The sequence below is a fragment of the Amblyraja radiata genome, chromosome 33 (assembly GCF_010909765.2).
Source record: "Amblyraja radiata isolate CabotCenter1 chromosome 33, sAmbRad1.1.pri, whole genome shotgun sequence".
Taxonomy (NCBI): Eukaryota; Metazoa; Chordata; class Chondrichthyes; order Rajiformes; family Rajidae; genus Amblyraja; species Amblyraja radiata.
Genome location: NC_045988.1, coordinates 7,156,901 through 7,228,989, shown reverse-complemented (window position 1 = coordinate 7,228,989; position 72,089 = coordinate 7,156,901). Strand labels below are relative to the sequence as shown.

The 72,089-nt window shown below is 44.6% G+C and overlaps 1 long non-coding RNA gene across 1 annotated transcript; it reads right to left on the bottom strand.

Moving 5' to 3' along the window:
• Positions 1-49,020: 49,020 nt before the first annotated feature.
• On the bottom strand, positions 49,021-70,412 carry LOC116991299. Its single transcript, XR_004416739.1, has 3 exons — positions 70,399-70,412; positions 52,423-52,427; positions 49,021-49,167 (listed from the first exon to the last, which is right to left on the bottom strand). It is a non-coding gene; the product is annotated as an uncharacterized LOC116991299 (long non-coding RNA).
• Between the last annotated feature and the right edge of the window lie 1,677 nt (positions 70,413-72,089).

The window sequence follows — 72,089 nt, the reverse complement described above, 5'->3', positions numbered from 1 at the left end:
CCTATGGCTGCTCGTACCATATATCCATCACTCAATGAATGAAAATGTTGCCCCTCAAGTTCCTATTAAATCTTGCCCCCCATCACCTTAAACCTTTTGATTTCCCTCCCTACAAAATACATTGTGCTTTTACCCTATCCATTTCACTCATGAGTTTATTCAGCTCTATAAGATCACATCTGAACCTTCTACGCTCCAAGGAATTGAGTCCTTGCGTCCTAAACCCTGGCAACATCCTCATAAATGTCTGCACTCTTTCTGGCTTTCCACACAAGTGGGAAATGTTTCCTTCGCCAGAGTGCAAGAGTTTGTAAAGTATAAAGAAGTCCTCAAAAGCTGAGACACTGTGAAAAGTTTATACCCCAGGTGGAGCCAAGCGGGGCCGAACGGGTTGGAGTGCTTGAGTGCCCCTCGTAGGGGGGTAGAGACGGAGGGGGAGGTCCGAGCCTTGCAGGGCCGAGCGGAGTCGAGCATGCGGGGCCGAACGGGGTGGAGTAGAGAGGGAGGGGGAGGGGGTGGAGAAGGAGAGGGAGGTGAGGGAGGGGCGTAGAGTGGGGGTGGGGGAGGGGGGAGGGAGGGTAGAGATGGAGATGGAGAGGAATCCCAGCGGGGCCAAGTGGGTTGGAGTGCTTGAGTCCCCCTCCCACGCGGAGTGTCCCGTGCTACCTTGCGAGTTGATCGTGACGTTAGTTGGAATTTTCTTCTTCAAAACGAGAGCTTGGAAAACTTAAATATTTTGAAGCTGTTTTAAAAAGTTTAGTAACTTGTGAAATATGGATTGAAATGCAATGGGGAGATATTTATCCCGTCCGCGGGCAAAATGTGAGTAGCATGTGTGAAAATGGGAAGGCTGTGGCCAAGCGTTTGGAAGGAGATAGTAGTTCAGGAGATTGACAGAAAGCTGACACAACCCTGGCCCACACAGACACAAGAACAAAGGGAAGAGTTTTAGTATAATATATAGATAACAGGTTGAAGACGTTATTATAATACCCAAGAATTTTCCAAGAATATGCCGTACGTGTATAATAAAATTACGAATATGAAATTAAACATAAAAATTACTCAAAAGTGCAATTACAAATGATTAGACTATTTTTCACTATTTTCCTTGGAACCCCTAGCGCCTTCTCACGGAACCCTAGCGTTCCGGGGAACCCCGGTTGAGAAACGCTGCTATATATCAATATACACTTCTGAACCATTCAGAAGTTTGATCATTGCAGGGAAGAAACTGTTCCAGTCGGAAGAAGGGTCCTCACCCAAAACTTCACCTATCCACGTTCTCTAAGCTTGCTGCCTGACCCATTGAGGTAAACCAGCGCTTTGTGTCCTTTTGTTCCTGAGTTTGGTAGAGTGTGCTTTCAATCTTCTGTACCTTCTGTACCTACGGGATCAGGGAGAAGAAGGAATGACTCGGGCGGAACAAGTCTTGATGATGTTGGTTGATTTTCCAAGGCAGCCTAATGGGCCTGCCCCACTTAGGCGATTTTTTGGGCGACTGCCTCAAAATTTTCAACATGTTGAACAGAACATGTTGAAAATTTTTGGGCGACAGTGGCGATTATTTTTGCTGTCGTAGGTTGTCGCCAGGTGTCGTAGGTGAATTCCATTAAAACTAATTCCTGGCAGTCGCCTAAAGAGTAGCCTAAAGGGCCTGTCCCACCAGCATGCGATTGCATGCGTCTAGCGCGACCAGACGTGGTCGCTTGAGGCGTACGGCCTCGCGGGGCCGGTCCCAATTCCAACCGCGGAGGCGTATGGAGTTGTGCGGGGCTGGTCCCGACATCATACTCACCGATCAGCTGGGCAGGAGGCGGGCCGACTGAATTTGGAAGTCGGGTGGTGACGTCATCACGCAAGGGCACGCCGGGCGGTGACGTCATCGCGCAATGCCACGCACTAGGCGTACGCCGCCAAGACGCTGCGTATGGCGTCGAGACGCTGCGTATGACGTCGAGACACTGCGTACGCCTGTCGAGGCGTTGCGTACGTCCTGAATGCGGCTGCGGGCCGACAGGCCGTTGTCACACGGGATTTTCGGACAGTGCAAGATTTTTGGAGCCCCGCGCGATGTCGGGACCAGTCCCGCACAACTCCATACGCCTCCGCCGATCGAAGTGGGACCGGCCCCGCGAGGCCGTACGCCTCAAGCGACCACGTTTGGTCGCGCTAGACACATGCTATCGCATGCTGGTGGGACAGGCACTAGTGGTTCATACTGATGGACTCAATGGTAGGGAGTCTGGTCTGGGTGATAGACAGCTTGGTTAGTTTGTGAGGTGCTACTGCCTTCCACTGCTTCTGCAGGGCTTCTATATGCTCCTCATACATGGACCATGTAGTATCTAGTTTAGGTTTGGTTTAGGTTGATGAATGTCATGCGGACCGCGGTACAATGAAAAGCTTTGTTTTGCATGTTCTCCAAACAGAACAGGTAATATTATCGATAAGTACAATCAAGGCAATCTCAAGTACAATAGATAGAGCAAAGGGGAAGATACAAAGTGCAGAATATAGTTCTCAACATTGTAGCGCAACAGTTCCCCGGATAAAATCAAATCTCTGCAATGGGGTAGAGATGAATCAGAGGTCTCTAGCTTATTGAAGGACCATTCAGAAGCCCAAAAACAGAGGGGAAGACAAAACGTGTAAGAAGGAATTGCAGATGCTGGTTTACACTGAAGGTAGACACAAAATGCTGGAGTAACTCAGTGGGCCAGGCAGCGTCTCCGGAGAGAAGAATGATGAAGGGTCTCGACCCGAAACGTCACCTATTCCTTCTCTCCAGAGATACTGCCTGACCCGCTGAGTTACTCCAGCTTTTAGTGTCTATCAACAGAAGCTGTTTCTGAGTCTGGTGGTATGCACTTTCAAGATGCTGGACCGTTTGGCCGAAGGGAGCAGAGTGAATAACAAATGACCCAGGAGTTCATTTCTCCTCCCGCGACAGAGCTCAAACTCTTTGACTTACTTGTCGACCTGCTTCTTATTCTTTTAGATTGTAGTCTCAAGTCATTGCGATTAGCAGAAATGTCTTTGGGGAAATGTAACAGAGGGTTTGCCACTTCCATGAGATCCAAACAGATGAGAGGACGGGCAACCGCCAGACCATCAGAAGCAACAATCTTGCTCCTCAAAGCAGCCTCTCCCATTTCCATGCTTTACATTTGTACTGTTCGGTTTGACTCATGGGAATAATTGCAGTCAATGCTGAGGGAAGCAAATCTGCTCCAGGGCTTTTCTCCCTGCAAGAGAAACATCTCCATATGAGAAACAGAACAATGCGGCTGGGTTCCAGAATGAATAATTCACCAGTTCTCAGAAATCTTATGAGTGCACAGTATCACACAATGAGCACATATTGCCTGCTATAGAAAATAGACATACTGCCACATCTTTTTAGATAAAATTAGGAGAGGCATAGTTAGGGTAGACAGTCAAACCCTTTTCCCAGGATTTCCCAGGATAGTCATTAGCATGGGTGTCAGGGGTTATGGGGAGAAGGCAGGAGAATGAGGATAAGAGGGGAAGATCGATTAGCATGATTGAATGGCGGAGTAGACTTGATGGGCCGAATGGCTTTATTCTTCTCCTATAACTTATGAACTTATGAACTAAATATCAAATACTACAGGGCATAGCTTCAAGGCGAGAGGGGCAATGTTTAAAGGAGATGTGCAGGGCGGGTTTTTGCTCAGAGAGGACTGTGTGCCTGGAACACGCGGCCAGGGGTGGTGGTGGAGGCAGATACGATAATGGTGTGTAAGAAGCACATGGATATGCAGGGAATGGCAGGATACGGATCATGTACAGGCTGAGATCTGTTTAACTTGTCATCATATTCTGCACAAACACCAAGGGCTGAAGGGACCATTCCTGTGCTGTACTTTTCTATGTTCTATCCTGAGAAGTAAATAAATAACAATTAAGCTGGATTAAGTTCACACAGGCTGCACAGTGTTGGGTAGTCTAGGTGCAGGCAGATAAGAATCGGTCTTGGCATCATGTACAGCACAAACATTTTGGGCCGAGGACCTGTTCCTGCACTGTACTGTTCTGTGTTCTAAGTCTGAGTTCACTCCCAAGGGGTTGATGAACATCCCCTCGGTGAGCACTGTGCTGGAGAGAGCTGCAGGACATATCTGGCAGTCTGCTGCACCTGGACTCTGGTGGTGCTTGCAACCATCACATTTGTCCAAGAACAGGTTGGGCCAGACCAGTATAAAATAGAGCCTTGGCTTGGCCCAGCCCATGATCCACTGCCACCACACAAGGGGTTTCACTGCCAATATGAGCACAGTGTGATAACAATTCTTCAGACATTCTAGCATTGAACACACAATGCTGTGTCCACATCACCTTACAGCACTAGAGACCTGTGTTCGATCCTGACCTTGGGTGCTGTCTGTATGGAGTTTGTACGTTCTCCTGGTGACTGTGTGGGTTTTCTCCAGATGCCCCGGTTTCCTAAAGCATTAAATGCAACATGTCAGGAGAATACTGCACTTCCGTGAACTTCTGCAATTGAGTGTAGATATTTGGTTTGTGCAGGGGAGCCTTCAATGGAACAGTCTGGGGTGGGCACTGTGGTGCAACAGTAGAAATTCTGCGCTACAGCGCCGGAGACCCAGGTTCGATACTGACTCCAGGTGCTGTCTGTACAGAGTTTGTACGTTCTCCCTGTGATGGTGTGGGTTTTCTCTGGGTGCTCCAGTTTCCTCCAACATTCGAAAGACGAGCATGTTTGTAGGTTAATTGGCTTTGGTAAATTATGAAATTGTCCTAATGTGTGTAGGTTAGTGTACGGGATTATCGATGATTGTCACGGACTCGGGGGGTGGGAGGCCTGTTCCCGTGTTGTATATCTAAAATCTGGTACAAATTCTAAAGAGCAGTTGTGGTGTGAAGTCAAGTGTTTAATTGCCACATGTACTGGCAACAGAACAATGAAATTCTTACTTGCTGCAATGCTGCAGCTTACAGGCCTGTAAACACAATAACACACAAATATGCATGCACCAATCAATAATACAATAACATATAGTCAGTAACACTAGTTGACCATAATAGTGCAAAATAGAAGTCTGTCGTGCAACCAAAAATAAAGTCCATAGAAGAGTGAGTCCTCTCACGCTACTAAAAGGAGCCATCCCTCCTTGGATCTGGACTTTGTCGAGTTTCTACATGTGAAGCCCTTGGGTCTTGTGGTGTACTTCAGCATGTGGTGGTGGGATCTTGGAGCGAACATTTGTTAGTCCACTGCAAAACCCTCCCATTAACCTGTCACGCACTTTCTCACCAGATGTGTCCAGTACAGCTGATGGCACTTTTTCAAGATCTGTTTCATAACAGAAATATTTATTTTGGCAAACTTTTTTGTTTGTTAACAATAACCATGTGATCACCGTACTGTAATCTAATGTCTCCTAAACATTGCCTTCCCTTCAGTCCACATTCACCCATTGCCCTGTCTGTGCAATGGTCCACATTGACTCCTGGTTCTGCACTAATTGGAACCAGCTAACTGCGTGCTGGCTTCGGCTTGGACCTTCCCCCTTTGTATGGTTGTGTTCTCCGCAGATCGCAAGGTTGATCAGCTGCACCAGCCTCCTTGTGTGCTTTTATGAGAGCGTGAGAGGCCTATTTTTGGGTCAATTTAACCAACGGAATGTTTATTTCATTACTTAGTGTCTTCAGCTCCAGAAAATGGAAATAGAATGCTGCAATAAAGAGTGCGTGGAAGCATTGGAAAGTGGAACACTTCAAGTAATTGTGCATTCAATGGAACAGTCTAACAGGCCAATATAAATAATGAACCTGTTACTCCAGCGTACAGACTGGGAAACAGTTTTTTCTGTTGGTTTCATCACTTCTACCAGGTTATGATCATTTTAGAGATTCTTATTTTCCCTAAATATCGGAGAACTTATTTTCTGCCAGGAATCTCTTGGATGGCTTGTAACACCACCAGAGTTAAATGTAGCACGTATCTAAGTTACAGCATTTCAGTCATAAATCAGGTGGGAAGGGTTTTTGATTTGCAAAGGCATGAAAATATCAAACAAATAAAGAACCAAGGAACTACAGATGCTGGTTTACCAAAAAAAGACACAAGGTGCTGGAGTGGCTCAGTGGGTTAGACAATATCTCTGGAGAACTGTGGGCAACACAGTGGCGCAGAGGTAGAGTTGCTGCCTTACAGAACCAAACTACAGCTACTCTATGTATGGAGTTTGTATGTTCTCCCTGTGGCCGTGTGGCTTTTCTCCAGGTGCTCCGGTTTCCTCCCACACTCCAAAGACATGCAGGTTTGTAGGTCAATTGGCTTCTGTAAATTGTAGATTGTCCCTAGTGTGTAGGATATTGCTGGTGCATGGGTTGATCGCTGGTCATGTGCGGAAAAGGGCCTGGTTCCACACTGTATATCTAAAGTCTAAAGTCTAACATGGATAAGTGACTTAGTTTAGTTGAGTTTAGTTTAGAGATACAGCGTGGAAACGGGCCCTGCGAGCGACCGAGTCCACACCGAACAACAATCTCCCCGTAAACTACAGTAGTTCTATCCTACACTCTTGGAACAATTTACAGAAGCCAATTAACATACAAATCGGAGCACCTGGAGTAAACCAATGCGGTCAAACATACAAACTCCGTACAGACAGCACCTATAGTCAGGATCGAACCTGTAAGGCTGCAACTCTACCACTGAGCCAATGTGCTCGGGTCGGGACCCTTTTTCAGAGTGTTTGAGATGGGGAGGAGAGCAAGCTGGAACGTGAGGAAGGATGGTACAAAACATGGCGAATGATCGGGTATAAGTAAATGAATCTTCCTTTTAACCGTACCCTACTCACAGTTTTACTCCCTGGGTTGAGTTATAGCATAGCAATTCAAAATTGATCACACGCATTGTTGGTTGGGTGTGACCTTGTACCCAATATCAGATGACATCTTCCTAGTTCTTTGTCCATCTCTTCAAACGTATCCATCCTGTGGCTGAAGATGGTTGGGGTGGAAGATTGCAACCTTCACGTGGTCCGCCCTGTTTTGACTAATGCAATCAACTCGACGTGCACAAACGGAAGATGAAATAGGATAAGTTGTCCAACAACTTTACGCCACACGAAAGAAGAAGAAGCTGAACATGGTTGAAATTCTCATTGAAAGGAGGAGAGCTTTGCAAATGGAATGCTCTCCTCTTTTCAACGAGACTTTCAGCCATTTTCTGACGTGCTAGACGTTTGAAATGTGTGATTTTGATTAAAAACAATGTTGACCAAAATCTCTTTAAAATTACAGCGCTGTTATTTGACACTATGTGTGATTGTGTTGAAAGGATTTATGATTTGGTGGAGAGCTTGGCAAGGCTCGTTAATCAAAACCCACGAGAGAGTTAAAGGTTGCCCAGTGAAAGTTCAACATTTTCATCATTATGTGGCGGGCCAGTTATATTTAACTTTTCCTAAACAAACAACACATTATTTCTTTGTGTCGATGAATTGGCGGATTGAAAGTGAAAGGAGCCACCAAATGGAATTCCCTTTTTCAGCGGGGATAGAATAAGATGAAAATACAGTGATGGAGGTGTGAGAGCTCACAGAGATAAAGTCATCAAACCGGAATTTGAACATAAAACATAGAAGAGTACAGCACAGGAACAGGCTCTTCGGCCGACGATGTCTGCGCTGAACTTAATGCCAAGACCAACTCTTATCTGCCTGTACATGAAACATAACCCTCCATCCCCTGCATATCCTTGGGCATATCTAAAAGCTTCTTACTGTAAATGCCTCTGACTCCACCACTACCCCTTGCAGCGAGCTCCATGCACCCATCACCCTCTGTGTAAAAAAACCAAGCCTCACACATCTCCTTTAAACTTTGTCCCGCTGACCTTCAGACCCAATCCGAAGAATGGTCTCGACCTGAAATGTCACCCATTCCTTCTCTCCAGAGATGCTGCCTGTCCCTCTGAGTCACTCCAGCATTTTGTGTTTATCTTCAACCTTAACTCTCTATGCCCTCTAGTCTTTGACATTTCCACCCTGAGAAAAAGGTTCTGGACCTCTGCCCTATCTAAGCCTCGCATCATTTTATAAACTTATATCAGGCATCCCCTCGACAGCCAGCATTCTCGAGAAAATAATCCGAGTTTGTCCAACCTCTCTTGGTAGCTAATACCCTCCAACATCAAGGCAACATAATCCTCCTCATTGCTTTCACTTTCAACAGTGTTGACCAGTTCTCTGGGACTGTGAATGGAACCAACCGAACTCAAATGCCTGAAGGGACCCGACCCGAAATATCACCTATTCATTTTCTCCAGAGATGCTGCCTGACCCGCTGAGGTATTTCAGCATTTTGTGTCTATCTTTGGTATAAACCAGCATCTTCACTTACTTTTTATTACTAACTCAAATCCCATTGCCTGGAATGTTTTTTGAGAACAAGGTAGGTAAGCAGTGACATACCTTCTTTGATTGTTGGGGGGGTTGGGTTGAGGCATGTATCTAATGGGGTGGGATGCCAATGATAGTAACATATCAGTCTGTAAATCAGCATCTGCAGTTCCTCCCTACATATTTTGTTTGCTCCACTGCGAACTCTCCTCAAGATATGCCTACTTTGAAGAAGTTCTCCTCCTCTCTCTGACGAGAGCTCTGCGACCCCCTCGCTCCCTGCTACCCCTGTGATTCCTCGCTCCCTGCTACTCCTGCTCTCTGGCTCTACAACCACGTTTTAATCCACTCACGACCACAGGTCTGAAGGAGTGACTCGACCCAAAACGTCACCCATTCCTTCTATCCAGAGATGCTGCCTGTCCCGCTGAGTTACTCCAACATTCTGTGCCTATCTTTGGTATAAACCAGCATCTGCAGTTCCTTCCTACACATATCTCCGTTGATTGTTGGAAGGATTGGTTCTAGGCATGTATCTAATAGGGTGGGGTCCCAATGAACCATTCTGGAGACTGGTCTACCTCGGCCATTTTGATGCCCTGCCAAGCAGGGTCCCCAGTGAAGCTCAGAAACAAGAACATCAGAGATCGTGCAGAATAGTCGACAGCGAGGAGCCAATGGAACCTTACAGAAGTGCCGCAGACAGATGTTCTACATTCTCAAAACTATATTGACATCATATTTTGATCGTACCATGGACCACCATTGGAGTTTACATGAAACGTGAGGAACTCCAGCTGCCTGGGGAACACTGACCAAACTGTTGATGTCCCAGTTTTCAAATGACCCATGACTTCAAAATTAATTAACTGGAAAGGTTTCTCATTTTGTTTATTCTGTAACAAATCTCAAAGTTAGCATCTCTATATTTCCTGCATCATGTGTTTTACATGTGTACAAGATGGCCGTGACTATTTAAGACTTTTTATTTCTTGGGGCACCTGTTGTACATAACATTTAAAGGGCGAGCGAGATTAACCGAGGAAGTTCTTGGTTACACTTGGAGTTTTATTTTTATAAGACACTGCTTTTGATTCAGCTAAAGTCAAAAGACCTTCAGCGTGGGAAACTGAAGTTTGCAGTAAGACACTATGCATCCTCAGAGATGTAAAAGGACAATCAGTCGGGAAGGAACTTGTGTGCAGAAATTTCCCTAACATGTGATAACTAATGAATCTTGAACTAGATATAGTAAAGACCACTCCATGTGTTAAGTTTTGAGGGGCAAAATTTAAAGGAGATGTCCCCGACAACTTTCTCACATATAAGGTGGTGGGTGCCTGGAAAGTCCTGCATCTCTCCAGTGTCATAAAAATGAGGGTGATATCAATTTTCCAATGCAGTGCATAAGAATTTTGAAATTTGATTGAGTTGTTTGAATCGACTAGTTCATATAGACATCTCAGTTGGCATGGATGAGTTTGGGCCTGTTCCAATGTTGTATAATTTCATGACTCGATGAGATCTCACAAACTAAAACCCAACAGAGGCAGGGAAATTTAAATTCAGTTCATCAAATAATGAATTAACAAATTTAGAACCTTTTCAGAGCCTTTTTTTCCCAGGGTGGAACTGTCAAAAACTGAAGGGCATAGCTTTAAGGTGAAAGGGGCAAGGTTTAGAGGAGAATTGAAGGGCAAGTTTGTACTCAGGGTTGGTAGGTGCCTCTAACACGTTGCCAGAGGTGGTGATGGAGGCATATACAATAGTGGCATTTAAGTTGTTTTGTGTGAGACACATGGTGTGCAGGGAATGGAAGGGTATGAATCATGCAGGAAGATGATTTTAGTTGAGTTTTGTATCATGATCTGCATAGATATTGTGGGCTGAGCCTTTGCCTTTGCCGTTCTGTTCTATATTCTAATAAAACAGAAACAAGTGGATAAACATTAAAACCACTCCTTCATTAATGTACTTCAGGAAATGAAATCTATCAAGCCTGCAAGATTTAGCCCATACATGGCTAGAGGCGATGAGGGATTTGTAATTAATGCTGGTTTTGCAAAAACCTCCCCATGTTTGGATGAAAGATCATTGACCTGAAACATTAACATTGTTTCTCTTCTCCACAGGTGTTGCCTCACCTGCTGAGTACTTACAACTTTTTTTTCCATTAAATTCCACATTACTAGCATCTGCAGCTGAATATCAGCTGAATTAATTGCAACATTTGAGGTCAAAGCATTACTTTTTTTACCAATATCACTTCTCCCTCGGTTCAAAGGATGTAAGTAAATGTGCAGGCTTATCTGATTAGTTTAGTTTAGTTTGGAAATACAGCGCAGAAACCGAGTCTGCACCGACCAGCGATCCCTGCTCATTGACACTATCCTAAAGCCCATGCAGGTCACAGGGAGAACGTACAAACTCTGGACAGATAAGCACCCGTAGTCAGGATCGAACCCGCTTCTCTGGCGCTGTAAGGCAGCAACTCTACCGCTGCGCCACTATGCCACCCATGCCGATGCCCAAGTAACTGTGATGTGGCAGCTTCTCACGTTTGAGATCAGCCTTTATTGCCAGAGAGATGGAGCTCATCAGTTGAGAAACCTGATGGTATTGATTTTGGTTTATAATTGTCATGTATTAATTGAGGAGGTAGTTGAAGCATTAAAACATTTAGAATCATAGAGTCCCCATACAACATGGAAGCAGGCCATTCAGCCCAACTCGTTGATGCTGACCAAGTTGTCCCATCAATGCTAGTCCCATTTCTCCTCATTTGGCCCATATCACTCTAAACCTTTCCTATGTTTCAAATGTCTTTTAAATCTTGATATTGTACCTACCATAGAGTCATAAGACTCAAAGATTCATACAGGGTGGAAATAGGCCCAACATATCCCATCTACACTAGTCCTACCCTGACTGCATTTGGCTCAAATCCCTCTAAACCAGTCCTATCCATGTACCTGCCTAATTGTTTCTTAAACATTGGATAGTCCTCGGCTCAACTACCTCCTCTAGCAGCTCGTTCCATTCATCCACCACCCTTTGTGTGAAACCCTTGCCCTTGGACATTTGGACAGGTGCATAGAGAGGAAAGGTTTAGAGGGATATGGCCATTCACAGACAAATGGAACAAGCTTAGATGGAGCATCTTGATCAGTATGGACGAGTTGGGTCGAGTGGCCTGTTTCTGTGTGTATGACCTTATGCTACTTTGATTCTATGACAAGTATTGAGATACAGTGCTTTTTTTTGCATGCTACCCAATTAAATCATAACATACATGAGCATAATCGAGCACACAAGTACACCAGGTAGTGCCGACAGAAACATTTCAGGATGCAGAATATAGTATTATAGCGTTATAACGTTACAGTTACAGAAAAGTCCACGGCAATGAGGTAGGTTGGAAGATCAGGAGTACACCCTAGCTTACGGGTGGGGCATTCAGTACATAAAAACAAAGAATTGCAGATGCTGGTTTATACCAAAGATAGGCACAAAATGCTGGAGTAACTGGGGATAGAGAAGGGTCTCGACCAGAAACGTCACCCATTCCTTGTCTCCAGAGATGCTGCCTGGCCCGCTGAGTTACTCCAGCTTTTTGTGTCTATCTTGAGTAATGTGTTCCGTTTTGGTCTCCCTAATTGTGAGTGAATATATTTGCATTGAAGGCAGGTCAGATATGGTTCACAAGCTCAATTCCGGGGAAGATGGACTGAACATAAACATAGAACAGTACAGCCCTTCGACCTACATAATCTGTGGGGAACATGATATCAAGTTAAACTACTCGACCTGAATGTGATCCATTTCCCTCCATTCCCTGCAGTCTATCTAAAAGTTTCTTAAATGCCACTATTGTATCTGCCTCCACCAACATCTTGGCAGTGCTTTCCAGGCACCCACCAATCTCTATGTAAAAAACTTGCCCCTCCTCCCCACCCCAGCCACATCTTCTTTAATCTTTCGCTCTCTGTCCTTAAAGTTATGCGCACTGGACTTTGACATTTCCATCCTGGCAAAAGGGATTTTTGAACTACACTGGGTTTGACAGAGATCCAACAGAGACCAAACGCAGATGAACGTGATCTTATTGAACGGTGGAGCAGGTTCAAGGCTCCAGATTTTGAGATTTTCATGTTATGAACAGTACTTGTGTTTCAATGGCAAGACCCTTAACTGCATTGATGTGTGGAGAGATCTCGGAGTGAAGGTTCATAGCTCACTAAATGTGCCAGCACATGTAGATTGAGTGATTTTGCTTGCCTTCATTGCTAGAGGCACTGAATATTAAAGTTGGGAAGTCATGATGCATCTCTATAGGATTCTAGTTAGGCTACATTAGCAGTATGTAAGATGTGGAGGCTTTGGAAAAGGTGCAGAGAAGATTTACCAGAATGCTGCTTGGATTCGAGGGATTCAACTGCAGGTAGAGTTTAGATAGACTTGGATTGTTTTCTCTGCAATGTAATAGAAACATATAAAATTATGAGAGGCATAGATAGGGTAGACAGTCAGAACCTTTCTCCCAGGGTGGAAATGTCCAACACTGGAGGGCATAGCTATAAGGTGAGAGGGGAAAAGTTTAATGGAGATGTGCGGGGCAAGTTTTTTTCACAGAGATTGATGGGGGCCTGGAAGGTTTCGGAAGGGGTGGTGGTGGTGGCAGATGCGATAGTGGTGTTTAAGAGGCTTTTGGATAGGCACACGGAAGTGCAGAGAACAGAGGGATATGGATCATGTACAGGCAAACAAAATTAGTTTAACTCGGCATTATGCTTGGCACAAACATTGTGGGCCGAAGGGCCCGTTCCTGTGCTGTACTGTTCTATGCTCTATGAAACCCACTACTATTTTACTTACTTTAAGTCTGAAGAAGGGTCTCAACCCGAAGCGTCACCCATTCCTTCTCTCCAGCGATGCTGCCTGTCTCGCTGAGTTACTCCAGTATTTTATGCCTTACTTACTTTAATGCTTGTTAGGGTGTCACACACCTCCCACAAGGTAGAGGGCAGCATTGACTGGCCGAGAGGTTTAATCAGCTGTGCCAGTGTAATGACCTGAGATTAGGAGCTCAATGTAAATCTGGTTCCTCGGTAGCCCCATGGGATTCCTCCTTCCTCCACCAGGATCCATCCTGTGGCCCAGCTTTGGACTGAATGAACAAACCCAACAGGCACGAGTTTTCACAGGATAACCACGCCTTTAATGCACGGTTAATGCAAGGATATTACACTCTCGACAAAACAAAAAGAACACAAAGTGCCGGAATAACTCAGTGTGTCAGGCAGCATCTCTGGAGAACATGGATAGGTGAGCCACGTGTGGACTAGGTATTCCAGTATGACATATCTTGAAAATACTTTAATTTAGCTTCCTCGAACATTGTCCTCAGGCTTGGGGTGGGATATTGCAACCTTCACATGGTCCCTGTTTTAACGAATGCAATCAACCTGGCGTGCACAATCAAACAAGATCAAATAGAACAAGTTTAGGCTGTGCACGCCGTACGCAAGAAGAAGTCCTCAGGCTCTGCTTTCGGGGGCTCGGGGAGGATGGTTGGACAGGTCAACATGGACAAGTTGGGCCGAAGAGCCTGTTTCCATGCTGCATGACTATATGACAATACTCATGATCAATACCTGATTGCAATCTTTATTAATTGGAGTTCCTCCATATATTCAAAACTATTTTGTGCGTGAAGATAAAGCAGATGTTGATGTTAATGTCAGGGCCAGCACAGGGCTTAAGGAATGGATTTAATAGCCAAGCCCTTGACTGCTCAGCTCAGTCCGTGATCACCAAAGCACATGGCTTTGGAATGTGTGATGTGTATTTGGGGTTGCACAGTGGTGCATGGTCGAGCTGCTGCCTCACAGCGCCAGAGACCCCGGTTCGATTCTGACCTCGGATGTCGTCTGTGTGGAGTTTGCACATGCTCCCTGTGGCCACATGGATTTCCTCCAGATGCTCCAGTTTTCCTCCCACAGCCCAAAGACGTGCGGGGTTTGTAGGTTAAGTGGCCCTCTGTAAATTGTCCCCTAGTGTGCAGGCAGTGGATGTGACGGTGAGGCAGAATAGAACTATTGTGAACGGGTAATCATCGATGGCTGGCTAAAGGGCCTGTTTCCATGCTATATCGCTAAACTCAACTACCCAAAACCAAATATCGTGTACACTCGGAAGCTGAGCTAAGTCGTAGCTAACTCAGAGTTAAGCGGCAGCTGAAGAAAAGGATTGTTATAATGAAGCAGCTGATGAGCAATGTTGCTTGGAACCCTCCAGAGACTAGGGCAAGCAGGAAGGCATGCATCCCAAATGTGGAATGTTCTGCATCTGCTGGATATCTATAAATACTTTCACAGATGATAAGTTATCTCAATGCAAGGCACCAGTTACTGTGGAGAGTCCTGTGTTCTACCAGTGGATTATATTGAGGTTAAAGTCTTGCGTTCCAGGAATAACTACACATTTGCAGTCACATTACTGGTGAACCGTGGGGTTGTTGTGTAACTGGGACTTTAGAATGTTTGAAGCTGCCTTCCATCAAGATACTGAATGTGCAAAAAAACATTTGTTGTTTTTGTTGAGACAATGTGCTTTTAGATACAGGAAACGTCCGGGCTTATCAAACAGACAGACCACAGGGCAGCACAGAAGGAATTAAAGAGCAGGATTTCATAACCCACCAGGGGTTGGGTAACGTGTGCCTGAGACACAAAATGGTGTCAGGAACATTAAATCTGCCATCATTCTCATGCTCAAACTCAGGGCTTTTCGGCCTTCGAGGGTCTGAGGTGCAGAGAGCTAGCATAGAAGAAGAAAGGTGTTATTCCACAGGCTTTTCTGAACGGCCCTTCCAAAGTGAGTCTGATTCATCTCTACACCATTGCAAACATTGGACTTTGTCTATGGAACTAATGCGCTACAATGCTGAGAACTATATTCTGCACTCTGTTTCTCCTCCTTTGCTCTATCTATTATACTTATATTACACTGGTTAGCACGTAACAAAATACTTTTCACTGTACCTCAGTACACATCACAATAAACTAAACCAAACTAAATTTGGGTTTGACTTGAGTGTATGTGTTGATGTGCAGTATGATCTGACTTGATTGGAGAGCATGCAAAACAAAGCTTCTCACTGTACCTTGGTGCTGAAAATAATAAACCTAGGCCTGTTAAAATCAATCACTACAGTCTTTTGTTTCAAGTTACAGAGACATCCTAATGTTAGGGGCTAGCCAATTGATAGTGAGAGCATATCAACAGGGGTGCTTCTTCTTACAGTACATACAGAACCCACATCGCTCTCATGGCAAGACCCTGATCCTACATCATGAGCTTATAAGTTTGTGTTTATAAGTCATAGGTGCAGAATTAGGCCATTTACCCATTGAGTCTACTCCACCATTTGTTCATGGCTGATCTATCTTTCCCACTCCACCCAATTCTCCTGCCTTCTCCCTGTAATAGACAATAGACAATAGGTGCAGGAGTAGGCCATTCGGCCCTTCGAGCCAGCGCCACCATTCAATGTGATCATGGCTGATCATCCCCAATCCGTACCCGGTTCATGCCTTCTCCCCATATCACCTGACTCCGCTATTTTTAAGAGCCCTATCTAGCTCTCTCTTGAAAGCATCCAGAGACCCTGCCTCCACCGCCATCTGAGGTGGTCTTTGACATCCTTACTAATTAAGAACCTGTCAATCTCCACTTTAAAAACACCCAATGACTCTGCCTCTACTGACATCTGTCGCAATGAATTCCATAATTCACCACCCTCTGACTAAGGAAATTCATCCTCATCTCCTTTCTCAAGGCATGTATTTTTATTCTGCGTATGAGTACATCCTTTTATTGTGAGTATGTCTGTTTATTCTGCCTACGACCTTTAATTCTGACTATGTCATTTAATTCTGAGTACGTCCTTTTATTTTGAGTATGTCCATTTATTCTGAAGGATACAAGGGACAAAGCCAGGTCATTCTTAAGGGGTTGGACAGGCTAGATGCAGGAAGATTGCTCCCGATGTTGGGGAAATCCAGGACAAGGGGTCACAGCTTAAGGATGAGGGGGTAATCCTTTAAAACCGAGATGAGAAGAACTTTTTTCACACAGAGAGTGGTGAATCTCTGGAACTCCCTGCCACAGAGGGTAGTCGAGGCCAGTTCGTTGGCTATATATAAGAGGGAGTTAGATGTGGCCCTTGTGGCTAAGGGGATCAGAGGGTATGGAGAGAAGGCAGGTACGGGATACTGAGTTGGATGATCAGCCATGATCATATTGAATGGCGGTGCAGGCTCGAAGGGCCGAATGGCCTACTCCTGCACCTAATTTCTATGTTTCTATGTTTCTATTTCTGAACATCTGCTGGCACGGACTTTCCCCCACAGGCAATGCCTATACTGCTCAACCAAGCATGGAAACTTTAGCAGCTTATTTGTAGTTTAACAGTCATAGAGTCATCGAGCAAAGAAACTGGCCCTTTGGCCCAGCCCGCCCATGCTGATCAAGATGCCCCTTCTAAGCTAGTCCCATTTACCTGTTTTGGCTCAAATTCCTTTCCTATCCATGTACCTGTGCAAATATCTTTTAACTTTTAATATTCTTCAGATCACGTTCAGGGCCCTTTGATTATTTATATTTGCTGTCATGTTCTTTTTAGCTTGGAACACGCAGTTTTCTCAATGCGTATGTGCCATAATCCCATTGGTAAAGAGAGCCTTTGATGTTCCAGCTTCTCAAACAACATAATAAGTTTGAAGAAATTCAACTTTGCACCAAGAACTTAGAGACTCAACAAATAAATTGCTTTAAGAGTGTTGTCTTGTAAATAAAACTCTATCTCTTGAGTTATAAGTTTACTTGATCTCGTTACATTCATGGAGACATTACAATTCTGGTAAACTGGAATTTGTTGAAACGGTTCTGTGTCTAAATACACACCACTCTATTCACCCATCACCAGTTGCTTTCTGATGATATTTGGTTGTTGGTTAAAGTCCTTGACTTTAAAATAATAATTTGCAATTGTAGATTCTCTCCGTTGTTTAACGCCTCTCTGCTTTTGCAATTTCTTTTAAATTCCTTAAAAGCCTCCGAGATCAAAGTGCTTTTCCAAATCTGTCATTTTAAACAAAACTCAAAATGCTGGAGGAGCTCAGTGGGCCAGGCAGCATCTGTGGAGGGAATGGACGGGAGGCATGTTGGATCAGAACAAATAAACAAATCAAAATCAGAACCCTTCTTCTGAGTGAAGAATTGTCTCAAAGTGAAACGTCACCTGTCCATTCCCTCCACAGATGCTGCCTGAACCACTAAGTTACTCCAACACTTTGTGTTTTGGTCAAATCTGCAGTTCTTTGTGTCTGTCATCTTAAAGGTTCTCAAAGTCCTTCACTCCAGTACCATGGGCATGTCTTCAGCTCCAAGTGGCCAAGCTCTGGAGTTGCCTCCATAAACATGGTCACCTCTTTTTCCTCTTGTAAGTTTGTTCTCCCTCTTCAAGCAATATTATTTGCTAATGCACCTGAGAACCATCTTTGAATATTTTACATAGTAAAGGAAATGGTTGTATTTATATAATCTATAATGGACAGTAAGAACAGTTTTTCTTCCCCAATACCTTTTATGTATTAGTTCAAGATTGAAAGGGAGGATGTTCATTCAACATTACCACGTACAGAGAAAAAGAGTTCCTTTGTCTCACTGTCCAAAGCTGGCAATGTGCTGTTCTGATATTTTCTATGCCTGTCATATGGTTGAACCATTCAAGATCTCAGAGTGAGTTGGCTGTTGTTTTATCTGCTCTCTGAAAGCAATTATGGGAATCTATTTATGACAAGGCCATGGTTTTTGTTAAATGTTACTGTAGTCTAGTTTGGTTTAAGTAGGTTAGCTATGGTGGTTGACTTAGTGGGAGTTCTGAAGATTAACACAGTTGCTATCCATAAATGCATCTTATGGCATCTTATCACATAGACCCACAACTGCGGGTTTGAATTCAATTGATCTTTTTTTTTTTTTTATCGCTTGTTCCTTGTTTAATGTTTAAGGAATGATTTCGCTCTGCACTCATCCACATAAGGACACTACATTTGGCATGCTGACAAGTGATGTTTCCTCTAGAACTCCTGCTGATTATTGGACTGCTCATGAAATATGATCCAAAACAATATTTTTCCACTTGAAAAGCGATCCAAAACCTATGTTCCAGCATTGAACCATTGATTTCTAATTAGCCTCCTACAAATTTACAATTACGTATAAGTGCATCAATTTTTTGCAACCTGAAAATAAAAATTCATCAATGAGACGGAGACGCTGAGATGGAGATGGGGCATTGAGAATGGCGTATCTATGAGGCTCATGGATATGCAGGGATTGGAGGGATATGGATCAAATAAAGGCAGATGAGATTAAATTGGTTTATCTGGATATTATGTTCATCACAGACATTGTGGGCTGAAGGGCCTATTCCTATGCTCATGGAACATTGAGTTATTTTGCAACTATTTATTTGTATTGCTTTGCATGGTTTAATGTGCAAATAATGTATATGAAATTCAAACATAATTTATGCATAATCTAGGCATAATCTATGAATTATACTTGGAATTCATATTTTTGTGTGTTGCCTGAATCTACATGCCTGTGATGCTACTGCAAGCAAGACTCTCATTGTACCTGTACCTCACCACAGTAAACTTGATAAGCAGCGGAATACACAATATCTGCCAACTGTCAAAGAAGGGTCTCGACCCGAAACATCGCCCATTCCTTCACTCCAGAGATGCTGACTATTCCTGCTGAGTTACTCCAGCTTTTTGTGTCCATCTTTGGTTTAAACCAGTATTCCTACACAACTCACAATTTAATATGCTTGTTATGATCCTGTTGCATTTGGAGAGCGCAGAAAGTTTCCATTTAAGGACCAATTAGTTTGAATTAAGAGATAAATAAAGCTAACAAATATCTCGGTGCTTAAACGCTGACAAGGAACCTCCTCTTGCATGTAATTGGGTACAGGCGATGACAACACATTAAATTCCCAATGGGATGGCAGTCGAGGGCATGAGTAGCATAAGCATTCATGGTGATGCCAGCACTAATTTCCAGGAGACATTTATTTGTATTCATATAAGCAACTTGATAAATGTATATTTTGATGCGATGTCAACTTATATTGACTTGGACAAAACTCAAAGTGTTTCTATTAAGTTTATTTAATTAATGCAACACCACTTTTCTCTGCATGCACTTTGGAACTAGTCCTAATCCAGCTCAATGGAAAGCCATCAGCACTGCCATTCATTTGTTTTAACTATTTGGCCTCAAATTTGAGATTAGACAGTGCCTTAAACATAAACAAGGACCATGGAAGGTCAGTGATTAATCATTGGCGTAAAGCTCCAGCTTTCACTTTGGAATTTAGGTTTAAGTCTATTTTAGCTCGTTCTGCTGATGACAGTCACTCAGTAGAAAGTTTGCAATAACATTCCCAATCTAGCCGACATCCCCTCTATTGAAACATATAAGTGATGTGCAACGCACACAGCTAGGTGCAAGCAACTATACCCAATATCAGGGTAGCTGATGATCAGTACGTTTTCCATGGTTAAGCACCAACCTGGGCTGTACAGTGGCGCAGCGGGTAGAGCTGCTGCCTCTCAGCGCCAGAGAACCCGGTTCGATCCTGAACGTGGGTGCTGCCTGTGTGGAGTTTGGAATGTTCTCCCTGCATGGGACTGCGTGGGTTTCCTCCGGGTGCTCTGGTTTCCTCCCACATCTCAAAGACATGCGGGTTTGTAGGTTAACTGGCCTCTGTAAATTGAGACGTGGGATAACTAGTCTGAATGGGTGGCGTGGACTAGAACAGTGGGGATATTCGCAGAGGTTGTGGAACCCAGAACAGTATTACATGAGCGTTAGACACAGGAATACCCATCTCATTGGGCGTGTCAGAGATAATTTGACAACAGAATCAGTGCAGTGGGGCAACGGTACAGCTGTTGCCTCACAATGGCAGAGACCCTCATTCGATCCTGACCTCAGGTGCTGTCTGTGCAGATTTTGTTCATTCTCCCGGGACCGTGTGGGTTTCCAGTGCTCCAGTTTCCCCCCGCATCCCAAAATAAATGCAGGTTTGTAAGTTAATTGGCCTCTGTAAATTGTCCCTAGTGTTTTGGATGAAAAAGTGGGATAACATAGAACTGGTGTATGGGTGATCGATGGTTGATATGGACTGTTTCATTAGTTCATGTCATAGTAGCAGAATTAGGCCATTCAGCTCATTGAGTCTCCTCTCCCTTTTAATCATGGCTGATCTATCTTTCCTCTCAACCCCATTCTCCTTCCTTCTCCCCATAATCCCTGACACCCTTACTAATCAAGAATCTGTCAACCTCCACTTTAAAAATAGACAATAGACAATAGGTGCAGGAGTAGGCCATTCGGCCCTTCGAGCCAGCACCGCCAATCAATGTGATCATGGCTGATCATCCACAATCAGTACCCCGTTCCTGCCGTGCACCCCATATCCCCTGATTCTGCTATCTTTAAGATCCCTATCTAGCTCTCTCTTGAAAGGTACCAGAGAACTGCCCGCTGAGGCAGAGATTCCACCTCACAACTCTCTGTGAGAAAAAGTGTTTCCTCGTCACCGTTCTAATGGCTTACCTCCCTTATTCTTAAACTGTGCCCCCTGGTTCTGGGACTCTCCCCATATCGGGAACATGTTTCCTGCCTCTAGCGTTCCAAACCCTTGGAAATAATCTTTATATGTTTCAATAAGATGCCCTCTCTCCTTCTAAAACTCCAGAGTATCCAAAGACCTGTCTGTGGTAATGAATGGCACAGATTCACGACACTCTAGCTAAAGAAATTCCTCCTCAACTCCCTTCCAAAAGGCACGTCCTTTTAACCCTGATACTCACTAGTGGAATAGTCCCCTACACACCCACTATTGGAAGCATCCTGTCCACATCCACTCTATCCAGCCTTTCATTATTCAGTAAGTTTCAAGTTGAGATCTCCCCCTCATCCTTCCAACTCCAGTGAGTGGGCTGAAGAGTCCGTTTCCACACTGTTCCACTGAAAAACTATAAGCACAATAAAAAAACTGAAGGATCATTGGTAAGATCATTTGCCATAACATAGATGAGAAGAGGGGACTAACCTGTCAACCTCTACAATATTAAGAAACCCAGGTAGCTAATTTTTTTCCCATGGGATCCCAAGGAAAAAAAGAGTGATGTAGTATGGTGACTGGATAGCTCAATGAGTTACGTGCACGGATTGAACAAAAGCTAATTGTTCACAGTGTGTCCATGACGTCATTGGACATGAATGGTGTGGACACATTAGACTTAGATGATCCCTTTCTGTTCAGTAAACCTTCTGTGTCTACAGTATCTGTATATTTTTCTCTTTTCAATACTTGAGATTTTCCTTGCCACTGACAGGGTTGCGCATTTCTAATGACTGCAAAGGTCAGTAGCCGACTATTTACATTTTATATCTAATTTAAAGAAACAATCAGCATCATTGGAGGTTCCTGCGAATTATTTTCCAAACTATCGTCACCAAATCAACCCCCAAATTAACCAAAATCTAAAAGAGCACATTATATGCTGGATAAATCTTTTATTTCTCACTAATGTTGGCTTGAACAATGGAACGGTTTCAATATTGTATAATCTGGAGAAACCCATTATAGTATCTAATACAAAATAGGGAATGGTCAAATATACAGTCCGGACTGAAATAATTTTCACAAAAATATCAGTTACATAAGTCCAGAATTATTATCCACGAACTGCACAGCACATCTGAAAACATGGAGAAAAATTGCTTTCTTCCTGTCGATTCCTTGAAATTAACTCCTGGTGTGTGTTTCAAACCCACTCAGAGGATCTGACGGTGTAACTATGGTTCACAACCTTCAGGGAGAGCTGTGACATGAAGCCAAAGCAAACACTAGAAAGCTCGTGTAGGAAGGAACTGCAGATGCTAGTTTACGCCGAACATACACAGATTGCACGAACAGCTTGGGCAGCTTATAACCCAGCGGCATGAATATTGACTTCTCTAACTTCGTAACCCTTGCTTTCCCTCTCTCTCCATCCCTTCCCCACCCTAGTTCTCCGACCAGTCTGAATGTCCGCCTGATTACATTTGACATCGTATGCCTCATTGTCACCTTCCCCTAGCTAACATTGACCTCATCTACAATTTCCTTGATCTAAGTCCCCTTTGGTCTCTCGTTTTTCACACATTACCCTTCCATAATCTTCCGTTTCCCTCTCCCCTGACTGTCAGTCCGAAGAAGAGCCTCGACCAGAAACGTCACCTGTTCCTTTTCTCTAGAGATGCTGTCTGACCCACTGTTACTCCAGCTTTTTGTGTCTATCCTCTATTGCCTCGGCCCCTTTAAGTCCCTCTCTCTCTCTCTCTCTCTCTAACAAGGCAATAATGTCCCTTCAATTTATGCAAGTCAATGTGTACCAGGAATTAATTGACCAAGCTTTGATCACGTAAATTACAAGTGATTAGCAGAAATACTAAAGCTTCCACTCTGAAAATAATGAGCAGTTGAATAGAAATGTTGGATATCTGTGCATACACACCATTTGAAGATGAAAGCGGCAGAAGGATTTACCACAGTCTCTTGTGAAAAGTGAAACCGCTTTGTCCCTTCAGCAGCATTGTGGGCTATGTGTTTTTGTGTCATTTTCACGGAATAGCTACATCAGTCTAATCTGCCCTGATAGACTCAACAATCCACTTGGAAGCACTTGCTGGTCACAATATAATTATCTCATCAAAGTTTATGAACTGTTCGAGGTTCAGTCAGGAACACAGAGGGCAAGATTAATGTTAGCATTAATGGTAAGATTAAACGAGAATTTACCAGTTTGAAGTTTGATCTTTATTTTATGAGGAGTAACGTTGAGGGAATACGTGAAGAACCCCGCTAGGACGCATGCGTGCCATTCTTCAAAGCAGCGGTGTGGAACCACAGATAACTATAATGACTAAACATAGTAAGATTAGAGAAGAGATACCAGTTGAGTATATGATCAAGGGTGGGAGCGGAGGGCACGTATTCCCTCAACGTTACTCCTCATAAAATAAAGATCAAACTTCAAACTGGTAAGTTCTCGTTTAATCTTACCATTTTACTTCGGAGTCACGTGAGTGACTACGTGAAGATTTCAAAGCTCTGTGATTTCATGCCGTGGACGAGTCCATGACACACATCTGCCTTGGTATAGGGGAGAAATATTTTCGACATCCATACGGTATGTAGATGCAACAAACAAATTTATTAACAAAATAAATCATAAAACCCCGTATATTCATGGGGACAAATTATATTACAGAACTTAAAATAGTTTTTGAAAAAGTTCCAGTTTCCTCCACTGGTTTATTATAAAATTTACGGAAAGTTCCTTCTGATGACCATCCTGCCGTCTTGAGGATCTGATCCAATGGAACATCCAACTTGTATGCTGCCGACATAGCTGCAGCCCTGGTGGAGTGAGATTTAAAACAATTAGTATCTATACCTGCTTTAGTAAGTACTTGTTTTATCCATTTGGAAATGGTCTGTTTTGTTGTTCGTTTATGAGGCTGTCTGTGGCTAATGAGCAGTGCCTTTTCTGTGCCTCTGATGGTTTTGGTTTGTTTAATGTATTCTTTTAGATGTGTTACCACACACAGTCGCTCATCTGCAGGGTAGTTATTGAAATTCACTTTTAGGCCTGCCGACCCCTGTCTGTTCTGTTTTACCAGTTCCTGGATGTAAAAATGTAAATTTCCCTGCGAACTGGTCATGTTATCCAGCCTCAATTTGTGTAGGGACTGCGCCCTTTGTGCTGTGACCAATGCCATCAGCATGACCGTTTTTAAGGTCAAAGTCTGTAATGACAGGCTAGTGGCTGGAGTCCAGTTCCTTAGTAGATTCAGAACGATGCCAACGTCCCATATATGGGAATATCTGGCCTTAGGAGGGTTAGCATTGAATATGCCCCTCATGAGCTTGGTTACCAAAGGGTGTGACCCCACAGGCTGTCGTTCCGTTTCTCTCCAGAGGTAGGTAGACAGGGCACTTCTGGCACAGTTGATGGCGCTGTACGTAAGTCGTTCGTCATGGTGTAAATTTACCAGAAATTCCAATACCGGTTGAATGTTCGTAGGTCTGTGGATAATGTTGTTCTGGTTGCAATACCTGTGCCATTTTCTGATATATACTAGGTATTGATTTTTTTGTTGACTCACGTTGGGCTCCAGCGATCACGTTCATAGCTCTCGTTGTTAAGCCCAGGTGTAATAAAGGAGCTTTCAGACTCTACAAACCAAAACGTTAATGTGACGATGACAAGGATGACTTGTCCTAGTTGCTGGATTTACCAGTAGATCCGGTCTGTGTTGAATGGTGATGTGAGGTTCTCCATTTTTGTCCAGTGCCTCGGGCACCTGGCGCTGGCGGCTTGTCCTGACCAGCTCCGCTCCAAACGCGGTACAGAGCTTTCGAGCACTGACCGCTCGCGGTCGCTGGTCCCGCAGCTCAAACGCGTTCCAGTGATCTCGGTCACTGGTCGCTTGCTGCTCCTCCAATTCCTTCAGCCCCACAGGCCCCTGAGCGTAGGTGGCGTGGGGCTGTTCGAAATCCGAGTCGTCCGAAAGAACGGCTCTGTCGGTTTTGCGTTTAGCCTTTACACCTGCCGGTGGTAAGGCTAGCTCTGGCACAGGTGCTCCCGACAATGGAGACAGCCCTGCCGTCTGCCGCCGCTGGCTGCCCGTTCCTGCACGGCTCTCCCCCGCCAGCTTTTTTGCAGCTTTGGGTCGTCTTCTGTCCATCCTAGAGGTAAGAAAAACGTAGATCTCTTACCTGCCTTCGCTGGTTTTATACACCAGCCGTTTAGGAGGAACGTCCTTCCTCCATCGAAATGACTCGTGCAATGCGTGTAGCGTAATGACACGCATGCGTCCTAGCGGGGTTCTTCACGTAGTCACTCACATGACTCCGAAGTAAAATCTATTTTATCAGCGCACTTTATAAACCGTTTCAACCTCCACTATATGGCGTGGATGTTTTGATTCGAAAATGTCACGATTAAGGATTTGAAAGGCAGACAGGATATTCCAGTTCGATCATTGTTCTGCAAAACTAGTTGTCGAAATCAACATGCATTTGGGTCAGTAATAGAATGGAATTCACCTGGGCAATGCCCGTCAATTAGAATCTTGCCTTCTCAAGCCAAGGATCTTCAGAAATAGAACATAGAATAAAACCACACAGGAACTCTCTCCCCCTCCGTGTGTCTCTGCCCCAGGTAGTGTAGCAAATAATTATTGTGGGGAAAGAGCAGCATCAACCATAGCCTGAACAAATGGGGCAGCACGGTGGAGTTACTGCCTTACAGTGCCAGAGACCCGGGTTCTATCCTGACTATGGGTGCTGTCTGTATGGAGTTTGTACGTTTCCCCTGTGACCACATGGGCTTTCTCCCGGTGTTCCGGTTTCCTTCCACATGTGCAGGTTTGAAAGTTAATTGGCTTCAGTGAGCTGTAAAATTGTTCCTAATGCGTAGGATAGTGCTAGAGTACGGGGTGATGCTGGGGGTCTCGGACTCGGTGGGCCGAAGGGCCTATTTCCGTGCTGTATCTCTCAAGTCTAAAGTAAAGTCTAAATGTTCCATCCGGAGTCACTCTTGGGAACAGAGTGGTTTATCGTGATATAATTATGAGCAAAACTGGAAATTAAAAATTCCTGCTCAATGAAATTAGGACCATCTGTGCAATCATGTCAGTTATCTAAACTATCTGAGCATTTGGGGGCAGTTTAGTTCTGCATCATTGGTGTCATGATTGCAGTCATGAGCGTAGACACTCAGTTCACGGCCAAGGTTCCTGACATCCCTGGTGAACTGGGAGGCAAAGTTGCTGAGTCTGAAACACATGGGAAGATGTCCTAGCAACTACTCTGATGCAGTGTATGGCAATGGATGAGGCTGACTCATGTGGGTTCAATTTTTTAATGTACTTTGGATTATTGCTCAATGTCTCCGGGACATAATGTTCTGGGCAAGAATTGTTTCCCCACCAAGATTTTAATTGAGGCATTTATTACTTTAACTGCTCCATTTGTGCCACCTGAGTGAAAGACGGGGCCCGAGGGGATGTGCGCTGTTGGATGGATCTGTAAGAGTCTCACCTGTGGTCAGATGCGAGTCATGAGAGTGCCAGCTCACACGGAGAAATGGATCGCACGGTTGACTCAGTGGGCTGAAGGGCCTGTCTCCGTGCTGTATCTCAGAACTAAACTGAACCAAAATAATTTACAGAGGAAACCCACAAGGTCACAGGGAGAACATGCAAACTTCACATGGAAAGCGCCCGAGGTGCGGATTGAAGTGTGAGGCACCAACTCTTTATCGTGCCGTCCTTATGTTGCAACATTTTTTTATTTCCCTATTTAAACATTTATGAGATGTGTGTGGAAGTAATAAATATGTTACTGGATTAAAGTTATCCATTTGGATTTGGCCATCTTTGTTTATGAGTTTAGGTTAAATATGCTTCATTAGAATGGGATGCGTTGTGCGTGTCATGTTTTTAATAAGTGTCCTGTAGAATGCTACAGTAACAAATATTACATTATCTCTTGGCACCATTATTTCAATTTTTGATTATTTAAAATCCCAAAATAGTTATAGTTTACAAAATAGTTGACATCTATTTACATCTATTTACAACTATTTTCTATTACTCAATTGTGAAATATAAGTGACATTCTTTATGAATCTGTTTAAGAAAGAACTGCAGATGCTGGAAAAATCGAAGGTTTGACAAAAAAGCTTCTTTATCTATCAATCCTTCAAGTTATAAATCTTCATTAAATCACAATTACAGAATGCTGCTGCTCGCCTTTTAACTGGAACTCGAAAGAGGGAGCACATAACACCAACTCTGGCCTCCCTCCACTGGCTCCCAGTGCACTTTCGAGTTCATTTTAAGATTCTGTTATTTGTTTTAAAATCTTTAAATGGGCTCGCCCCGCCTTACCTCTCTGAGCTGCTTCATCCCTACGCTCCTGCCCGGTGCCTCAGGTCAGCTGATCAGCTGCTCCTGGAGGTACCGAGGTCTAAGCGGATGCTCAGAGGGGATAGAGCCTTCTCTGTTGCTGTTCCGACATTATGGAACACTCTGCCGTTGCACATCAGACAGGCCCCCTCACTGTCCATCTTCAAAACCAGTCTTAAAACCCTTTTCTATTCCTTGGCTTTTGACCCTGCATGAGACTTTGCTCCTGTTTTAGTGCTTTTAATGTTTTTTATTGTTTTTACTCTCTTTTTTAATGTTTTTATTGTCTTGTAATAATTTTTTGTTTAGTGATTAGTCATGTACAGCACTTCGTTGCAACAGTGGTTGTTTTTAAAGTATAAATAAAGTTATTATTATTATTATACAATTTGAATGAGAAAAATGTCACCAGAGATTTAGCATTTATGTGTTTAAAGAGGGAACAAGATGTGAAGGTGTGTAGGTTAATTGGTTTCTGGAAGCTGTCCCTAGTGTATGGGATAAAAGTTATTGCTGGTCGGTGTGGACTCGGTGGGCTGAAGGGCATGTTTCCATGGTGTATCTCTCCAAAAAACCCTACATAATTCAAATAAAATGTAATAAGTGCTTGTCAAATTTAAAGCAACATGTTTGGTTTAGTTGAGTTTAGTTGTGTTTAGTTTAGTTTAGTTAAATTTAATTTCGAGATTAGTTTAGATGATGCAGCCTTCATGAATAGTAGCTCTCTGGTAAAGAAGGGCTTCAGTGTATTGCATGCCCCTCTCTGAGAGTATGTAGCTCAGTTATAGCACAGGAAGTGGAAGTGGCCAGCTACTCTGAACAACCCCGTGAATTGTTGCTATCTGCACCTACGCTTGTCCCACTTGGCCGAGGGTAATCCTCTCGAATCACAACTGTGGGCTGGGCTGTGGAGAAATGTTGTAACATGGAAACGGTTAGCGAATGCATTTTTGTTTTAAGTGATTGCTGACAGCGTTGGACATTAAACCAATGACATGTAAGAACATGAGATTTATGTGGAGTTAGGACAATTTTGAACAAAGGAATGTTCAGAAGTGTCCAATACTCCCATGGTTCAATGAGCCTTCTCAAAGTTTGAAATAATATGAATACAATTATTGAGAATGTTCCAGTATAACTCACACTCCCATGGACTGGTTGTTCCCCAACGCACTTTCCAACACTATCTGATCCAATTGCTCTTGGACATCATCTGTTGGAATAATTCTATCCAAATTGTTTACCTCCCTCAGACTTGTGTGAAATGTCAAAGATGCTGCTACACCTTTTGACAGCCATATTCACTGTCTGCTGAACCAACACACTTTTGTGTCATCTGCAAACTTGCTAATCATGCCATGTACATTCTCATCCAAATCATTGATATAGGTGTGTTTAAGAAGGAACTGCAGATGCTGGAAAATCGAAGGTACACAAAAATGCTGGAGAAACTCAGCGGGTGCAGCAGCATCTATGGAGCGGAAATAGGCAACATTTCGGCCCGAAACGTTGCCTGTTTCCTTCGCTGCATAGATGCTGCTGCACCCGATAAGCTTCTCCAGCATTTTTGTGTACCTTCATTGATATAGATGACAAACAGCAATGGGTCTAGCACCGAACCCAGAGGCACACCACTAGTCACAGGCTTCCAGTGCAAAAAGCAATCTTCCACCGTCAGCCTACCCTTACCCCTCACACCTTACCTTTCACACCTTACCCTTCCATATCTCTAGATTCCCTCTACTCTGACTCTCAGTCCGAAGAAGGGTCTCAAACCGAAACATCACCCATTCCTTCGCTCCAGTCCTGTCCCACCGAGTTAATCCAGCATTTTGTGTCTATCTTCAGAATATGTAAATGTAGCATCTGCAGCTCCTTCCTACACATTCCACTATCACCCTCTGCTTCCTTCCATGAAGTCAATTTTCTATCCATTCAGTTATCCCTCCTTGGATCCCATGTGCTCGAACCTTCCAGAGCAGCCTGCCATGCGGTGTAGAATTGCTAGTCTTATTCTTTCTCACAATTCCATACTCCCTCCACACTGGCACCTGGCACCAAGTTTCAACTGCAGTTTTTGGCCTGTGTCTTCAGAGTGAGATTTGAACCTAGTACCGGCTGATTCAGAGTGAACCGTCCGACCCACAGACCCACAGCTGATGTACCATTGATTCATAGACCACAACATGGAGGCATATGAGCAGCTACTAATTGCTGGCCTGTACTAGGGATATGTCTGTAATTTGTTAACCGATGAGTGGGAGTATAGGTTGGGAGGTTGCCAAAGAGTTATAGATCAAGACAGGAGAAGTTGAATCATAAGGAAAAGGCGAAGAAATCAAATGAATAACTTCGATCTGGAAGTGACATGGCAAACCATTGAGAAATGGTAGACAACTTTAAGTGTGGAATGAATGAGGAGGTGAAAGAAATTAGTATCAGCAAAAGCTGTAGTGTTGATGAAATCAATGAGACTAAAATTTGCTACATCTCCAGTACAAGATTGATTTGAATTCCAAGGTTTCAAAGAGGGTAACGAGGGAATAGGGAAATAATACATTTAAAAGACATCTGAACGGGTACATGGATAGAAATGTTTGTGGGATATGGGCCAGGATCAGGGAATTGGGACTCCTTAGAGATGCTGTGTGGAATGAGGCAAATTCAGCCCACTGAGTCCTTGCTGCCCATCAATCGCCTTTAGACTTGGAGATACAGTGCAGACACGGTTTGCTGAGGTAGCACAATCACCATATTGAAAAGACATTTGGGCAGGTACATGATAGGACAGGTGTGGAAGAAGATTAATGCAATATGAGTAGCTTAAATGGAGCATCTCGGTTGGGATGCTCGAGTTTTGCTTTTAGTTTTTAGAGATAACAGGGTAGAAGCAGGCCCTTCAGCCCATACACTAGTCTATCCTAACTTGGGACAATTTACAGAAGTCAATTAGCTACAATCTTTGGATTGTGGGAGGAAACCGGAGCACACCTGGGGAAATGCGGGTCACAGGAAAAACATAGAAATTCCGTACAGAACGCACCTGTAATCAGGTCTCTGGCACGATAAGGCAGCAACTCTACAGCTGTGCCACTCTGCCGCATGAGCTTGGCTGAAGGGACTGTTTCCATGCTGAATAACTCTATAACTCCATGACTCAGCCAAATTCCCGAATTAAACCTCTTTTTGATCATCTGCTCTATTTTGCGTGGTTAGTCAGTGGTGTCTTGCCCACATATATGTCTCTCCACAAAATAGAAGGTTATGCATCTTGAGAGAAGTCATCGGTGTACGGTCTATTCGGTTCAATTGCGAGGTAAGCATGTTAAACTCAGAAGAAGTGAGTAAGAAGGAACTGCAGACGCTGGTTTAAACCGGAGATACACACCAAATGCTGCAGTAACTCAGCGGGACAGGCAGCATCTCTGGAGAGAAGGAATGGGTAAACTGCAGATGCCGGTTTAAACCGAAGATACACACAATAAAGAAGGGTCTCGAGCCGAAACGCCACCCATTCTTTCTATCCAGTGATGCTGCCTGACCCGCTCAGTTACTCCAGCATTTGTGCAATTTTCAGAAGAAGTGATGCAGGCTTTGTTTGGGTGAATGGCTGCCCTTCCAACTGACTGATGCCTGACATGTATATATATAAGACTCTTCACAAGTACAGAGGTCCAATTGGCTGGCAGCAACACTCTCATTTGTGCAGTGTATGTCAACCAGTGTGGACACAGATGGGAATTTATATAAAAAACACATTTATCGGGAAAATAGGAAACCTTGACCTTCAAATCCCAGAGACTGCAGTGAAATTCAACCTTCAAATTCCTATTAGAGCAAAAGCAAATAATTATTCCCATTGTTGGCTTTAGTTATCCAATACACTGCACACTTGGAGTCTGCATCCAGCAGTGACTTCGACATCCCCAGAGATGGCAACCAGCATTTTGTATGGTGTTGAACTGCCCACAGTGTTTAGGTTAGTTTAGTTTAGTTCAGAGATACAGTGAAGAAACAGGCCCTTCGGCCCAATGTCTCCGTGCTGACCAGAGATCTCTGCAGCCCATTCCATATACCTACCACCTTTTGTGTAAAAAGGTTCCCCTCAAGTTCCTATTAAATCTCCCATCCTCACCTTAAACCTATGTCATCTAGTTCCTGATTCCCCGATTCTTGGTAAAAGACTGTGTATTTACCCTATCTATTCATCTCATGATCTTGTACACCTCTAGAAGATCACCCATCATCTTTGTGCACTCAAAGTAATAAAGTCCTAGCTTGCTCAACCACTCCCTATAGCTCAGTCCCTTGTTTACAGTAGAAGCTTCACTGCTGCTGCTATTTTGGTGAATACTCGATTGGAGATCTGTCGGTGTATGGCAGAGGGCATCACAACCTGCCCAGGAACAAAGGAGGCTACAGAGAGTAGTAGACACTGCTCGGCACTTCACATGTACTGACCTCCCCACCATCGAAGGGATCTATGTGAGGAGCTGGCTCTAAATAACCCACACATAGAAACATAGAAACATAGAAATTAGGTGCAGGAGTAGGCCATTCGGCCCTTCGAGCCTGCACCGCCATTCAATATGATCATGGCTGATCATCCAACTCAGTATCCCGTGCCTGCCTTCTCTCCATACCCTCTGATCCCCTTAGCCACCAGGGCCACATCTAACTCCCTCTTAAATATAGCCAATGAACTGGCCTCGACTACCCTCTGTGGCAGGGAGTTCCAGAGATTCACCACTCTCTGTGTGAAAAAAGTTCTTCTCATCTCGGTTTTAAAGGATTTCCCCCTTATCCTTAAGCTGTGACCCCTTGTCCTGGACTGCCCCAACATCGGGAGCAATCTTCCTGCATCTAGCCTGTCCAACCCCTTAAGAATTTTGTAAGTTTCTATAAGATCCCCTCTCAATCTCCTAAATTCTAGAGAGTATAAACCAAGTCTATCCAGTCTTTCTTCATAAAACAGTCCTGACATCCCAGGAATCAGTCTGGTGAACCTTCTCTGCACTCCCACCCTGCTCTTATCTCACAGCTACCATCGTGAAGAAACTACAGGAGCCTGAGCACTGTCACCTCATGTTCAAGAGTAACTTCTTCCCCTCACCATCATACTCTGGATCACTACATAACATTAACCTCAACAATAACAAGGTTATTGGATTTAGTTTTTTGTTGCATTGCAAATGTTGGTTTTACACTATTATAATTACCTAGTATTACTGTTATTATTTTATTGTATTATTAATGACAGTATATTTATTTGTGTGTTATTTGCATTAATGAGCCTGGTGCCCTGCAGAAAATAAGAATCTCATTGTTCCATTGCCAGTACGTATGAAAATTAAACTCTCTTGACTCTTATTGGGACAAAGATTCACACCTGGTTTCCATTTTCATTTCTTGTTAAACATTTACCTGCTGGGATTTGCTTCCACAGTCACCACCGGTTAATCCTCATTATTTATGACCCTCATTTTGTGGGTCTTTCCCCAGTGACCGTTCCATATGTGTCAGTACACGTTCTGAGGGTCAGAGGATTATTCGACGCTGGAGTCTGCCCCCATCCTTTTGCCTTTCACTGTTTGCTTTACTAATCAGTGTCAACAACTCCAGAAGAGTTTCGGAAAACTGAACAGGTTTACAGATGTAATTAATTAAGAATCCTGTGCCTCTTGCCCCGTGAAAAGTGGGCGGGCGGCACAATGGCGCAGCGGTAGATTTGCTGCCTAACCAGAGACAGAGCCAGAGCCAGAGACCACGTCCGATCCTGACTACAGGTGCTGTCCGTACGTTTTACGTTCTCCCTGTGGTGGGTTTTCTCTGGGTGCTTCGGTTTCCTCCCGCAATCCAAAGGCACGTGGGTTTGTAGGTTAATTGGCTTCTTTATATTGTCCATATTATGTAGGATAGAGGATAGGGGTGATTGTTGGTCAGCGTGGACATGGTGCAGCAAGGTTTGTCTCTAAACTGGACTAAACGAAGATCCCGCAAGATTTGTCCATTTCCAAGACATTCAGAAGTCCCTTTAGGAATCTTAATTCAGCCCACAAACTCAGCCCGTCTGAAGAAGGGTCTCGACCCGAAACGTCACCCATTCCTTCTCTCTAGAGATGCTGCCTGTCCCGCTGAGTTACTCCAGCTTTTTGTGTCTATCTTTGGTTTAAACCGGCATCTGCAGTTCCTTCCTAAACACTTGGCGATACTCTGGTGCGTCCAGTACATGCCATTTCAGCAACAAGGTGTGGATCTGGCACACTAAGCAGTGATCAATCCACTGGTATGAATGAGTATTGCATGAAAAATTAGATGCCATTGAAAATTGTGAAATGTGTCCAGTGTGTGTAGGGCGGTGTTAGTTTAGTTTAGTTTTTGTTTAGAGATACAGCACAGAAACAGGCCCTTCGGCCCTCTGAGCCAGCACCGAACAGCGTTCCCTGCAAACTAGCACTATCCTACACACAGTAGGGACAATTTACACAAATACCAAGCCAATTGACCTGCAAACTGGAGTGTGGGAGAAATCCGAAGATCTCGGAGAAAACCCATGCGATCACGGGGAGAATGTACAAACTACATATAGACAGTACCCGTAGGCGGGATCGAACCCTGGTCTCCGGCACTGCAAACACTGTAAGACAGCAACTCTACCGCTGCGCCACCAGGCCGCCCTGTTGTGAGTGTGCGGGGATCTTCCAGTGTCTTCCAGTGAATGTTAGCGAGCTCCTCCCGGTGCAGGGCGAGATGTCAGACACAGCTCCCACCCTCACTGAATGTTCAGCCAACATGAAATTCGATTGAAGGCAAGGCAATGCTAATGACTTGTTGTTTTGTCCAACTCTCTCCGGAGGTCGGAACTCTCTTATTATCTACAATATTCCTTCCTGATCTGGGAGAAATAAGGAACGTACAAATCTGAGTTAGATAATGCCTTTGGCACATCCAGCTTAGTCTATTCTTTCGAATGATCATCAGGCCTCAGGAAACACTTACCTTCCTCTCACTTCTCTGCCAAGTCTGTACTCCTCAACTCCCTGCTGAATGAAGAATTTGTCCAAATCTCTTGTTGAACAGTCTGACTGCGTTAAAGTTGACTCCTCGCTGTGGCAAAGTGTTTAATCAATGCAGGAATGTAAATTACAGAGAACTATATCACCAGCAGAGATGACCACAGGCCATCAACCATCTACACCCAAGGTTAATTTGGCAAATGTAAATGTGAACATCATTATTGACATGAACCTCAGCCAAAAATATCACGCCTTAAGTAAACGCACAAGATGCAAGGAGTTCAAGATGACATTTTTTTAGATTTAAAAAAGTTTCAATTGCCAAAATAATATTAGTAATCACATGTCCTTTGTTATTCACCATATCTGGGAGATTCTGTACAATCTAATGCAGATGGTGTCATTGTTATTTTATTCTTGTAAGAGAAATAAGTATTTCTGTGGATCTCTCTCCAAGCATCAGCGAATAGTTCTTGGATTATGTAAGCATTGTTACACTTATAATTCAAACTAGAAACATGTTCTGTTGAGGTAGCTCCCTGACAGAGGCAACACAAGTAGACTGAGTGGTAAAGAAGGTGTATGGTGTGCTTGCCTACATCGGTCAGGGCATTGAGCATAAGGGTGACAGGGATTATGGGGAGAAGGCAGGAGAATGGGAATGATAGATCAGCCATGTGTTTAACAAGGAACTGCAGATTCTGGAAAATCGAAGGTACACAAAAATGCTGCAGAAACTCAGCGGGTGCAGCAGCATCTATGGAGCGAAGGAAATAGGTAACGTTTCGGGCCGAAACCCTTCAGCCATGATGAAATGGTAGAGTAGGCTTGATGGGCCAAATGGTCTAATTCTGCTCCTATCACTTATGAACATAAACCGTTATAAGTCAGAAAGTCATGATGTCGAAATAAAGAACTGCATATGCTGGTTATACCAAAAAATGCTGGAGTAACTCAATGGGTCAGGCAGCATCTCAGGAGAAAAAGGATAGACCCGAAACATTCTATCCTTTTTCTGCAGATGCTGCCTGACCAGCTGAATTACTCCAGCACTTTGTGTCTATCTTCAGAAAGTCTTGTTGCAGTTTTATAGGACTTTGGTTTGTCTGTATTTGGAGCATTGTGTATAGTTCTGGTTGGCCCGTGACAGGAATGGTGTGATGCTTTGGGAAGGGGGCAGAGGAGTTTTAGCAGAGGTTTACCAGAATGCTGACTGGGTTACAGGGTAAAAGGACCAATGATGAACGCAAAACCATTGGAGTATAGTTGGATGAACAGTCCATTTCCCTAATATATTTATCAGTTGCACACGTCCACTTTGCATTTGTTTTTTCTCTGTGCAAGCATAATCCTCAGTTGGAAGTTGGGTGTGAGGGGATTGTGGGTCACTAATGCATGTGACAATAAACTAAACTAAATCTCTGATTGGAGAATCTAGATATTCTAGATCATTGCCTGATCGATGAACATGAAACTTCTTCTTATGATCAGTCCTGCATCTATGTTCGGTGCCAACTCAAGATTTCTGGTGGTTGAATTTTGTTTATAGTTCAACAAAACCATCTCAAAAAAGTTCCCATTCATTGCAAACTTTAACGTGAGAGGGGAAAGATTTAATGGGAACTTAAGGGGCAATGTTTTTACACAAAGGCTGGCGAGTACATGGAACGATCTGCCGGGGGAATTGCACCCATTACAACTTAAATACATGAGGTTATATCTTGCACTCCCACAGGGTTTTGAACCTTATAAAGGAAAAAAAAAAAGATTTAGTAATTTCTTGTCAGGAGTGATCAACTTTGTTGAAACCTTCCTGAAATAATTACATGATAGTAATCCCTCAAAACATGCAATGAAGGAAAAGTATCCTTACGATTTAAGATAAATTCTCTGGGGGCTGAGAGGATGAGTTTCTCAATAGAAAGCATCGAAACATAATTGTATTTTGAGTGGGAGAGAATGCTTGCTGATTGAAAGCCCCTGCTGAGAAGTGGGGATGTTGGTTTCAGTAGGGAATGGCCAGTGTAGGGATTGCGAGACAGCTACATTGCAGCAAGCCTTGTAATACTATGCCTTCTTGGCAAAGCATTGACAAGCTATGTGACTGCTCCGGAAATCAGTCATTATAAAGAAGGTTCTGTTCCATAACAAAAAATTGCTTCATGTTATTTCATGCGTTGTACGCATCTTTATCTGCATCTAATTGCCTTAATGCCTTCAGCCAGAATATTTTCGCTCAGTTCCTCCAACTGGACTCACACAAACTTTCTTTGGAAGACATCATGTCTGTGAGCTGCAGTTATGATTGTCTGGGTCTCCGACCTGATGTGTGTTGGCTTTCTCCAGGTCTGTGGGGATGGGACTATCTAACGAGCAGAATGTGCGGGCCGTCACGCCCGAATGGTGAAAGTACAGCGACCACCCACAACCTCACCATCTCTGCCAGCAGCACTGGCACTATCTCTGGCGAACCGAGACTCATCAGGTGGCTGATCTGAACGGGGCTCATACATCAAACAGATACTTTATTTGTCACATGTGCCAAGGTACAGTGAAAATAATTTATGTACACAGTTCAGTACAAGTATCACTATACATAAGCACTTAGGTATATCTTAGATAAGCTTCTCAGATACACTAAAAGTGTGTAGCAATAGTACGCTAAGACAGTCTACAGAGTCGCCAGTTTGCCGCTGTTTTCAAGTCCCCATTTTTTTATTTTTTTATTTTTTTTATTTTTTTTATTTTTTTATGAAACTACTTTTATTCAAAAAATAAAATAAACATAGAGTATTAACACAATCAAAGACTGCCTATGTTGACAGTTTACAAACAAACGATCATCAAATTAATATAACGTCAACTTTATCAACAAAACACTCGACCTCCAACGGCAACCAGCATTCACGGAAGGCCTCCAAAGTCCCCATGGACACCGCGTGTTCCCTCTCCAGGGACAGGCGGGCACGGACGTAGACCCGGATAAAGCTCAAGCAATTTAAAAAACACTTAAACAAAATTGTCTCATTGTCTTGGTGGTGTTGAAGGGTCAGCCTGGCTAAGTGTAGCCGTGGTGTCCTCTGCAGCTGCTCCACCATCGTAGTCGGGCAGATTCAGGGGTGATACGATGGGCAAAGGAGGTGGCAATGGGCGATGGACTCTACAGAGTTGGATTTGGACATGGGAATAGGCAGGGGATCTCAAGCAAAGCAAAAATATACCAGGTGCAGATGTCCACCAGAGAAGGTTCTGCCATCATTTTCAGTGGTTGGTACCTCAGCAGTAGCTCAATAAGAACAACTCTCAAAAACCTCTTCAGCCTTCAGGCCTGTCAGGTTTTTTTTCACTTGAGACCCATCCACTTTATAGATGTGGAATCATTGCAACAGTGACATAAAACTAGGGAACTCACTCTGAACATCTCCGTCCTGCACTCAGACCAATGGATGCTTGGAGGACTATCCTCTTGGATTTACGAGGATATTGCCAAGACTCAAGGGCCTGAGCTATAGGGAGAGGTTGAGCAGGCTGGGACTTAATTCCTTGGTGCGCAGGGGGATGAGAGATGATACTACAGTGTCAATATCATGAGAGGTATTGATCGGGTAAATGCACTGTCTTTTGCCCGTAGTCGGGTAATTGAGGAACAAAGGACATAGGTTTAAGGTGAGGAGAGAAAGATTGAATAGGTACCTGAGTGTAACTTTTTTACAAAAAGGGAGGTGGATATATTGAATGAGTTTTCGGAGGATGTGGTTGAGCCAAGTATAAAGACAACATTTAAAAGACAGTTGGGCAGTTACACAGATATGAATTTGGGCCAAACAGGGGCAAATGGGACTAGCGCTGGGCAAACAGGACAAGACATGCTCGGATCACCAAGGCCTACCTGGATTACCTGGATGATAACCATTATAATTCCTCTTCCCATTCCCACACTGACCTTTTTGTCCTGAGCCTCCTCCATTGCCATTGCAAACTAGAGGAACAGCATCTTATATTCTGCTTGTGTAGCTTACAACACATTTTTATGAACACTGTTTTTTTTTCAATTTTAGGTAACCACAACACGCTCCCCCCCTCCCCCCCCTTCTCTTTCCTATCCCACTCTCCTTTCTTTCTCTTCCCTATCCCCCCTGTGCCCCAATGGACTCACACCTATATCTCACCTTCCCCCTTCCCTTCCAACACCACTCATTCCTCTAGCTTCACAACTTGGAATTCTCCAATCCTTTTGTCTCACACTTTCTGTCTTTTCATCTCCGGTCTTAGTCCAACCACCTTCTTCTCAACCGCCCCCCCCCCCCCCCTCAACTGTATCCACCTATTACCTGCCATGCTATGTCCCGCCCCTCCTCTCGTCCAGCTTCCCCCCCACTCCTCCACACAATCAATCTGAAGAAGGGTCCTGGCCCGAAACATCACCTATCTGTGTTCTCCAGAGATGCTGCCTGAACGCTTGAGTTACTCCAGCATTTTGTTCCCTTTTGATGTAAACCAGCACCTGCAGTTCCTTGTTTCTGCACATGGGACTAGCTGAGATTGGGCATCTTGGTTGGCATGGATGTATTTGTCCGAAGGGAATGTTTCCCAGCCCTATGACTCTATTACACTTTATGACTCTGGTTAAGAATGCAGTAGTTAGGTTGCATCAAAAATGTTCGGGCTGTATGTGCATTATTTAATCTCTTGATCACTGTGAAACATCAGGAAGGAGTGCTCTTAAGGTTATGACAGAGTATCAATGTCATGAAATCTTATGGTTAACCACAAGTTTATTGAGCAAGTTAGCAGAGCTGCATTGTGACTAATACAGCATTGAACTGATGTGAATTAACAAACGGAGAATAATATAGTTGTAAATCGGTGGAGAAAGTCTCACAGGGATAGGTTTTGATGTGACCATCTTAATCTGCATTCATAAAAGATTGAGATGTACTTACATTCTGGAATTTGACAATTTTCACACATGGCGCCTTGTGAAAAGGTTTGAGAATATCAAATTATAGATCATGGTCTGGTATTTAGTTCCACTGCTATTGAAAACAAAAGCAAAATGGCTCTTTTCATGAGATATTTCTGATACTATTTACAGCACAACCTTAATTTTGTCACACAAAAATATGTCCCGATCTTGCCCTTTTATATTTAACTCCAATACTGCACCGAGGTTGGGCCGATAAGTAACTCGACCCAAAACCGCACCCATTCATTCTCATAAATATGTTATTTTGGGCTAAATAATAATTGGGCAAAATAATAATACATTAAAAAAACAAATTTTAGTGGTGTGGTCAGTCACAAAAAAATGTACAGCATCTATCTTAGCCTTGTTGAAAATTTAGTAGGGGAGAATTGTCTTTGAATATACTAACGTGACACCAGATCATCAGCAATGGGACCCAAAACATCACTCATTCCTTCTCTCCAGAGATGCTGCCTGTGCCGCAGAGTTACTCCAGCGTTTTGTGACTAACAATATAGTGATACGTTAGCAAAATTCAAACCAAATATTGGGTTTATTTCCAGGGAAACACAGGAACATTATGGTAAACCAGCGTCACCTCTAGATTAGATCACATGGAACATTGTGCAGTATTCTTATCATCTCACAAAATTAGTTTTCAAGAGAGAGTTAGATTTAGCTCTTAGGGCAATCAAGGGAATCAAGGGATATGGGGAGAAAGCAGGAGCGGGGTACTGATTTTGGAAGATCGAAGGGCCGAATGGCCTACTCCTGCACGTATTTTCTATGTTTCTATATTATACAGTCACAGTATGTTTATCAGAATTATATTGGAATACAAAATGTTGCTGGAAACGTCAAATCTTGTGCACTATCTCAGTGTAATCTGCTATTCCTACACAATTATTATTGTGCCTATGTTCACTAAGATTTTTGCTGAACTGCATGCAAGAAGACACAGTACAGTTGCACAGCTGGTAGAGTTGTTGCCTCACAGCGGCAGAGACCTGGGTTCGATCCTGACCTCTAGTGCTGTCTGTAAGGAGTTTGCATGTTCTCCCTGTGACCACGTGGGTTTCCTCTGGGTGCTCCGGCTTCCTCCCACATCCCAAAGATTCAATGGTTCTTTATTATCACGTATGATCAGTGCAGTGAAATTCTTTTGCACAACCCACAAATGCACAGGTGCCATATTTTTCCGTTGTTTACAAAGAAAAAGAAAACGTCAGAAATCCATGGATGCTAGAGGTACTGGAGCGTACCTGATCCAGGTAAGCCCAGGTAAGCCCCAGGCTGCTGTGGGCCCGTAGCCTGACCTCCCTCTCCTCGCCAAACTGCCTGTGTCCTGTGTGGGGGGGGGGGGGGGGGGGGGGGGGGGGGGGACGTCCTGCAGCCGACCTTAACGATGTGCGGGCTTGTAAGTTAATAGATCTCTGTAAATTACCACTTGGGATAAGATAGGACTAGTGTGACCAGGTGATCAATGGTCAGTATGGACTCAGTGTACCGACATGCCAGCTTCCATGCTATATCTCTAGAACTAAAAAAACTGCTATACCCAGGTACATACGGCAATAAAGTGCCATTGAACCATTCAATCATTGTGCACGAGGGAGAAAGGGTTGGAAGGATTTCTTGTGGGGATATGACATAGAGAAGGTGGAGGAGGCTTGTGTGTAGCATAAACACTGGCAGGTTGCTGCTGGGCCGAATGACCTCTTTCATTGTTGTGAATTCCTTGTAAGACATGGAGGCCTTCCCATTATCCTGTAGCATGTTCCTGATGAACGGCTATGAGGTTAAGTCTGTTCCGATTTAAGGCAATCCCTTAAATCAACCTTCATTTGATCTGCACTTTCTTTGATAAGGCATTCTCACGGTGGTTATGAACCCAGTCATGATGTTATATGCACAAAGTCTCCAAAGGTGACCACAAGTCTAGACTCAAGGAGGTTCTACTTCAGATGAACAGTCGACTAGACGGGTTTTAATTGTTTACTGCAGCTGTGTTTAATTATTATTGAAAGTTCTGAATAATCAGCATACCCCTTTGGACATGCAGAGTAATTTGAAGAATGCAGAGTGTGGTTTCTTCTAATGATTTTGCTCAGTCATTCTCTGGTCCAAGCTTTATAACCAGAGCCCAGTATTATCAAACTGCAGGACAATACCCCTTAGTTGCTGTGAACAGCAGAAAAACCACAGATCGGAACTAATCGCTTCACAAATACTGTTCTCCTTTCTGATAAGATATTTGTTGAATATCGAGCTCTGTTCAGCTCTATGTAGGAAGGAACTGCAGATGCTGGTTTAAACCGAAGAAGGACACAAAAAAGCTGGAGTAGCTCAACTCTCTTTATTGACCCAGAAGGGTCTCTACCCGAAAGGTCACCCATTCCTTCTCTCCAGCGATGCTGCCTGTCCCACTGAGTTCCAGCTTTTTGTGTCTATCCGCTGTTCCGCCCACACGCCATCGTTTCTCCTCCAGCATTGTGTTCACGATCAGCAGAAGGCTTCAACTGACAACTCTGAATCCTTCAATTTGTTTAGTATTTCCGCATTCAAAACTATTGAAAATATCTTGATCCAAAACAGATATTTTATCTGTTCAGCCAAACCTGGTTTGTGCCAATTTATGCAAGAAAGAGACTTTCAAGCTATAACCATATTTATGTTATTGTATACAATTAAACAATAAATGTGTAACGAAAGGTTTGAAGAAGGGTTTTGACCCAAAATGTCACCTATCCCTTTTCTCCAGAGATGCTGTCTGACCCGCTGTGTTACTCCAGCATTTTGTGTCTATCTTCGGTGTAAACCAGCATCTGCAGTTCCTTCCTACATGATATAAACATTTAAAGATTTTTTCCTTCCATTAATTAATTGTGGACATGTTATCTGCAGAGTAGAATATGTTTTAAAATCAGCATTCTGTTCATATCCAATTTTGCATTTCTTTTGAAGAGACTGCTGACAATGTTGGTTTTGTTCCCAGACCATGACCTTGCTTTTGATTATCACATTATGCATGCCCCTCATGATCTTGTACACCTCAATAAACCCCCTCCCCCCCCCTTCAACTTCCTACGCTTCAAAGAAAAAAGTCCCAGCCTATTTAACCTCTCCCTTTCTTTCTGTCTTTCTGCTTATTGGTTAGCACGCAACAAAAGCTTTTCACTGTACCTCGGTACAATAAACTAAACAGAACTGAACCTATAACCTGAGCTCACAAGCCGAGGCAAGATTTACCTGCAACCTGTGGCTTCGATAGAATTGTAAATGATCTCTAGTGTGAAGGATAGGTTTAGTGTATGGGGTGATGGCTGGTTGGCACAGACTCGGTGTGCCGAAGAACCTATTTCCGCGCGGTGTTCGGCTGGCAACCGGAAGGTAGCCGGTTCGAATCCCGCTTGGAGTGCATACTGTCGTTGTGTCCTTGGGCAAGACACTTCACCCACCTTTGCCTGTGTGTGAATGTGTGTGAATGTGTGTGAGTGATTGGTGGTGGTCGGAGGGGCCGTAGGCGCAGATTGGCAGCCACGCTTCCGTCAGTCTGCCCCAGGGCAGCTGTGGCTACAGAAGTAGCTTACCACCACCGAGTGTGACTGAGGAGTGAATTAATAATGCGATGTAAAGCGCCTTGAGTATTAGAAAGGCGCTATATAAATCCCATCCATTATTATTATTATTATTAGTGTCTCTAAAGTAAAGTCTCTAAAGTCTTCTACACCCTTTCCGACTTAATGACATCCTTCCCATAGCTGGGCAACCAGAACTGCAGGTAGCACTCCAAGAACATTCAAGCACCTTTGAAGTGAAGCAAATGAAGAGAAGTTTTCCGTTCTTCTATAATGTCGCCAACATTTACTGCACTTGAACAGAGTTGCTTCTGCAGGAACGTATTCCTATCAAAGGCCCACTGCCTGTTCACCTTTCACCCATGTGCATGTTCTCGTTGTAATGGTATTTCATGTGATCAGCAGAAACTTTGTGCTGTAGGGCCCAAAGCTCAGGAATAAACAGGAGCGTGGTAATGTTTAACTCCGTGGATGATCTCAGAACATTCCTTTGCCATAACTTCAGCCATTGTTAAACTCTAAGACTGTATCAGTCAGACAGCGAACCTGTGCTGCTGAAAGTGGGAAATCTAATCTGAGAGATGGAGGGTAATTAAAGTATCAGTTAATGTTGCCTAGCAACACCATGAGGCATGCGAAGCAAAGGGCTTCTCTTCCAAACCATTATATTAAGTGCCTTATCCTGTGCAAAGAATTGTCCTTTCAGGAATCCAATAGTATCATGGAATTAAATATTCGCCATTCTTCAGTAAATAATCAGCATGAAAACATCTTAAAATATTCACCATTCTTCAGCAAGTAATCAGTATTTAAAACGTCGAACCAATAAAATCGAGTGCAGGCCATCTCCAATAATACACACTACTTCACACAGAGGGTGGTGGATATTTAGAAGGAGCTGCCAAAACGAGGTAGAGGCAGGTACTAAAACAATATTTCCAAGGCATTTGGGCAGGTGCATGGATCGGAAGGGTTTAGAGGGATGTGGGCCAAATGCAGGCAGGTGGGACAGGTGTAGATGGGACATCTTGGTTGGTATGGGCAAGTTGGGCTCATAGGCCTGTTTCTGTCGCTGTATGACATCTATGACTATGATTAACATGTGAACCAGCACATTGATCTACTAGTCCTGATGCAGGGTCTCAATCTGAATAAAATAAATGATTCCCCTCCCAGCAAGGGTACTGCTTGACCTGTTGCTTTCCTCCAGCAGATTGTGACTGTTTTCCAGATTCCAGCATCTGCATTTTTTTTTTTATCCCTGTGCAGTGCGGAAATTTCAGTTTATTTCAGGAGTTGTGCGGTTCAGGAAGAAGTAATGCTATGTCTTTCAATAATTTAATATTGCTTCTTTTCCTTTATGACTAAGGTAACGGTTTAGTCATGCAGTCATAGAGCATGGAACCACGTTATTTGGCCCAATTTGTCCATGCTGATCAAGATGCCCCAGCTGCACTTGTCTGCATTTGGCCTATATCCCGCTAAACCTTTGCTATCCATGTACCTGTCCAAGTGTCCATTAAATGCTGCTGTAGTACCTGCCTCAACTGCCTCCTCTGGCAGCTCATTCCATATACCCGCCACCATCTGTGGGAAAAAGTTGCCCCTTAGTTTTTTTATTAGATCTTGCACCTCTCACCTTAAACATATGTCCTCTTATTTTTTTATACCACTACCCTGCGTAAAACTCTCTATGAATTCACCCTCTCTATTCCAGATATGATATTATACACCTCTATAAGATCACCCCTCAGCCTCCTGCGTTCAAAAGAATAAAGTCCTAGCGTGCCCAACATCTCCATATAGGCTCTGCCGACATAAATCTTCTTTTCACTCTTTCCAGATTAATGCCATCCTCATACGTGCTCAATGGTCTATAGTTCCCCAGCTTTTTCTTGCAACCCATCTCAATTAGAAGCACAAATTTGCCATGTTCTAGTCATCTGACACCTCACCCTTCTCCTATTCTGTAATTTATTTGTGATTGGAAATGTTTGAGGGGAGCAGAGTTTAAAGGAGGTTTTAAGGACACGTTTTTTGACACAGTGAGTGGCGAGACCAAGCGTAGACTTTCTCCTCCATTGTCAGAATGAGGCCCAACCCAACTTGGTGCAATAGCACCTCACATTCCACTTGGGCAGCTTACACCCCAGTGGTATGATCAATGATTTCTCTAACTTCAAGAAACCCTTGCATCCCCTTTCTCTCCATCTCTCCCCAACCTAGTTGATGTACTAGTTTCATTGTTGTCCTGTTGAGTTTCATTGTATGTATAACTCATTATCACTGAGCCCACAGGCAAAATTGGACCATTGTGGGCTCCACCTTTCCTTGATCATTGTTACCTTTTTGCATATCTTTAATTCATTTGCTCTATATCTCTCCATATCACTGCCTATATCTCTCGTTTCCCTTTCCCCTAACTCTCAGTCTGAAGATGGGTCTTGACCTGAAAAGTCACCTATTTCTTTTCTCAAGAGATGCTGCCTGACCTGCTGAGTTACTCCAGCTTTTTGTATCTAACTTCAGAATATGTAAATATAGTAGCCTGCAAATAATATATATATAAATATACTGAACTTGTTTTTGTTTATTATATTGTTATAGAAACATAGAAACATAGAAAATAGGTGCAGGAGTAGGCCATTCGGCCCTTTGAGCCTGCACCGCCATTCGATATGATCATGGCTGATCATCCAACTCAGTATCCCATCCTTGCCTTCTCTCCATACCCCCTGATCCCTTCAGCCACAAGGGCCACATCTAACTCCCTCTTAAATATAGCCAATGAACTGGCCTCAACTACCTTCTGTGGCAGAGAATTCCACAGATTCACCACTCTCTGTGTAAAAAATGATTTTCTCATCTCGGTCCTAAAAGACTTCCCTCTTATCCTTAAACTGTGATCCCTAGTTCTGGACTTCCCCAACATCGGGAATAATCTTCCTGCACCTAGCCTGTCTAACCCCTTAAGAATGTTGTAAGTTTCTATAAGATCCCCCCTCAATCTTCTGAATTCTAGCGTTATATTATATATATATATATATACACACATATACATATGCACACATAAAACAAACAAACCAACAATAATAATGCAAAATCACAAAACCAATGCCCCCAAGTCTATATAGTTACCTGATCATTGCCTGAAAGAAGGTTACAGAGAATATTGTTATATTAGCTAGAAATAATGATAGATTTATGTGGAAAAGAGTGGGGCAGATAATTGTCGATCCACCTCTGAGACCAGCCCACAAAGAGTGGATATGTTCTGGCTCCATCTCGAGTTTCCAATTGGGGGTTTGTATCATGAAGAGAAAAGATCACCAATGTCAGGCGTGTCCCTGTTGTTTAGCCGGAGGGAATGTGCGTGCAATGCCCAAAGAGAGCTTCTCAGATCCATAGAGCTCACACCCAGGGCTTTATCAGTGGGGTAAGATAATGACACTATCATCTTTTGTCTTCACCAACAGATGGAAAGTGGATGATTTGGCAATATGGCAAGCTGTTTTTTTTCCCAAGTGATTCATTCCTACCATTGGTATTGACCAACTATTGTGAAATTGTTCCGATAACATGAAATATGACTACTCAGTACTACTAATCATTGCCAGTATCTCTGATTGCACCATTTTGATGTGTTCCTAATTCCTTTAAACAATGAATAACAATAAGTTCCTTAAAATGTACATCATAAAACTCATACATAAAACAAGATGTGCGACTCTAAAAGCATATTTCCTGCAATGATTTTGTAATTAATTTTATTATGATGTTCACTGACACAAAATGAATTTTAATCATTTCAATATCGTCATTTTTACAAAGTAAATTGTTATCATACCTTTCTGATTGATTGATTGATTGATTGATTGATAGATTTTATTAATCCCCTTATTCAGGGGAAATTCTGATGTCCTTGCAGCACACTAATAAAAATACAACACAGTATTCATGAAGAAATTCAACACCAAGACATAAAAACATCCCCCCACAGTGATTCCCACTGTGGGGGAAGGCACAAAGTCCAGTCCCCATCCTCTTGTCCACCCAAAGTCGGGCCTATTGAGGCCTCCACAGTCGCCGCCACGTCGCCCGATGTTCTCGCCGGGTGATGGTACTCCGGCGTCGGGAGAACCCCCAGCGGCTTGGGGTGCCAGGAACGGTGGCCTTCCCCCCGCCTGCGGCTTCCAAGCCACCAGACCACCCCAGACGGAGCTCCGCACACTGGTGATCTCGGCGAGATGTAAGTTCAACGTCGCAGCTGGCCGCTCCGCAGAACCGCGGCTCCACGATGTTTTCCTCGGCGGTACCAAGCATACTGGAGTCCCAGCGCGGCGACCCAGGAAAGGCATTGCCCGCTCCACGACAGCGCTCCAGCGCTGCGCCGCCGCCAAAGCCGATGTTCTGCGCCGCCGCCAACGCCGATGTTCTGGCCAGGTCCCCTCAGGGAAATGTCGCTCCAGGACCCGCTGGCAGGCCGCAAGGACAGGTCGAAGACGCTGCTCGGAGGAAGGCAACCCCCTCCGACCAGACAGGGACTTAGAAAAGCAGTTTCCCCCTTCCCCCCCACACATAAAAAGATTTAGACCCCCTAACTGTACACTTAACAAACTAAAAATAATAAAAAAGAAGGGAAAAAAACAGACAGCTGCAGGACAGGCAGCCGTTCAGGACATGCTGATATGCATGTAACATGGAACAAACAGTACAAAGTAACAGGCGTTTTGGCCAGGCTGAGCGTGAAGCGAAGGTAACCTAATCTCCTCTACCTGCAGACTGGTTAGCATGCAACAAAGGTTTTTAATGTCCGTCTGTACACAGTAGGCACAACAAAACTAAACATTTGCCCACGTTCCTCCAGCTCTTGTGTTGGAATGAACTGCTGGTTTACACCAAAGATAGACACAAAATGCTGGAGTAACTCAGCGGGTCAGGCAGCATCTATGGAGAAAAGGAAAGGTAACGATTTTGGTCGAGACCCTTCTTCAGATTCTAAGAAGGGTTGGAAGAAGTGTCTCGAACCGAATCGCCACCTATTATTTTCTTCAGAGATGCTGCCGGACCCGCTGAGTTACTCCAGCATTTTGTGTCTATCTTCCTCTAGCTCGATGTATTTTAAGTCAGTTTCTGTATCTATAGCAGCTCCTGAATCTTTCCGCCATTTCCTGTTCTGAAATCTGTGGATTTTCGACTTGCATTATTTCCCTCTCCAACCCCTTGTTCCTGTCTGTCCGCACTCCTGAATCACCACTGCTCTTCTACCCACCACCTCCTGGAAACCTCTTCAATTTGCTTGCAGATATTTAATGCATTGATCATGCTTCTCAAATGGTACATTTTACACGTGATGCACTTTCTACATACAGAGTGTTAAAGTTTTCAGATTGATAGGGGGTGGGGGGAGGAAGAAAGGAAAAGGGAGGAGGAGGAGCCCGAGGGCTGAGGGAGAGGTAGGAAAGGGAGGAGACAGCAAGGGTTAACGGAATTGTGAGAATTCAATGTTAATGCCCCCAGGATGCAGACTACCCAAGCGGAATATGAGGTGCTGTTCCTCCAATTTCCGGTGTTGCTCACTCTGGCCGTGGAGGGTTTCAGCCCGAAACGTTGCCTATCTCCTTCGCTCCATAGATGCTGCTGCACCCGATGAGTTCCTCCAGCACTTTTGTGTACCTTCTACATACAAACCCTGCTTTGACTGAAGTGTAGACCCCGTGTATTCTTTAGAATGAACACATTGTACATCGATTACGTGCTGGGGGCTGTAACTGGCAACTGACTAATTGGCGGCATGGTGGTGCAGCGGTAGAGTTGCTGCCTTACAGCGCCAGAGACCCGGGTTCGATCCTGACCACAGGTGCTGTCTGTATGGAGTTTGTACGTTCTCCCTGTGACCATGCAGGTTTTCTCCAGGTGCTCCAGTTTCCTCCCACACTCCAAAGACGCACATGTTTGTAGGTTGATTGTCTTTGGTAAAAATTGTAAATTGTCCCTAGTGTGTAGGATAGTGTTAGTGTACGGGTATCGATGGTCGGCACTGACCCGGAGGGGCGAAGGGCCTGTTTCCGTGCTGTATCTCTAAACTAAACTAACTGGACAAAGGCAGAAGTTTAATACTTCAATCAAATGGAACTTGTGCAGAGATCTGACGTTCTAGTTTCTCCTTCACGACCAGAAACTGATTCTTGTGGAAGATAGTCCTAGTGTACAGGGCGAACGCTGGGCAGTGTGGACTCGGTGGGCTGAAGGGTCTGTTTCCGTGCTGTATCTCTAAAGTCTAAAGCCTGAAGTCTACTGAAGGCAGCTGATATCGTCAAAGAACCATATAGAAACATAGAAACATAGAAAATAGGTGCAGGCGTAGGCCATTCGGCCCTTCGAGCCTGCACCGCCATTCGATATGATCATGGCTGATCATCCAACTCAGTATCCCGTACCTGCCCTCTCTCCATACCCCCTGATCCCTTTAGCCACAAGGGTCACATCTAACTCCCTCTTAAATATAGCCAATGAACTGGCCTCAACTACCTTCTGTGGCAGAGAGTTCCAGAGATTCACCACTCTCTGTGTGAAAAAAGTTTTTCTCATCTCGGTCCTAAAGGATTTCCCCTTTATCCTTAAGCTGTGACCCCTTGTCCTGGACATCCTGGCCACATTCTCCTCGCTTTTCCTATTGTGGAGAAGATACATGCTTTGCCGTGCCTGGAGAACTGTGAGCTCCAGGTTCAAGAACAGTTTTTTTCCATCAACCATCATACTCTTGAGTAGAACTTAATCTGAACTACCCTAATCACAACACCACCTCAGCACTGAATCACTAGTCTCTGCATTCATTACCAGGGATATTCTTTTTGATTTTTGCACTTCCTTGGCCAATTTTACTTAGAATAACTGAGAACTGGGAACTGCATATTTATTTGTTGTGTTGTTGCACCTAATGTGCCATAAAGCCGCAGCAAGCAAGAATCTCATTGCTCTGCTTCATGTCCAGTGCACAAGATAAATAAACATGCTTAAATTCCTTGAATGTTGAGGAATCCGGTCATACTTGAGCCAACATGTGAATGCAGAAACCGCTGAATGTAGCTGATACCAAAAGTCTTTGTGGAAGAAGATGTGGCCAAACATATATAAATAAATTATTTAAGTTATTAAATTATTTAAATTTGTACATAAAATTATGAGGTTATAGATAGGCTAGACTGTCGGAACCTTTTCTCCACGATTGAAAAATTAAAGCTTGGAAGACATAGTTTAAGGTGAGAGAGGCAAAGTTTAAAGGAGATGTCCAAGGTAGGATGTTTTACACAGAGAGTGGTGAATGACAGAACGCCCTGCCAGGGGTAGTTGTTCAAGCAGATATGTTAGTGGCATTGAAAATACTTTTGGATAGGCATGTGGATATGCAGATCGTGGATATGGGTTATGTGCAGAGATAAGTGGTTGGCATAATATTCGGCACAGACATCATGGGCTGAAGGGCCTGTTCTTGTGCTGTGTTGGTCTATGTTCTTCGTTCTATGTTCTAATCATCTGCAATTAACCAATGTGTGAGGTTAATTTGGTCGCAACAAGGGGCATCTGATCACATTCAGCTGCCCCTTGTGACAAGAGTCAAGGGTGTTTCATTGTCTTATGTACCAGCAGTGGAACATTAACATTCATACTTGCTGTAGTATATAATAACCTTGAAGAAACTTTACAGTGAAGTTGCAAAATGGAAACACAAGCGACTGCAGATGCTGGAATCCCTGCATTCTCAATGCAGAAGTCTGCCGGGCAATTTTTGGAGACCAATAAACCTACAACCTTCATGCCTTTGTGCCTGGAGGAAACCCACACGGTCATAGGGAGAGTGTGCAAACTCCACAAAGACAGCACTCGAGGTTAGGATCGAACACGGGTCTCTGGCAATCTTAGTCCACTGAGTGAGAAATAGAATGGTTGATGTAGATGGGAGTGTTAGAATTGTCTTTGAACCCTTACCGAGATGTTTGGAGCTTTTATGCGGTTGATTAAATATTTAATCCAACTTGAAATTATTGGAGGTACACAAAAATGCTGGAGAAACTCAGCGAGTGCAGCAGCATCTATGGAGCGAAGGAAATAGGCAACGTTTCGGGCCGAAACCCTTCTTCAGACTGATTGGTATTTTCTCCTTCCTACGCCACATCCTCATTCGCGGAGCAATGCTTTATTGTCCTGAAAACCGTCATCGAAACCCTTCATGTGGCCTCGCATTGTGAGTGGAAACTCCATCAACCCCTAGTGACAATCAATCACCTCCCACATCACACCTACTGCTCTTTCATGAACGTCTAAATAGCAATCACTACCCACACATTATCTCCCAGAGCAACTTCAGACGTAGGAGTAAGGGCAACTTAAAGCATTGTGAATCTGGCTAGAAATATTTAGAATTGCTGCAAAATAATAACGAAAAGCCAGATGGAGGCACAAGAAACAGCAGATGCCAGAATCTTAAGCGAATAATAGGGATCTGAGAGGTAACTTTTTCACACAAAGGGTAGTGGATGTAAAGCCCCTGTTCCACTTACGAAACCTGAACAGAAACCTTTGGAGACTTTGCGCCCCACCCAAGGCTTCCGTGCGGTTCCCGGAGGTTGCAGATGGTTGCCGGAGGTTGCTGGTAGTGGAAGCAGGTAGGGAGACTGACAAAAACCTCCAGGAACCTCCGGGAACCGCACGGAAACCTTGGGTGGGGCGCAAAGTCTCCAGAGATTTCCCGTTCAGGTTTCCTAAGTGGGACAGGGGCATAAGGAACAAGCTGTCAGAGGAGGTAGTTGAGGCTGGGACTGTCCCAACGTTTAACAAACAGTTAGACAGGTACATGGATAGGAGAAGTTTGGAGGAATATGGACCAAACGCAGGCAGGTGGGACTATTGTAGCTGGGACATGTTGGCTGGTGTGGGCAAGTTGAGCCGAAGGACCTGTTTCCACGCTGTATCACTCTATGAAACAGAAAGTGCCGGAGGAACTCATCAGGAAAAGCGGAATCTGTGGAGGGAATGGGCGGACAACGTTTCAGGTCAGGACCCTTCAGGCTGATGGTATGGGGGGAGAAAGCTGGAAATGAGAGGTGGGGGCAGGACAAAGTCTGGCAAGTGATAGGCGGATACATGGGGAGAGGGTGAACAAGGAGGCAGAGGTGTATCAGATAAGGAGGGAAGAGCAGGAGTGAAATGTGAAGCTGGAGGGAGGGATATTGGTGGAAGGAGACAGGAGGAGGGCGAAAGACCAAAGGTCAAATTGAAAAGGATGGGAGTGGTACATAGAGGGGGGAGAGATATAAAGGGGTTGGGGGGGAGGTAGGGGAGGGTGAAACACTCTCTATCCATGCCCTTCACAGTCATGGCCTGACCCTGCTGAATTCCTCCAGCACTTTGTGCTTTGCTCAAGATTCTAGATTCTGCAATTTATTGTGTCCCCATTGAAAATAAATATAAGCTTGACTTGAAATATTTTGAATATTAAAATTAAAATGATGAAAAGTAAGATGTCCAGTCGTCAGGAGTTCAGGCCAAAGTGGACTGGACGAACAATTGCATGCCGGTCCATTGATCTGGAGAGTGAGGGATTGAATCCTGCTACAGTAATTAGGGAAGTCATCTCCTGAAGTTGAAACAACCCAAAGAAACCAAAGAAACATGTGGTTTATCCCGTCTGAAGAAGGGTCTCGACCCGAAACGTTGCCTATTTCCTTCGCTCCGTAGACGCTGCCTCACCCGCTGAGTTTCTCCAGCATTTTTGTCTACCTGCGGTTTATCCAGTTCACTTATGCCCTTCTGGGAATATTGCCCTTTATAAGACTCAGGGCATAGAAACATAGAAACATAGAAACATAGGGCTTAACTCTGTTGTTGATTCCCAATAGCTCCTGACCTCAGTGGCAACAAGAGGTGGCCAATAACCACTGGAGCCACCCCATGGTGACAACAACCTCTATTGAATTGTGAAAATTCAGGCTACTTGTCCGGTAGAAAATAGGAGATATTTGGAACATAGATTGTTTCCTTTTATCCACTCTTTGTTGGGTTAGGAAGAGCAGATGTGATTCTCTGGAGAGACAGGGGCGTTTGTTAGTCTTGTTCCAGTGCTTACCTTCCCTCCCACGTACAAGGCCTGAGTAGCCTCATAGAGTCAAAGTAAGAGAACTTGCTGGGAAACACGAGTAAAATTATGGGTGGCATGGATAGGGTAGACAGTCAGAACCTTTTTCCCAGAATGGAAATGTCAAAGACGAGAGTGCCTGGTTTTAGTTTTTATAGTTTTACAGATACAGTGTGGAAACAGACTCTTCGGCCCATCGAGTCCACATTCTCCAACAATCACCCATACACTAGTTCTATCAGGGACGACAGATGGCACAATGGCCTATGTGTTCGGCTGGCGACCGGAAGGTAGCCGGTTCGAATCCCGCTTGAAGTGCATACTGTCATTGTGTCCTTGGGCAAGACACTTCACCCACCTTTGCCTGTGTGTGAATGTGTGTGAGTGATTGGTGGTGGTCGGAGGGGCCGTAGGCGCAGATTGGCAGCCACGCTTCCGTCAGTCTGCCCCAGGGCAGCTGTGGCTACAGAATTAGCTTACCACCACCGAGTGTGACTGAGGAGTGAATGAATAATCCGATGTAAAGCGCCTTGAGTATTAGAAAGGCTCTATATAAATCCCATCCATTATTATTATTATTATCCTACACACTAGAGACAGTTTACCGAAGCCAATTAACCTATAAACCTGCAAGCCTTTGGAGTGTGGGAGGAAACCGGAGCACCCGGAGAAAACCAACATGAGCACAAGGAGAAGGTACAAACTCCACACAGACAGCATCCGTAGTCTGGATCGGCCTCTGGTGCTGTAAGTCAGCAACTCTACCGCTGCGCCACCATGTGACCATAGCTTTAAAGTGAGAGGCGCAAAGTTTGAAGGAGAAAAGGAATTGCAGATGATGGTTTATAAAAAAAGACACAAAGTGCTGGAGTAACTTAGCATATCAGCATATGGAGAAAATCCACAGATGCTGCCTGACCTGCTGAGTTACTACAGCACTTTGTGGCCTTTTTTCAAAGGCTAAAGGAGATGTGCAGGGCAGGTTTTTTTTTTACACAGAGTGTGGTAGGTGCCTGGAATGTGCGGCCAGGGTTGGTGGTGGAGGCAGATACAACAGCGGTGGTTTAGAATCTTTTGGAAAGGCACACGGATATGCAGGGAATGGAGGGATATTGATCACAAGCAGGCAGATGAGATTAATTTATCTTGGCATCATTTTCGGCACAAAACTGTAGGCCATAGGGCCTGTTCCTGTGCTGTACTTCGTCCAAACCTATACTCCCACTCATGGGCTAACAAATTACATACATATCCCTAGTAACTGGCCAGCAATTAGCAGCTGCTCATATGCCTCCATGTTGTGGTCTATGAATCAATGGTGCATCAGCTGTGGGTTTGTGGGTAGAATGGCTCACTCTGTATCAGCTGGTTCTGGGTTCGAATCTCACTCTGAAAACACAAGCCCCAAAATGCAGCTGATACTTGGTGCCAGTGTGGAGGGAGTGCAGAATTGTGAGAAAGAATAAAACTAGATGTAGCCCTGTGTAACTTCATATTAGTTTTTCTTATTAAGAAATTTATATAAGTTTTGCTGTGAATATGTGTTCTGCATTTTGATTTGTTGTTAATGAGTTAGATCATTTTTCCTGTGTGGTGATTGGTTTGGGGACGGGAGGTGGGAATTGTGGGTGATCGAAGTCCAGGAGAGAGAGAAGAAGTCCAGAAGAAGACAGAAGAAGTCCTAGGCTAACTGCTACCCCTTCAGCTCGGAGGGGTGGATTCAAGACTGTCGCTGTGTGGACTTTGTGATTACGAGGAGAGTGAGAGCAGCGGTTAGCTGAGCCCTGGAGACAACGAGGGAGAAGGAAGATATCTGCCACATGGGGTCCTCTCTGGTCAGCCAACTCCCCGCCATCTTGTGAGCTTCTGCACTGTGCACTTGTCGGCTTCCACTGTATTTGGCCGCGACGCTCTCCAGCTTCGACCAGGCCTGCAACGTGGGGTTATTCTTGTTTTGTTTTTAAAGTTGCCGGCTTGTGTGAGTGAGTGTGTGGGCCCACATAGTAATTAATACTTAAAGGTACTATAAAATATTGATTTATTGAGTGTTTTTTTTTTTTGAATATCTGTGTGAGAAACACCAGTAAAACACCTATAAGGGAATTAAAGTTAATGAACCTGGGGCGCAGCTCATGTAGAGGGCAAAGAAGCGCGACACAAAATGGAGGCATCGCTGAGATTAATTCCCATTTCATTTACTGTTAGTTTTTGCCTTTAAGAAGTGTTTTTGTTTCCCGACTTTTGTATTAAAGTGCCTATAGCAGTTGTAGTATAATGGCTACTCAAGCAGACTCTCAGTTAGCAGCTAAGCTTCATAGCTGGTGTAGTGAAGCATGCTTAGACCCAAACCATGCTTTTGTCCTGTTTGACGTGCCGACTAATACTGACCAAGCAGACATTGAAGAGGGTACACAAAATTGCTGGGGAAACTCAGCGGGTGCAGCAGCATCTATGGAGCGAAGGAAATAGGCGACGTTTCGGGCCGAAACCCTTCTTCAGACTGATGGGGGGTCTATGACATTGAGGAGACTGTTCAGACAGTAATGGCACTTGGGAGAGTAAAGGTACGGGACGTCCAAAGTGACATTCAGACTGGCAGCAACCTGGTACTCTGTGAATGCCGTGAAGTTGTACAGCCAGATCGCATTCCCCCCCAACTGCAGCCAGCGAAGGGATGCTCAGAATGGAAAATTTTCCTCTTCACTGAACCTGTGAGCCCAGCTGAAGATTTTTTAGCTAAGCTAAACAAACTAATGACTGATGAAGGAAAATCAGTAAATGATGTTCAAGCCATGCTGACTACAGAGACTCCACAAGGAAGCTCCCCAGAGTCCATCATCCGAGCAGTGGGAGACCTGTTGGGAAAAACGATGAGACCTACCAGTGAGAACAATGCATTTCGACGTCTGCGGATGTTCTCTGGAAACCTTCCCACACCGCCAGGAGAGGAGAGCCTTGACCATTGGCTCGAACAAGCCTATCTAATGATTGAAGAATGTGACTGCTCTGAACGTGAGAAACGAAGGAGAATAGTCGAGAGCTTAAGTTCAAGTTCAAGTTAGTTTATTGTCATGTGTCCCTGTATAGGACAATGAAATTCTTGCTTTGCTTAAGCACACAGAAAATAGTAGGCATTTACTACAAAACAGATAAATGTGTCCATATACCATGATATAAATATATACACACATGAATAAATAAACTGATAGTGCAAATAACAGAAAGTGGTTGGTAATAATCAGAGTTTTGTCCGAGCCAGGTTTAATAGCCTGATGGCTGAGGGGAAGTAACTATTCCTGAACCTGGTTGTTGCAGTCTTCAGGCTCCTGTACCTTCTACCTGAAGGTAGCAGGGAGATGAGTGTGTGGCCCGGATGGTGTGGGTCTTTCATGATACTGCCAGCCTTTTTGAGGCAGCGACTGCGATAGATCCCCTCGATGGAAGGAAGGTCAGAGCCGATGATGGACTGGGCAGTGTTTACTACTTTTTGTAGTCTTTTCCTTTCCAGGGCGCTCAAATTGCCGAACCAAGCCACGATGCAACCGGTCAGCATGCTCTCGACTGTGCACCTGTAGAAGTTAGAGAGAGTCTTCCTTGACAATCCGACTCTCCGTAATCTTCTCAGGAAGTAGAGGCGCTGATGTGCTTTTTTGATGATTGCATTAGTGTTCTCGGACCAGGAAAGATCTTCAGAGATGTGCACGCCCAGGAATTTGAAGCTCTTGACCCTTTCAACCATCGACCCGTTGATATAAATGGGGCTGTGGGTCCCCCTCCTACTCCTTCCAAAGTCCACAATCAGTTCCTTGGTTTTGCTGGTGTTGAGGGCCAGGTTATTGCACTGGCACCATATGGACAGTTGCTCGATCTCTCTTCTGTACTCTGACTCATCCCCATCAGTGATACGCCCCACAATAGTGGTGTCGTCAGCGAACTTGATGATGGAGTTCGCACTGTGGTTCGCTACGCAGTCATGGGTATAGAGTGAGTACAGCAGGGGGCTGAGCACGCAGCCTTGAGGTGCTCCCGTGCTGATTGTTATTGAGGCTGACACATTTCCACCAATACGAACAGACTGTGGTCTGTGGACGAGGAAGTCGAGGATCCAGTTGCAGAGGGATGCGCAGAGACCCAGTTCTGCGAGTTTGGTAACCAGTTTGGAGGGGATGATTGTGTTAAATGCCGAGCTGTAATCAATGAATAACAGCCTGACATATGAGTTTTTGTTGTCCAAGTGGTCCAGTGCGGAGTGGAGGGCCAGCGAGATCGCATCCACCGTTGATCTGTTGTGGCGGTACGCGAACTGCAGTGGGTCCAGGTTTTTGTCGATGTAGGAGTTGATTTGCTCCATGATCAACCTCTCAAAGCACTTCATCACCACCGCCGTTAGTGCCACTGGTCGATAGTCATTGAGGCATGTCACCTTACTCTTCTTGGGCACCGGTATAATTGATGCCCTTTTAAAGCAGGTGGGGACCTCAGACCTCAGAAGTGAGAGATTGAAGATGTCCGTAAAAACTCCCGCCAGTTGGTCCGCACAGGTTTTTAGAACACGGCCGGGTATACCATCAGGACCAGGTGCTTTTCGGGGGTTCACCCCTCTGAAGGATTTCCTGACATCGGCCTCTGTGACTGAGACTGAAATGCCATCGCAGCGAATGGGGGATCGGGAAGGCACATCAGTATTCTCCCTGTCAAAGCGTGCGTAAAATGCATTGAGCTCGTCAGGGAGTGATGTTACACCGGCATTCGAGCTGCCTCCTGGTTTTGCCTTGTAGGAGGTGATTGCATTCAGACCCTGCCACAGCTGCCGAACATCTGTCTCGTCCTCCAGTTTGGAGCAGAAGTCCCTTTTGGCCTTTCTGATGGCCTTACCAAGGTCGTATCTGGTCTTCATGTAGGCCACTGTATCATCGGAGGTGAATGCCCTGTGTCTGGACTTCAGGAGAGTGCGGATCTCAAAGTTCATCCAAGGTTTCTGATTGGGAAACACTCGGAAGGTTTTTGTAGGGATGCAGTCCTCCACACATTTCTTTATGAAGTCTGTAACGACTGTGGCGTATTCGTTCAAGTCCGTTGCCGAGTCCTTGAACATTGCCCAGTCTACAGACTCCAAACAGTCCTGGAGTTGTTCTTCTGCCCCCCCCGACCAGCTCTGTGCTGTCCTCACTTCTGGGGGTGCGCTCTTTAATTGCTGCTTGTAGGCAGGAAGAAGCAGCACCGCGGTATGGTCGGATTTACCGAAGTGAGGGCGAGGGATAGAACGATAGGCATTCTTGATGGTGGTGTAGCAGTGGTCGAGGGTGTTTGGTCGGCCCTGGAAATAATTCAGGCTGTACGACCCAGATGCTAGCCCTGACTGCTATGTAAAGGCCTTGGAAAGTGCCTTTGGCACGCCTGTGTCAGGAGAAGACTTATATTTTGCCTTCAGGAGCCTTCACCAACAGTCTGGTGAAAAGCTCTCTGACTTTTTAAGGAGGCTGGAACGTTCGTTGATCAAAGTAGTGCAAAAAGGAGGCCTTCTCAGCCACAGAGCCGATCATGCTCGAATTCACCAACTCATTAGAGGTGCTACTGACTCTGATATGATGCTGTTACAGCTGAGATTCTTAAAGCTCCTAAATGAGATTCGTGAAGAGGAGGAATATGAGACAGCTCGACGAAAATTAACTACAACAGTAAGACAAGTACAAGTCAGAGACCAAGCCAATACCAAAGCTACAGAAGACCAAAAGTTGAAGGCAGAGATTCAAGAGCTTCGTGCAGAGCCTGGTGAGCTAAGGGAAAAGCAGCAAGACACACACACACTGAGCCAAAATACAAACCCACCAAGAAAACTATAGACACTGAAAAAGAAAACGAAGTTCAAATGTTGAGGCAACAGGTGCTGCAGCTACAACATCAGCTAACTGTGATGTCTGTATCTCACAGTCCTGTGACTGCAGACCCTAAACAGAGGGATGGGAAGGCCAGACCCAGCCCAGCAGCTAAACCACATAATGCCAAAGACTCAGAGAGCTTCTTCTGTTACAGATGCGGAGAAAATGGACATATTGCCACACACTGCACAGCCCCAGAGAACAGCCCAAAAGTCATCCAAAAATTACTCGGTGCTCCGCGCAAAAGTAAGGAAGATAAAGCTTCACACAAAAGGTTTGCTGAGTCGAAGCAGGTTGGTCCAGTCTACACACAGCAGCCTCGTAACCTGCCACAAGGACTGGTTGGCCCATCCATGATGGCTGATGTGAAAATTGATGGTCAGCCCTGTAGAGCCATTTTAGACAGCGGCTCCAGAGTCACTATCATCTTTGAGAGTTGGCACACCAGACTCCTTCCCAATGTGCCCATTCACCCACTCAAAGACCTTGCCATATGGGGACTGAGTGACACTAGCTATCCATATACAGGCTATGTGGCAGTTGAGCTGGGACTGCCTCCTAATTCCAAGGGAGTTGAAGAAATAGTTCCCGTGGTGGCTCTAATATGCCCTGATTCGCCAAGTCCTGACCCAGTTCCTGTTGTCATTGGCACTAATACAACAAAACTGCGCTCCCTGCTGTACCAATGTGAGGAACTCAAAGGCAACGATGAGGTTCACTCTCTGAGAATAAACACTGTTCGTTCTGAACAATCCCCATCACCTTGTAATCCACCAATGGATGTGGTCGGCCAAGTGAAATGGCAGGGCCCTGGGACTCTAAGAATCCCACCTGGAGGAGCACACTATGCTGTCTGTGAAGTGGAGAAGCAGCAACCTATGGATAAAAGCATCCTAATGGTGGAGGCTGATGAAAGTACCAACCTTCCTGCTGGTGTGCTGGTTCCGCCAGTAGTCCTGACACCCTCAGCTATGGATACCAATGGCTTCACACTCATGCTGAGAAATGAATCTCAAAAAGAAACTGCTCTTCCTGCGGGTACAGTGCTAGCCCAAGTGTACCTGGTTGACTCTGTCATTGAGCCAAAGAAGTCTCCGAAAACAATGTCAATTGATCCTGAGCTCTTCAATTTTGGGGATTCACCCATTCCCGAAGCATGGAGAGCTAGGTTAGCCAACAAGTTGTCAGAGAGAGCTGATGTATTCTCATTGGAGGAATGGGATGTGGGTCTGGCGAGAGGTGTGACACACCACATAAGACTCAGAGACTCTAGACCATTCAGAGAGAGATCCCGCAGAATCGCACCTGCAGACATTGAGGATGTTCGGCGCCATCTCCAAGAACTGCTGGCAGCCGGAATAATCAAAGAATCCCGAAGTCCGTATGCCTCTCCCATTGTCATAGTGAGGAAGAGGAATGGCAAAGTGAGAATGTGCATTGACTATCGTCTGCTGAACTCCAGAACCGTCCCAGACCATGCCGCGCATAGATGATGCACTTGATTGTCTGACTGGCAGTAAATGGTTCTCTGTGCTGGATTTGAGAAGCGGATATTACCAAGTGGAAATGTCTGAGGCAGACAAAGAAAAGACAGCCTTTATTTGCCCTCTTGGTTTTTTCCAGTTTGAGCGGATGCCCCAAGGCATCACAGGTGCTCCTGCAACCTTTCAAAGATTGATGGAGAAGGCTGTAGGAGACATCAACCTGATCCAAGTTCTTGTGTATCTTGATGATATCATAGTGTTTGGAAAAACACTAGAGGAACACGAAGAACGTCTCCTCAAAGTTTTGGATCGGCTGGAGGAATGTGGACTCAAGATCTCCGTTGACAAATGCCAATTCTGTCTACCAAAAGTGAAATTCCTGGGGCAGATTGTCTCCGCTGCCGGCGTCGCAACCGACCGAGAGAAAGTTAGTGCCGTCACCAATTGGAAGAAACCCATTGACCTAAAGTCCCTGAGGTCGTTTCTAGGATTTTGTGGGTACTATCGGCGGTTCATTGAGAACTACTCTGCCACTGTCCGCCCTCTCACAGACCTAACTAAAGGGTACCCTCCAGCTCAACGCAAAAACAAAGCCACCTACAAGGACAAGAAAGACTAGTTTAAAGTCTCAGAGCCGTTCAGCGACCGTTGGACCTCAGCTTGTGATGACGCCTTTTACACCATCATCCACAAGCTCACGCATGCTCCTGTGTTGGCTTTCGCGGACCCGACAAGGCCCTACATATTGCATGTAGACGCAAGCCTGAATGGCCTGGGAGCTGTATTGAATGAAGAGCATCCTGAAGGACTCCGTCCAGTTCCTTTCGCCAGTCGCAAGCTCAGCCAGTCAGAGCGGAACTATCCCATCCACCAGCTAGAATTTCTAGCTTTGAAGTGGGCGGTAGTCGATAAGTTCCATGATTATTTGTATGGCACCAAATTCACTGTGAGAACGGATAATAATCCGCTCACGTATGTCTTAACCACTGCCAGGCTTAACGCCACAGGCCACAGGTGGCTAGCTGCCCTCTCCACTTCAACGTTCAGTATAAGCCTGGTCGTGAAAACATTGATGCGGACTTGCTTTCCAGAAATCATCAGGAGACAGAGGATGGATGGGTGGATGTTCCTACTTCTGGGATGAAAGCTCTCTGCCGAAGAAACGCCGCATGTGGTCCCGGCGAAAGCACCACTAGATGTGTCGACCAACTAGGTGCTTCCCCCGATGCTATTCCTGCTGTTTATTCCTACCTCACTCAAGTGAAGGGAAATGAGCTTGAGCAGTTGAGCCGTAAAGAACTGATAGAGGCCCCAGAGATTAGACCCTGTCATCAGTGTGGTAATATCTCAAGTGAAGCTAGACAAATGTGACCCAGTTCCTAAACATCCAAATGCTGATGTCGCCTTGCTGCAGCGAGAAAGTTCCAAGCTTCGGGTAAAGTGTGACCTCCTGGACAGAGTCATTAAGAGACCCTCTGGAAGAGAGGTGAGTCAGCTTATCTTACCTGCTCAGTACAAATCAATGGTTCTGAAGTCCATGCACGACGACATTGGTCACCTCGGCATTGAAAGAACCACAAAGCTTGTCAGAAACCGATTTTACTGGCCCAAAATGGCCTCTGAGATTGCAACCTACATCCAGAACTGTGGGAGATGTGTGGCCTGGAAGTCCCTTCCACACAGAGCTGCCCCTATGCAACAGATCACGAGTAATGGACCGTTGGACTTGGTCTGCATGGATTTCCTTTCTATTGAGCCCGACTCCAAAGGCATTGCCAATGTGCTGGTCATCACAGATCATTACACAAGGTATGCTCAGGCATTCCCGACCAAAGATCAAAAGGCCCTCACCGTGGCTAAAGTCCTCTTTGAAAAGTTCTTTGTTCACTACGGACTGCCAGCCCGCATCCACTCAGATCAGGGTCGCGACTTTGAGAGCAAAATTATCAAAGAGCACTTGACCATGCTGGGCATTCGCAAGTCGAGAACCTCTCCGTACCACCCTCAGGGAGACCCCCAACCTGAGAGATTCAATCGTACTCTCCTGTCCATGCTTGGCACCCTTGATCCAGTTCTAAAGCCCAAATGGAGCCAACACATAAGCCAGCTAGTGCATGCTTATAACAGCACCCGAAATGATGCAACAGGGTACTCACCCTACTTTTTAATGTTCGAGAGAGAGGCGCGGCTACCAGTGGATCTTTGTTTTGGCATTGGTTGGGAGGAAGAGGATGGTCTTAAGCATCACCAATATGTGGCCAAAATGAAAAAAGAGTTGCGGGATGCTTACCAGCTAGCAGCTGAAGCAGCTTCCAAAAACCATGAACGGAACAAAAGACTCTATGATGCAAGAGTGAGAAATCAGACACTGCAAGAAGGAGACCGAGTCCTGGTTCGCAATCTTGGCATCACTGGAAAACACAAGCTACAGGACAGATGGAACCCCTTGCCCTATGTGGTGATAGCACAGTTGCCCAATCTTCCGGTGTATCGTGTGAAACCAGAGAGAGGAACAGGCATAGTGAAAACAATGCACAGAGATCACTTGCTTCCCATTGGTTACTTGGTAAGACTGCCTACTCCTGCAGAGAGGAAAACACAACCAAAGAAACCAGTAACCAGAGCACAGAAAGCCAAGTGTCAAGCCCAAAACCCAGAACATGTGAGTCAAGAGCCACAGACTTCAGAGTCTGAAGAGGAGAGTAATTACTACTTACCCCAGCTAAAGCTCTGTCTACGTCCGCAAACCCAAGGCCTGGAGGCTGAACACAGACATGGTCCGGTCATGATAGATACAGATATCAGCGTCTGCTCCAATAATCATGACTCACCTGAAGAGGAGGATCAAGTGGATGAACTGCCAGTAGCAACAGAAGATCTGGAAGAACCCTTACAGCCACACCAAGACTCTGTGGTGGACACAGAGCTGGGGGAGGGAGACGTCCCTACCCCTAGCACCTCAGCTGTGGTTGCTGAGTCCTCCCAGACACCCTGTGCCAAACGGCTTGTGAAACCTGTCCTACGCCTCAGTTATGACAAACTTGGACAGCCGACTGGCAGACCTGTGACGATAGTTTATAGAGGCCTGATTATTCAAATATGCTGTGACACAGAGACCACAGACACTAGTGAACCAAGATTAACGTTAAGTTCAGAATCCACCTAAAGAGCCCAAGTAAGCAGATGTGTTTAGTGCACAGTAGGTTAGCCTGATAGGGACATCAGACGTTTAGCAGGGGGAGGATGTAGCCCTGTGTAACTTCATATTAGTTTTTCTTATTAAGAAATGTATATAAGTTTTGCTGTGAATATGTGTCTGCATTTTGATTTGTTGTTAATGAGTTAGATCATTTTTCCTGTGTGGTGATTGGTTTGGGGGCAGGAGCTGGGAATTGTTGGTAAGCGAAATCCAGGAGAGAATGAGAAGAAGTCCAGAAGAAGTCCTGGGCTAACTGCTACCCCTTCAGCTCGGAGGGGTGGATTAAAGACTGTCGCTGTGTGGACTTTGTGATTACGAGGAGAGTGAGAGCAGCGGTTAGCTGAGCCCTGGAGACAACGAGGGAGAAGGACGATTTCTGCCACATGGGGTCCTCTCTGGTCAGCCAACTCCCCGCCATCTTGTGAGCTTCTGCACTGTGCACTTGTCGGCTTCCACTGTATTTGGCCGCGACGCTCTCCAGCTTCGACCAGGCCTGCAACGTGGAATTATTCTTGTTTTGTTTTTAATGTTGCCGGCTTGTGTGAGTGAGTGTGTGGGCCCACATAGTAATTAATACTTAAAGGTACTATAAAATATTGATTTATTGAGTGTTGTTTTTTTTTGAATATCTGTGTGAGAAACTCCAGTAAAACACCTATCAGGGAATTAAAGTTTACGAACCTGGGGCGCAGCTCATGTAGAGGGCAAAGAAGCGCTACATAGAAATTCTACACCGCATGGTAGGCTGCTCTGGAAGGTTAGTGCACGTGGGATCCAAGGATACATATCTGAATGGATAGAAAATTGGTTTTATGGAAGGAAGCAGAGGGTGTTAGTGGAATGTGTAGGAAGGAACTGCAGATTCTGGTTTACACCGAAGATAGACCCAAAATGCTGGAGTAACTTAGAAGGTCAGGCAGCATCGCTGGAGAAAAGGATTAGGTGACGTTTCGGGTCGAGACCCTTCTTCACTGAAATGTCACCTGTTCCTTTTCTCCAGAGATGTTGCCTGACCCGCTGGGCTACTCCAGTATTTTGTGTCAATTTCACATGTTCTATATTGTGTTCTGAAGTGTGGCATTCCTTGGCGAAATTGCCACCAATTCGAGATTCCGGCTCGAACGTGGACATCTTCACTAGGTGGTTCTTCGCTGGGGTTTTGTCAACAGCTCACTGGCACCGATGGAAGATAAACCTGCACAGGTTCTCAGCAGTTACAAGGTGGAATCTGCTTGCTGAACTTGTGGAGTTTGAACCGGGTCTAGAGTGAATCCACCATTTCAATGAAGAGAAAAATAAAAAGGGTAAACAAGGTTGCTGGGAACCTGAAGTAAAAACAGAAAATACTGGTTACACACGCCAAACACCAACACAAAACAAAAACTTTCTTCCTAATCATTCAGCAGATTGGTTTAGACAGCTGACTTGGACTGCCTAGTGGAATGGACTATGGGTCAAATTGTTAATATAAAATATAATATATTTCATTAATAAAAATGTCATTATTCCAGTTGATGTTACTGTGGTTACTTATGAGGCCAAATTGTTTTCAATATTCAAATCGATTGCCAAAATGTTTTTTCGTTTGGGATTCATCCTTAATCCGAACTGAGTTTTGTGTTCTTTCCATGGGAACCGGGGAGGTATTAATGTAAGGCTTGAGGTACATTTCCATGACCTGCTCCATATTTCTTTAGCAAAAGTAGGCACAGGATTGATTGGAAAATGAATTTATACAGATGTGAATGCAACGCTTTTGCCAAGGCTGGTTTACACTTGGGCTCGAACCAGTGGGTTGTGCGTCAATTTTTAAGTCCGTTTGAGATTGCACATAAGGAGAGGGTGTTATAATGTGAAACCAGTCAAAACATCATCAGATCTGTAATGTGTTGTTGCACATTTTTTTGATTTGTGGAAGGAAACTGGAAGACCTTGTTAACCCCTTTTCACCCAAAACCAATGGAGAGGATTTGGAAGTTGAAATTCACTAACACATTAGCTGTAAGAGTAGAAACTAAGAACGGCAGATGCTAGTTAATATGCAAGAGGGTACAAAGTGCTGGAATAACTCAACCGTGAATACTTGAATATTTTGTGGTTCTGAAAAATACGGCATGAAAACAGGCCCATTGCCCCACCAAGTTTACGCCAATCATTGATCACATGTTCACGCTGGTTCTGTGTTATCCCATTTTCGCATCCATTCCCTACATACTTCAGAACATTTACGGAGGCCAATTGACCTACAAACCTGCATGTCTTTGGGACGTGGAAGAAATCAAGAGCGCCCAGAGGAAACTCACACGGTCACATGGAGAAATGCGCAAAGATCTTGCAAACGACTAGTGATATCAGGAATAAAACTGGGTCTCCGGCACTGTAAGGCAGCAGCTCTACCAGCTGCATTGAGTTCTTTGGTATATCGTGGCTGAGATAAACCTTAAGGGGAAATGTGCAGGACATTGGAACTGAAGACCAGCCCAGAACCAGGCATCAATGGGCATGCGCTGATACTTGCTCCTTTTGCCTAAGTTCTTACACGCAAGAGTGGGAATAAAGCAATAACCTCAACCCCAGGAAACCTCAACTATTAATCCTCAAGAGAGGCTATAGAACAAGACGAGTTTTCACAATTACCCACTGAGGCGAGGGAGAGAGCTGAAAATATTCATCTTTTCCCCTTGTACTCTATCGCGCAGAACCAAACGGACCAAGTTAGATCACCGCTGAAGGCAGAAACCAGGCCAGCGGTCACATCCCAAATTATGACCGAGGAATAGAAGGATTTACTTGGAAAAGGGAAATTGAAATGAGAGTTATTTGTCAAATCAGACTCTTGGCTTGGTGTTCAGTCTTAGGTAAGTAAACAGTTAGTGAGACCAGGACTAGATGCGAGAGGGGAAATGGATTCAGGCATTGAAATTTTAACTGAGCTATTCCTGCTTCACCTGCAATGAATTACATGGTCCAATCATGGATTCTGGAGCGAAAAAGAGACAGCAATAAATGAGAAACATCTGCTTCTGAATGTGCATGACATCTGGATCTCCTGTGTTCAAATTGTGTAAGAGCATTTTCAAAGGTGCTGGATGATTCGTTTGTACATTATGTTCCTTTAATATCTGCGGGGGTTACGCTTGCTGGATCTTCAATGGGTTTCAGACATTGGAAGCAGAGATGTCCAAAGCAAAATTACTGCAGATGACACAATTCTGAAATAAAAACTGAAAATGCTGGAAATCTTCAACAGGCCAGGTAGCATGTGTGAAGAGCAAAGAGAAGATTAAAAAAGGACCTTTTAGCAGATCATGCACCTGAAATGCTATCTCCATGGCTGCTGCCTGACCCACTGAAGATCCCCTATGCGTTTCTTCTTTTACCTTAGAAAGTCAACAGAATTTCTGAAGAAGGGTCTCGACCCGAATGGTCACCTATTCCTTCTCTCCAGAGATGCTGTCTGACCCGCTGAGCTACTCCAGCTTTTTGTGTCTATCTGCAGAATTTCACTGCTTGACTATTTATGTTTGATCATTTGTTGAGATAGGCATCAACACGATGTGTTGTAAATGTTATATGACTATGGACCTCTGGCACAGTTACACCAGGCTAATTAATTCCATTGTGAAGTGGCAGGTCATCTTGTGACAGTAATTAACATTCCTAATGGGTGAACATATCATCATCATGTGGGCTGAAGGTCCCATTCCTGTGTTTTATGTTCTATGTTCTAACTTTTCAAGCGCCTTCAACACTATTCAGCCCCGACTGCTAGGGGAGAAGATGGAGAAGATGAAAGTGGATCCATCACTGGTACTGTGGTGTTTGGATTACCTTTCCCTCAGACCACAGTACGTGCGCCTACAGAATAGTGTCTCGGGCACCATCTTGAGCAGCACAGGGGCTCCACAAGGAACTGTGCTGGCTGCGTTCCTGTTTACCATCTACACAGCGGATCTCCAATGGAACACCAACAGCTGCTTTTTGCAGAAGTATTCGGATGATACAGCTGTTGTCGGCCTCATTAAAGGGGGCAATGAGGAGGAATACAGAGACATTATAAGTAACTTTGTGGAGTGGAGCGCACACAATAATCTCCATCTCAACACCAAAAAAACAAAGGAGATAGTGGTGGACTTTAGGAGGGGGAGGAGGAGGACTCAAGCAACGCCGATCACCATTAAGGGCACTGAGGTGGAGGTGGTTGCTAATCACAGGTACCTTGGGGTGCAGCTTGACAGTGAGCTGAACTGGAAGTGTCATATGGAGGCGGTGTACAGGAGGGGACAAAGCCGACTGTATTTTTTAAGGAGGCTGAGGTCTTTTAATATCTGCCAACCCCTACTGTGCAGTGTCTACCATTCAGTGGTGGCCAGTGCTCTGTTCTTTGCTGTGGCCTGTTGGGGAGATGGCGCCCGTATAGCGGATAAAAACAGATTGGACAAACTGATCAGGAAGGCCGGCTCAGTGGTCGGGGCTGAGCAACGAACGGTCCAGCAGGTGGCAGAGGCCAGAACTCTAAATAAACTAGGTTCCATATTGACAAACCCCACTCACCCACTCCATGCCCTGAAGGTGATCAAGAGCAGCATCTTCAGCCAGAGGCTGATTGCACCAATGTGCAAAACGGAGAGATACAGGAAGTCCTGTTTACCAGCTGCTATAAGACTTTTTAATGAGCATAAATAACTGCACTTTTTTTTTAATTAATTGTATTTTAACTTGTACTTTAACGTATTTTAACTTGTTATGTATGAAAGCGTGGTGTTATGTTTGTCTTGAAGCTGTCGTGGCACTGTAATTTCCTGAAAAGGATTATTAAAGGAATAATCTAATCTAACTCAGTTGGTCAGGCAGCATCTGTGGAGGGAATGGACAAATAACATTTTGACCCTTCTGCAGACTAATTGTGGTTAGAAAGCCCATGCAGTCACGGGAGAACGTGCAAACTCCGTACAGAATCCTGATATGTTGCAATATTTAATATTTCAGACCTCATTATTTTTAAGGTTAATTAAATAATTATTGCAGACCTCTGAGGTGTGAATGGATCATCCTTCACATCTGGATCAAATAGATTCAGTTTATTATCTATCAACATTCAAAAGCTGATGTCAATAGTCAGGCCATGTGTATTGCTGGTGCCTATTGTTGATTGAATTTCTTAATCGCGATTGAATAAATAAATCTTTTCATTTAGTTTAGTTTGGTTTAGAGATACAGCGTGAAAACAGGCCCTTCGGTCCATCACGTCGGCGCTGATATTCGTTCATTCTATCCTACACACAAGGGACAAGTTAGAGAAGCCAATTAACCTTCACATCTGTACGTCTATGGAGTGTGGGAGAAATCCGGAAGAGGAAACCCGCATGGTCACAGGGAGAACGTGCAAACTCCGTACAGACAGCACCCATAGCCAGGAACAAACCCGGGTCTCTGGCACTGTAAGGCAGAAACTCTACCGCTGTGTCACCGTGCCGCCCAGGTCTGTTTGCATGGGAAATACCCTTGGATGAGTGATCATCCCACCCATGTCAATTGTCATCAGTCTTCCCACATGCATGAATGTTCAACGCCAAGAGTGAGTTCTAACCTTAGTCCCAGTGACATCTGTGAACAGTGAGTGGATTAGATCCTGTTTGTTTCTTGTTGCATGCAGCAACTGAGGTCGTGACGACATTTACCAGTCTGGTTCATGGACCGGTGTTAACAATCCCACTCAGTGTGCTGTGGGGAAACAACACAAAACCAGCATGACTGCTGGCCTTTCACAATCCAGTGACCTTTCAGGCCTGTCCCTCAAAGCAAGACTTGAGCTCTTTGCCACCGCAAGAACACTTACTGCCTGGGGACAATTGTCCACATTTGTTACATTCAAAAATGACCTTTCTGTCTGCATCACAGAGCCCATCTGCCTTTCGATTGCCAGAGTACTAATTGTATTGCACAGAAATGGGATGATTTTTGACAGGCAGCCTGGAGGGGATGCAAGTACATCGCGCAAGAAGGGCTTCAATCTTCTCATTAAATCTATTCCATATCCATTGTTGCAACCAGCCTCCCATTGTAGGAAACAGCAGCAGACTCAGGAACAGCTTCTTCACCTCTGTTATCAGACCTCTGAATGGTCCTTCCATAAACTAGGGTACTGCCTGATTTAACTCTACCCAACTGTGGGCATTGGACCTTGTCTGGAACTAATGCATTACAATGCTGAGAACTATATTCTGCCTCCCTGTATCTCTTCCTTTATCTATTGTACTTGAGTTTGCTTTGATTGCATCAATGGAACAGCAGTAGAGTTGCTACCTTACAGGGCCATAATCCTGGGTTCGTTCCTGACTATTGGTTCTGTCTGTACGGAGTTTGTACATTCTCTCCTTGGGTTTTCTTTGGGAGCTCCTGTTTCCTCCCAAACTCCAAAGACATTGTAGGCTAATTGCCTTGGTAAAATTGTAAACTATCCCTTATGTGTACCTAACATTAGTACTCTGACCATCGTGTTAGTGTGCAGGGATCGCTGGTCGGCACGAACTCGGTGGGCAGAAGGGCCTGTTTCCGCACTGTATAATTAAACTAAACTATATTATTATCTGATCTATTTGGATAGAATGCAAAACAATTTTTTTCACTGTGCTGCACGTGACAATAATGAACATAAACCTAAATCTTCTGGTGCCTGTGACTTTAAATCTGCTTGGATCATGGAGATTTGTGATAATAAGTAAGGCCAGCAGTTGGTGCAAGTTTGGTTATGGTGCAACTTGGACATGCTATCTGTTATTGTTCAGCCAGAGATGGTGCTGCCAAGAGGTTGGAATGTACAGTCATGCATGAATTCAAAGACAAACTAATCAGTTCAGACACAGCCCACTTAGCTCATCAACTGGGTTGGGGACCAGAACCGTTACATTTTCGAGCAAGAATGTCCTGAACTGTTTCCAGCAACCCTCCCAAATGAATGTTCAGCAACTTTGCTGACATCCTGATTTGCAACGAACAGTTGACATCTCCCGATGGGATGGGCAGGATTCCATGAGGTGCCACGGTCCGCGGCTGTTCCAGGCACCTAACACTGTGAGAAATCAGTGTGGAATCTGAGGATGATGTTCAGGGCCTGCGAAATGTTCTCCTTTTTTGGCAGAGAATGAATAAATAACGAAGAGTGGGTGAGAGGGAATCCAGAGAGAGAGAGAGAGAGAGAGTGAAGGAACTGCAGATGGTGGAATCTTGAGCAAAACACAAAGTGCCAGAGTATTGCGTGCAGTTCTGGTCGTCCCATTATAGGAAAGATGCGGACGTGATGGAGAGGGTGCGGAGGAGGTTTAGCAGAATGCTGCCTGGATTAGCTACAGGGAGAGGCTGGATTGAACTGGATTGGTTTCTTTGGAACGTCGGAGGTTGAGGAGAGACATGATAGGTACATAAAGTTATGAGAGGAATAGATAAGGCAGAACCTTTTTCCCAGAGTAATAATATCCAACAAAGAGGCATAGTTTTAAGGGGAGAGGGGGCAAGTTTAATGGAGTTGTGCAGGGCAAATTTTTACACAGAGAGTAGTGGGGGCCTAGAACGCATTTCTATTAACGCATTTCTATTCGGGTTCCTATTAAATCTTTTCCCCTTCACCTTGAACCGATGTCCTCTGATCCTCGATTTCCCTACTCTGGGTAAAAAGACTGTGCATCTACCCGATCTATTCCTCTCATGATTTTGTATACCTCTATAAGATCTCCCCTCATCCTCCAATGCTCCATGGAATAGAGACCCAGCCTACTCAACCTTTCCCTATAGCTCACACCCTCTAGTCCTGGCAACATCCTCGTAAATCTTCTCCGAACCCTTTCAAGCTTGACAACATCTTTCCTATAACATGGTGCCCAGAACTGAACACAATATTCTAAATGCGGTCCCACCTGGGTGCTGACAAGGTCACAAATTGTTCAATGTAACAATGGTCCTGCCTTGTTTTCTTTTTGTATTGTATTGTATTCAATTTATTGCCATTATCTCGACGTCCCCGCCACGCTGGGTCCCTCTTCCTTCTCGGCACGCTTCCTCCTCCGACTTCTGGCATCCATCGTGGGTGGGTCACAAGTTGCAGCAGCTCTGACAGTTGTGCCATTAACCACCCCCCCCCCCCCACTCCTCCAAAACAATGGACACTCTCTTGGACAACACAGTCCAAGCAACACTCTGAGAGGCACATTGCATCTGGAGCAACATCATCACATAAGGGGTTGCCAACACTACTAGGTGTGACTAACACCAGGAAGCACCTGGTGAAATTTACTCTGCAACACAACAAGAACCTGAAAAATGA